The sequence below is a fragment of the Ursus maritimus genome, unplaced genomic scaffold (genome assembly GCF_017311325.1).
Source record: "Ursus maritimus isolate PB19 unplaced genomic scaffold, ASM1731132v1 scaffold_22, whole genome shotgun sequence".
NCBI classification, from domain to species: Eukaryota; Metazoa; Chordata; class Mammalia; order Carnivora; family Ursidae; genus Ursus; species Ursus maritimus.
The window spans coordinates 16,669,035-16,741,123 of NW_024424675.1; positions in this window are offsets into that span (position 1 = coordinate 16,669,035).

The following is a 72,089-nucleotide window of genomic DNA, read 5'->3' on the forward strand; positions in this document are numbered from 1 at the left end:
GTGTTTGTTATGGAGAATATCTTGGGAAAGACTGGGATTTGGGGGGAGGTCCTAGATTCCCATCTCCGTACAGGGACTTTCCTCTGCTCCATCTCCTTGGTCTTTAAGAACTCTTTCAGAAGGGGATCAGGAACACATTAACACCAAAGAGTTAGGGACTGACAACAGATTGGAAGTCAACAGCTCTTAGCGTAGCTTTGAGTCATGGATGAATATTACATGACCATTTAATTCCTGATTTCCCTTTCTTTTTTTCCACTTTGGGACCCTGTCACCATTTACTAGCATCTTAGTCAGCAGTTAAAACCTAATCTAGCCTATTTTGTTTTGTTTTGTTTTGTTTCTGATTTGGGGATCTAAGGAGTTCTGCAGACCCCAACTATTCATACAGAGTTCAAGGATCAGAACACATGACTACAAGGATCAGAACACGCAACTAAAACTAAACCAGTCAATGCATTCCCTTCCCCGGCCACAGTGATTGGTTCAAAGGAAGTCCTGCAACTACGATAGGCCAATCAGAGTCAATCACAGGCCTTTTTCGGAGAGGTGAGGGAAATGAGAAATTCTGGAGCCAAATGCTTTCCGTTCTGTCCTGGTTATGAATAATGAGGCATGTAAAGCTTCCAGAGCTGCTGGGCTCTGCACTGGGGCCTCAGGAGAAGCAGAACTCATTTGCATATGGGTTGGTAGGAATTTTAACTTTTAAAAGCTCTTCATTTTAGCTTATTTGCACATTTATTCTTTTTGTCTTTCTCTTTTCCTCTCTTTTTTTTTTTGACATCTATCTATTTATCTATCTATCTAAGCTATCTGAGAGTAAGCTGTAGACATGATGCCCCTTTATCCTAAAACCTTCATCATGTATCTAAGAAAAAGGACATTCTCTTATTTCCGTACATAACTGTCCAAATAATATCTTTTAGAGATACTTCATTTTTCCCGTTAATGGAACTCACTGCGTTTGTCCATATTGCATGGAAGTTATAGGTACAGTCTTGGTGCGTATTTTGATTATCAGCAGAATACACAGTTCGTAAAAGTAGGCATATACTTGTAAAATATTATGCTATTATGTGAAGAAGAGAGAGAATAACAAATGGTTTTGGAAACAATGCAGTTTGACAGCCTATTCCCTACATTCCCCCCTAAATACTGACAAATTGAGAAGACCAGGAATTATAACTCCTATATTGAGATGAGTGTGATACATATTTACATGCATATAATCAAGAAGCAGCTATGTTTCACTGTACTCCCCAGTGAAAGGGACAGGATCAAAACATTAGAAACGGGTTTCAGAACCAAGAGGAGAGATCAGTAAGAAATATGAAACAGAGGCAACAACATAATATCTGAGCGGCAAAGTTCTAAGAGGTGTAGACTAGGAGTCAGGAAGCCAGGACCCTTGTCCTACCTTGTCTACTCTCTCTGAATGATCTTTGGTGAGATGCCGTCACTCTCTGGAGTACAGTTTCTTTATCTATAAAACAAGGGGGTTGGACCAGAGGCTCTGTAATGCCCCTTCCAGCCCAGTGGGTCTCTGGAAAGTTCACATCCACATCAATCAAACTCTCATCAAATGCCAGACTGAGCAGCAGTTCAGAGAAAGGGACTATCAACACATACAGCAATATTTGAAGGTCCCTATGACAGTCAGGGGTGGGAGGCAGACTCATGAGGAACAGGAAGGAATCTGGCAAGTGGAGGGGAAAAAAGTGCATGCGAAAATGGAAAGCCGTCCAAGTAAATGCACAGTCTCAGAAATGAGCACAGAATGTTACTAAAACAGACCTGCCTGAATAGTCTAAGAGTTGGGACTTGAGTGGACAGACAGTTCATGGGCAACAGTTAGCTTCTCTATTGTGGCCACTTTTTCGACAATGGAAACTTTCACTGATGCACTCTGTGATGATGAATATGTATATAGAAGAGTCAATGGATACTATATACCTGGTAGCTTCCAATGGTTTCATGAGAAATATTTTTACTCCATTTTGTGCTTATTATCTATATGGAAAGTTGCTTTATCTGTAAATACCAGCATCCACCCACCCCCCCAACACACACCTGAATTATCTGTCTTCTCACAGATAAAGAATACAGCACTGTTCAGACAATTCTGGCTTGTGTATTGAGTGTCACTGCTACTGGTGGGTGGTTTTCTTGGCAGTGGAGATTATGCCTTTTGTTGAAAACTGATCACAAGTACATTAGCTCCCTTAATTTTCATTAGTTCTTTAGGAAGAGCTATTATTTTCCCAATTTTACACATGGTAAAACTGGGCTCAAAAAGAGTTTATAAGCTTGCCTAGAGCTGGGATATAGATTTAAAATTATGTTCTTAACTTCTGTGTTGATTTATATACAATATTTTCCTTGATCCTTGTAAATAATGCTTTTCTTTGCTGAGATAGATGGGGCTTGGGAAGTAAGAAAAGAATCAGCTGTCTTCCAGAATCCCTCCCCCAAGCAGGCCTGTCTAGCACTAATCAGACTGTTGATATCAACTTCGGTCAAATACTATGAGCGTGATTTATACAGGCAAAAAAGGTGATAATTAGAAAATGTCAATGAGCTGGTTACAAATGTTGCCAGCTAAACAATATTATGAAAATCATTACTGAAAACTATTTGGAAGTAGTTTGAGATGTCTTGACATGTATTTGGGACTTTGCATATATTTGGGACCAGAAAGGTTATTTTTATGTATCTTGGCAATAAAAATAGAGAGAGAGAAAGAGAGATTCAAATCCATTTTACCATAGATCATGAACCAAGGTTATGTACAGGCAGCAGAAAGTAAGAAGAAAAGGAAATTACTTAAAGGGGGTGGGTGATAAATTCCTCATGCCCCCTGGGGGTAGTGTTCGAATGAGTATTATTTAATGGTAGCAGTGGTTATGGGCATGTGTGTACTTGGAGAATGTGCATGTGTGTGCATACACTTTGGGGGCTTTTTTTTTTAATGTTTCATATCCTTTGTAGTGTTTTAAACTTCTATAGACTTAATGGAAGAAGATTATAAGTCTGCGTGTATTTTGGGGAGGAGCTGTAAATTGTTGGTGATGGTTGTAAAGTTTGTTCTTACTTGTAAATAGGGTTCCCTTTCTTTTTTCCCCCTCTTTCTCTCTCCCACACCTCCTTTCTTCCCTCCTTCCTTCCTTTCTTTTGATTCACTTTACAAGGTGGTGAATTCTAATCAGTGGAAAATAAAAATGACCAGAACATGGTCTGCAGTAATGCCCCAAACTAATGGGCCATTCAGTCTTTCAGAAGCATCAGACCAAATCCTGTAATGATAAAAGAATTCAAAGATCACATTTTATTTTTAACTCAACTAGGAGATTTCATTATCTTCCTAATGGAATATTCTATCGTAATCAGAAGATGTGGGAACCTTATACTTATATCTTTGATATAAAGAAAGTAAATTTCAAAATACACATTACTGAATTTTTTAAAATTTAATTTCTATTCACCAGAAACTGATAGGATTTTTTTAAAGATTTATTTTATTTTATAAGTCAAGCAGAGAAAGGCAATTATCATATGGTTTCTCTCATCTATGGAACATAAGAACTAGGAAGATTGGTAGGAGAAGAAAGGGATAAAGAAAGGGGGGTAATCAGAAGGGGGAATGAAGCATGAGAGACTATGGACTCTGAGAAACAAACTGAGGGTTTCAGAGGGGAGGGGGGTGGGGGAATGGGATAGGCTGGTGGTGGGTAGTAAGGAGGGCACGTATTGCATGGTATACTGGGTCTTATGCGCAACTAATGAGTCATTGAACTTTACATCAAAAACCAGGGATGTACTGTATGGTGACTAACATAATATAATAATAAAAAAAAAGATTTATTTTATTTTAGAGAGAGAGAGGTAGAGAGAGAGGGAGGGAGGGACAGATAGACAGGGAGAGGAAGAGAATCTCAAGCAGACTCCCCGCAGAGCATGAAGCCTGACATGGGGCTCAATCTCAGGACTGTGAGATCATGACCTGAGTGGAAACCAAGAGTCGGACACTTACTGACTGAACCACCCAGGTGCCCCCCAATAGGATTTTTTTTAAAAAATAGACTTCAATTGTATTTTTGAAATTGAATTTTTCTACTGGCTTTTATGATAATACTGGAGATCTATTCTTACAGAATAATTTTTCTCATAATTTGCTGAACTTTACCAAAATCTGTATTAGTTTCCTCTTGCTGCTGTAACAAATTACCACAAATGCAGTGGCTTAAAAAATATAAGTTTATTCTATTAGTTCTCTGGTCCAGAATCCCAAAATCAGTTTCACTGGGCTAAAGTGAAGGTGTCGGCAGGGTTGATTCCTTTGTGAGACTCCAGTGGCCTCACTTCTTTGCCTTTTCTAGCTATAACCTTTATCTACCTCAACTGATTTAATGTTCCTAATAACTCCAGGTGGTTGGTACAGTTATTTCCACTGTTTTACAGATGAGGAAAATGAAGCACAAAATGGCAAAGTGATTTGTTTAGAGTCACACAGAGACAGAGCAGAGAGGGAATTGGAATCCAGTCAAGGTCCTGAACTCTGTGCTCTAAAGCTTACACTTCACTTTTTTTGTTCATAAAATATCATCAAACTTAAGACCATAAAACTTTAAAAATTGCTTATCTAAAGAAATGCTACTTAGGATTAAACTGATACAATATTTTCAAATAATGCAGGGCATATTTTCAAATATGACACAGTTATTTTAAACATATAAATTTTGAAAAAGATCTAAATTCTAAAGGATATAAAATATAGCAGTTGTAATAACATTAGCCAGGAGGTCATTTCCTCAATATCAACCTTCATCATAAGACAAATTTAACTGGAGCTATTGGAAAAATAATAAAAAGCTCCAATATAAAATATTATATTACCTTTGAATAGACAAATGAGAGATTAAGATGTAGATATGTGAATAAATCTTGTTTATTATTATTTGTATACAAACTGGTGCTATTAGTGTGCAATAAGGTAGTTAATTTTCTTTAAGCAGGTCAGAGTTTCTACTATAATCCTGTCTGCACAGTTAATTTGAACATGATTAGTTTTTCCCCAAAAAGGATGGTAACATCAAATGGTCCTGGCTGATTTATCACATATGCTGAACTCATGGATTCTAGTATTCTTGGCTATACGGAAGCCCTATTTGCCCATCGGATTGTAAAGGAACTCTGACAAGGTCATTTACAAACAACAACAAACGAAAATCTCTTTGTTACTAAGCCAGCAGTCAACATTTTGGTTAACTGTGTATGTATATACTTCTTTGTGAGGCAACGGTGGCGATCTTTGACTAAATTCTCTGTAATAAACTTCTAAATCATCTCTCAGCTTCTTCATTTATGGCATTCTTCTTACAGTATAACTCAATCCCAAACATCTCCTGTTATTCACGGATTCATCATAGTAAGACCTGCTATTGGATCAGGTGTTGTGCTTGATGCTGAAGATGGGTAAGACATGATCTCTGTTCTTAAGTCACAGACAAGGGAGGGAGTTAGTGAGAAGACAAACACTGTGATATGGGCTATAACAGAATTATGTACAGAATGCTATGAATGCTTGCCAGGAGTATTGCTTAAGGAAGTTTGGGAGCCATATTTTCCAGACTGAGTAGGAGTACTGAGGGGCATGACATCTTCAAGGATATGCCAGGAACACAGTATGCCTTCCAGGGTTGGAGGGGTCAAAGGGGGACAGATGATGAAGATCTTTTCTCTATGCCAACAAGTCTGAACTTGACCCTAAAGGCAATTAAGAACCATGAAAGGTTTTTAGATTGGGAGTATGACACCACCCACTCCAATATAACCCACACCCAGACAGCTTCTACCCCAGATAAAATTTCTCCATACCTCCATTATATTCTGCTCCCTGGAAAATCTTCCCAAGGTAGTTGAAGAAAAGAGATCCCAAAATTCTTCAATTAACATGGGTCAGGGCACAACACTTAAGGTTTGAAGGCCCATTAGCGGGGTTGTTACTTTCTCTATTTTGGGGGTTTTTACTCTGCCCCTTGCAGTTCTGGGGCCCAAGAGGGCTGAAGACTCTGCTTACCTTCAACCAGAGCAAATAGCTTTGATTTGTTATATGTATTGGTTTTCCTCTTCGACATTTCTTCTGGGAAGAAAAGAAACCTGACTACTAAAATACTCATTCTCACACCATCCTCAGTCAGTGGCAAGATGAAGCACCCACTGAAGACCTGGCTTCTAGTTCTCAACCCACCCACTAATGGTGTGTCCCTTATGAAGTGCTTTGAAAGCTACATGTAGATCAATTTTTTTTTCATGGTTCGATAGAATCCTAGAGCAGGGAAGGACTTCAGAGGGCCCAAAGAAATTAAGTCTTGCCTGAGGTTAGTGCATAGCAGTGTCGGAGGAGACACTGTTTCTGCAGGTAACAAGCCAAGAATGCATTTTACCATTCTCCATCTCCACACTACCTCTCCCCACTGCTACTCTTACTGGCCTGTAGCTACCACCATCACCTGTCTAGACCACTGCAGTAGCCTCCTTACTGATCTGTTTCCAGCCCTGACCATTCTCAACAATGCCATCCAGAGTCATCCTATTACAACTTCTAGGCACAAGACCTGAATTAAATGAGATCTGTATTATTTCTCTCACAGGGTCAAGAGATCAGATGAGTTGGAATAACTCTTTGAAATACAGAAGACAGTTGCTATCATTTTATCTCTAACCCAGCAGTTAAATAAGATAAAATAAACCTTCAGAAGCAAGGTGAGGCTCCGTGGCCTCCCCAAATATTTTTGGGGGGCCCTCTGATCACTCGTCAATTCCTCCCTAGATTCCCTCTTTTGTGATCACCTCTAGGGAAAAAAGAACACAAGCTTTGCAGAAGGGCAGCTGGCCAAGTCCCTCCAAGCAGGGGAAAGAAGTACCACTGGGAAACAAAACTGAATACTGCCATCTACTGGGAGAAAAAGGCACACAGTGGAGAAAGCTCATGAAGCCAGTAAGGATGAGAAGAAATAGGAAGTGACAAAAGATATTGCTTAAGCTAAAGCTGCTAGGGGGAAAAGGGCTAAGGAAATGAAAGGAAATAACAAAGGCATAGGTGGCAGTGGAAGCCAAGTGCGATGGATAAACTTAAATGGTCCTTAGGGGGCAACCTTCCCAGTTGTTCCATTTTGCAGGGTAGAAAGTAGAAGTCCCAGAGATTTGAGTAACTTGCTTGTGGTTAGTCAACTACTAAGTAACAACACCAGAACTATACTCTTTGCTCAATCCTGGTGCACTATTTTACATCACACTTCCAACTGAGCAAACACATAATGCAGAGACCATTATACCTACATTTTTGGTTACCTGGGAATTATGCATCTATCTATCAATCTAGAAGTACACATAATTACTCACATTCCAATGTGCTGCAGAAAGTATTCACAAAGGCTAAATAAGAAGGAGCTGAGGAGTGGCACTAAAATCATTTATGGATGAAACATATGGAGAGGAAGTGGGCACATAGAGAGCGTTAAGTCTTGAGACGGAAAGGCACTGCAGAACTGGGAGGTGGAGGGAGATGAAGAACTGTGCCTCACACTAACCTCTTATCAATAGCATTCACTGGAGGAAGCAGTTTCCACAAGTTATTTTTTGTTCTTAGATGAGTACTAGTAACTTGGACTAACCCCAGAGTCCCTGCATTATCTCCAAAATAAAGTCAGAAAATCTCATTGAATCTATATTCAAAATATATACAGATTATGGCCACTTCTTCCCACTGTTACCACTCTGGCCTGTGCCACCACCATCCTCTGCCTGGATCACTGCAGTAGCCTCCTACCTAGTTTTCCTGCTTCTAATCTTGGCTAGTCTCAGCAATGGTGACCAGAGTCATCCTGTTATGACTACTGGGCTTAAGCCCTTCTAAAGCCCCTTGCCTCCAATCTCACTCACCAATGACTAAAAGTTAAAGCTCTTTCAATGTCCTGCAAAGCCTCACACAATACGGGTACCATGTCATCCCTATCCTCTCCCCATTACTCACTAGGTTCCAGGTACACTGACCTCCCTGCTCTTCTTCTAGTCAGATGAGACCCCACTTTAGGGAGTTTCCACTGGCTGTTCCCTCTGTTTGAAAGGTTCTTCCCCCAGATATCCACAGACAACTACTTCACTTCCTTCAATCATTCGTTCAAATGTCATTTTCTCAATAAAGCCTACCCACATTTAAAATTGCAAACTCTCAATCTGTTACCATGCTTATAGAGTTTTATGGCACATTCAACTATAGAAGTACTTATTGTCATCTGCTTATTGTTCATTATCCATCTCTCCTGGTTATAATGTCCAATTCTTGAGGGGAGGACACTTTACCTCTTTTTTGACTATTGTGTCTTCTGTTCCCAAAAGAGTGTCTGGCACATATTAGGCACTCAGTAAGTTTTTGTTAGATGAATAAATGAAATAGAACCATGATACTTTATCAAAGATAAAGTTGCAAATGATTATCTACACCATTCTCCTAAGAACGAAACTACCTAAGAAATCATTTAATCAAGTCCTTTCATTTTGTAGGGAAGAAAAAAGAGGCTCAGGAAGACAAAAGGACTAGGATTTGGTTACATGTCTTCTGACCCAACACCACATGTTCTTCCATCTATTTTTCTTGTCTCTTCAATGATTTTGTCCACTTATGACAGTAAAAATCACATTTTGCTTTTGGTCCTCCATGATATAGACCAAAAACAGTAAGTAGCGAACTTTGGTTGGTGGATATTCAGAGAAGTTTAACTGTCTGCTTTATGTATTATTCCAACAGTCAAAAAAAATATACCAACAGAGTGCTGAGTGTTGTTCTACCATATACTCATCTGCCCCTTCAAAGAAAGTGCTTCCTTCTTCAAACCAAAGGAATTTAAACCTCAACTCACAGGGCTGTTCTAGCTCGAGTTCACTGTCTTCTCACATCAGGCCATACTACAATCTTCAAAAGGACATTCCCCCAAAACGGAATTATTCAAGTCAGGGACAAGGTGGAGGAGGGGGTGAGGATGGAGATTGAGAGTCCAGGATGGACAATGGGATTCTATGCCCAAGATCTCTCCACCAATCAGAGAAGTGAAATAAGAATTCCTCCTGGTCATTCAGGAGTTAAGATCAAATATCTCCCAAACCACATATCTCAGAATCCTACAGTTAAGTCTACATTAAGGAACAAATACATTTCCCTATTGTAAAGTAATTGGTCCAGATGCTGCGCACAGTGGAAAGAAAGCCTCCATGTGAAGACAAGTAGACTCCATTTGTCTAGCCTCTAGCTTCCAAGCTCTGATTTGCAGCCTGGAACAGTATTAAAAGTGATGTCTCTCATGTCAGACTGTCTGGGTGTGAGTTCTGCCCTTGAATCATACTGCTGTGTGACCTTGAGCAAGCTGCTTCATCCCTCTGTGAGTCTACATTCTTAAGCGGAGATAATAATGGTACCACCCTCATAGAGTTGTTGGTTCATATATTAAACAAATTAATGTCAAGCTCTTATGAGAGCACCTAATCATCGCTAAGTTTTCAATAAATATAGCCATTATTATTTTTTAAAATGGCAACCCATTTCAGCATTGGTTCCCACATTTTTTGGCTAATTCAGTAGATCCTTCTAAATTCCTAGTTTTTTGCACTGCAGGCACGGTTATATTCTAAGTGAAGATTTCCCCTTATCATTACTTGTAAGGTAAAATAAGCCCATATGAGGATTCATGATTCTCTCTCAGAAAAGGCAGTTTTTTCTTCCAGCGATAATAATGTAAGTACTTGAAAAAGATAACAATGCATCAGGCACATACTGAGCACTTATTATGTATCAGGCACTTGGCTATGACTCTTAACATCATCTCATTACACCATGTCCTATGATATCTAACTTTTATTATTCCCATTCCACAGATGAGAAGACCAAGACACACAGAAGTTTTTCACCTAGCTACTGAGTGGTTGCTGGGGCTGGCGTGAGTGCAGGCTGTTACTACTGGAGCCTGCTGGCTTCAGTTCCACAGTTAGTGGTAAGGCTTCAGAAACACTTTTCTGGATCTTACCCCTTCGCTTAGGTCAGATAAAAAAAAAAGACTTTATTTTCTAATCATAATGAAAGTTAACATTTCGATGCATGGCTATAACTGATGACCAAGAGGCCTTTACTAAGGGAGTACTTGGAATTCAACTACTGCCCCATCGATCAGAGAAGCCAGGAGCTGGTGTTCCCAGGAAAGGAGAAGGGTAAGGGAAGACCTCTAGGCAGAGATCTTTAGCGAAAAAGGAAATGGAGGACAGTGATGCTGGAATCTGAGTGAGAGCCAGGCTCTCAAAGTTCCCCGAGGGGCTCTCCCTGCCTGTGGGAAACCAGAGGACAAGAGAACATTTTGGTCCCTGCTGACAGCCATGCTGAGAGATGACTGTGGCTCCCCCAAAGCAGCCTAGACATGACAATGGTTGAGGTGTGTGAAGACCACCCAGAGGGAAAACGCAGATGTTTCACCAAGATCAAGGGGGATTCAAGTTGGGGAAAAGAGATGGAAGAGGCTAAGTCCCAAATTCCAGCCTCTTCTCACTGAGCATGTAACCCAGGCTCTCCACTGAGAAACGGATGGGTGAGGGAAAGAAAAAAGCGTCTGAGTTTCACCATCTTGAGTTGTGTTTTTGGACACATACAGTTCTGGGAAGGGCGGAACATGTGTAAGGAGAGCTCTGCTGTCTGGGTGGGCTGGACGTGGTTAAGAAACAATGAGTGATCTGGGGGAAAAAAAAAACACTTTGGGCAGAAACAATGCCTCCTCAGAGAAAATGGAGGGGAAGGGGAACTTCTGAAATGACCTAGGAGAATGAGGCAAGGCAGCTGCTTTGATTGTGTAAATGAAATGGGTATTGGCCCACTGTCCTGTGGGAACTACCCAGGCCAAGGCTCGTACAGGGGAAGTGTCAGTAAGGAGAGAGCAGGTCCTCCTAGGTGTGGTCTGTACTTCCACATGGCTAAATTGCCCATGGGAGGAAGGCAGAAATGGGATAAACACCACGACTGTCAGGAAAGACAAAATATTATCTCCAGCAAGACAGATAAGGCACATGACTTTGATTTGCCACATAAACTCCTTCTGTCCAAATTCCACTCCCTAAGTGAAGCAAAACCAGGAAAGGGGAAGGCCATAAAGGATGGCAGGTGACTTCCTCATTCTCAGAAGAAAAACCAGCCACTTAATTCATGTCCCCTTGCATTCTGGTTCTTCTAAGATCCTGTTTGCTGGTCACAGAATGTTCGGGCATAGGAAGGAAATGATTTCCGAAGTCAGGTTGGGTTCAGATTGTAGATGACCTGGCAGAGAAGCTGTGTTTATTTCAGAGGACAATGGGAGCCATAAACAGCTTCGACTGAATCTAGCACAAACAACTCCAGTAGGAAGAAGGAAGACACAAGCAGCCAGGAAACCCCTTCATAAGTTGGTGGCAGTATCAAGCCTAGACGAGGAAGTGGGGACCTCTGCCCTGGGTCCCTTCTTTTAGCAATCTCGACTCTGGTCTTTCTCTGGCTGAACCCCTCCCCACACAGCAAAGAATCTGCAGGGCCAAGCAGATGTACCCTCTAGGAGCCCACACCTCTCCTTTTGGACCACACCCTAGGCATTGACGGACCTGAGAATTCCCTGACCAAACAGATCTGCACCTGCACTCAGGACCTGCAGGGATCTCTTTCCAGGTTCTGTCTCCTTAAGGGTGACTTGTGTGTACAGGTACGGGCCCAAAGGGGACAAGAGACTGCTATTTGAGGAGGGGCTGGAAGAGGGGGATGGAAAAACAGGGTAGGGTGTGTATACACGGTGTGGGCCCTCGAATGAGGACAGAGCCAGAAAGTAGAAAGACAAGGAGCTAGGCCACAGACTGGGGGGCTCCATTTTACTCTTGCTCTGGGCTCAAAGTGTGAGGGGCAGGCCTAGCTGGCAAGGCCACTGGTGGGAGGTAAGAAGTAGATGACACAGGACAGCCACGGTAAAGAGATGTTGTAGAAAGAAAATCTCACAGCATGGCTGCTTGCTGGGGGCTGCCCTGCCCCTGTGTGGTATCTCTGAGGCTGCTTTTCAGGTCCGGTAATTACAGGTCTGGCCAAGGATGGGATGGGGTGGGGCTGAGGTAAAGTGGGCGAGGTCCTTTCGGAAAAGGTGGTTAAGTGTCTGAGGCTGCAAAACCCGGGCACTGGCCAGGTACAAGGAACAATGTTTGGCAGAGAACAAGGGGTGGGGCCACTCCTGGCTGCCAGGCCTGGCCAGGTGCTGGTTCTGCTGCAGACATGTGGGCATGCGTTCCCGCACTTTCCCCAAGATGAGCCATTCTCTGGCTCTCTGCGGGTGAGGGCTGAGGTGAGAACACATCTGGGGATACAGCTGACCTTTAGGGGAGATGACCTCATCTCCGCCTATTACAGGTATTCAAAGTGGCTTTGGAAATCGCAGCCTTTTGCTCAGAAGCTATTTTAATAATGTGATTCTTAGAAGCATCCTTGGAAAACTGCAACCCACACCAATACAAAGTTTCCCCCGCCTTTTGGGAGACAAAATGCTTTACCCCAAGGGAATGCAGGTTGGACCACATGCCCTCGAGGCTTCTTCCAAGGCTGAGATGCCAGGTTAGTGCTGTCATGGCCTTCTTTACCCAACTGCCCAACATCTTTATCAGTGTTTCTCTACTGGTTTAGCATGCCTAGAGAGAGGAAGTGAAACTAATGAGTCACTGCGTTGCTACTGAAAAGGCACCCTGATAAATTCTGTGATCGGAGGTGGAGGCTGATAAAGATTTGGAGCATTTTCATAGGTTCCAATTAGACTAATTAGTACGTTCAGATCATTCTTTCTATTTAAGACTGTAGATGATTATAAGCCATCTTCAGTCTAGTTTGTGTTAAGATGCTGCACAAGGAGAAAAGAAGTTAAACCCTGAAAACTTCATAACACAGAAGATTCTTTCTTTTGGAAAGATTTGGCATAAAACCATCTATTGAAACATCCCAATGTCTTCATGGGAGGATTCCTCTGGAACTCTGACTCCAGACATGGCCTAGGATCTAAAAGCAGAAAGGCTAATCCTGTAGACCAAAATAGAGACTCTGGTGAAGAAGGAGCAATAAGAATATTCGGATCCAGTGTGAGGAAGTCCAACTTCAGGGGAGAGAAGGGAGAAAGGAAAACTTCTCAGAGGAGGTAAGCAGTGACAGAAGACTTCAGCTACTACCAAGTGTATGGGAGGGTTTTTTTGTCAAGCAAAGAAATGCAGGGAGAAACAGCTAGAGACCTTAGTCCCTGGAAGATAACAAGATTGTTCTTTCTGGATTTACTGGATCTTCACGATACAAAGAAAAGAAGTAAAGTCATGTGACCACTGCCTCAGCAATGTAGGGACAACCATCCTCCTCCTGATGCCTGGTACAGAGAAGGGGAAGGGGCTACACAGAGGGCTTGGGCAGTGGCCAACAGAAGTCTTTTTCAGAGCAGTGGGGCACAGTGCAGGATCCTTAGCAGCATGCTGGTAATTACAGTGTTCAAAGGAGGCAGCCACGGTGTGCTGGCTGACAGAAGTTGCCAGAAAAAATAACTAAGAGTGTACTATTAGTTGTATAAGGGCAAAGATTGTGTTCAGATTCCCACAGAAACTGGTAATGAGACAAGGTTTTGAATACAAGTAATTTCTTTGGAAGGTGATGGCAGAAAACATTGCTATAGGAAGAGGAAAGTGATACAGGGAAAGGAAGGCAGTCAGTTCAGGTGCCCTGCCAAGCAAATTACCATTGTGGGCAACTAGAGCTCAGTTCCATGGGGCATCTCTGGGAGACGATGTAGAACATTCGTCTCAGTGTTATCTTGCTCAAGGGGCAAGGGAGTATCCACCAACTGCCATCAGTCACTGGTTGAAAGATTCTCCTAGAGAACTATAATTTCTCAGCACTTTTGCCTTGTCCTGAACAGTTGATATTTTTATCAAATTCCCATGGCCATCCATCAGACAGTTCCTAGTCATGATGACATGTCTTCTTCAACCAACTCTCTCTCTGGCCACCCTTGCTAAAACATCTCATTTGATTTCTTACAGGTATCTACTCTGCCAAGTGAGTAAGCATGATATTTGTTACTCAAAAGAAGTATGGTCGCAAAGACAGGGGTGTTAGGCTATTTTCAGTTGATCTTAGATACACAACCTTTATTCTTGGCCATCAAGCCACTCACTTCTACCTGGACCCTCAGTTAATAGCTAAGCACTTCAGATGAGTTCCACATTTAATCCTCACTCAATTCTACAAGTTAGCTGCTACTGGATGATCACCCTCACTTCAGAAATGAGAAAAACATGACTTGGTTTAAATAACTTCCCAAAGTTACAGCAGTTCAACCCAAGGCCTGTTTCCTGATCTAGGATTCTTAATGACCACATTCTCCTGCCTCCAGTTACTCGCATAGAACGCGTGTTTCCAAAACAGGATGGCATATACACATTTGATGGACTTCAAACAAAGATGATGGATAAACAGTAAAAGAAGTTCTTAGAAAACTATAAAAGTTTTTATAAACATGCATAAGGAAAACTGCCCAAATCATGGGTGTCCAGCTATCCGAATGTCCACAAAGCAAACACAGAGTGCAGGATTCCACAACAAGGACATGACCAGAACCCAGAACATCACCCCATCCATTTTCCACCATCCTCAAAGGTAACCACTATCTTGACTTCTAACAGCATAGATTATCTCTGCAAGATTTTGAACTTTATGTAAGCAGGATATATTGCACTGTGTGAGAATCACCCAGATTGTTGCATACAGCTGTAATTAGTTTATGCTCATCGTCTCATATGTAAATATATTAAAATTCATTCAGCTGCTCTGTGGTTCATAGACTTCTGGGTAGTTTTTAGGTTGGGGCTACTGCACACAGTAAATTTATGAAACTTCTTGCCCATGTTGTTTGGTGTACTTATTTCTGTATTGTCTGTATTTCTGTTGGGTATGGATGTAAGAATGAAATTGCTAGGCTGTGGGTATGTACGCCTCCAGGGGAAACTTGGATGCAAAAGTTAGCCTTCCCTCAATGAGCTCCCTTCTTTTCAGGCTCTGAATGTTCATATAGCTCTTGAAGGCCTTCACACACATGATTTTTGTATTTTATTCAGCTTTTATAGTTTTTCTCAGCAGGACATTTGTCTGCCACAAGTTCCTCCCTCATATACGAAGCAAAAGTATACTTCTTTATACATTTTAATAATTTACATATATGCATTTAATTTTGTATCTTGTTTATTAATGTGAAAATAACTATACAAAGTCTTATCAGAAGAAAATCTAAGTACAAGGGATGTTTCTGTTATTGTTACTCTGTGACCGCATCTTTCCTAACTCTAGCTTGTTGTTTGGATTGCATTTTCCACTATCTTCAGAAAAACTGTTCATAGTCTGTTCTGTAATTTCAGACTTAGAAACAGACACATGTTGGAGCATAGATGTTAAACACCTGATTAGCACCTTTCACGGTTGCTATTGATCATTAACTGTCCCCAAGTCACTCCTCTCTAGCCTCTAGCCATTCATGATTCCTCTCACTTGCTACTCTTTCCCATGGTCTAGGTCTCATGTGTAGCCCCTTTTGGTATATCAGAATCTGGTGACTGGGGGCACACGGATGTGAAAAACACAAATTGTTGGGCCCTGCCCCCAGAATCTAATTCTGTAGCTCAAGTGAAGCCCAAGAATCTGCATTTTAAACAAGTTCCCAGGTGATGCTGATGCGGCTGGTCCAGAAACTACATTTTGAGATATGCTGTTCTAGTGCCATCTCTACTTTTCTTGAGTAATTGTGAACTGTTTTTAAAAAAGAACTTATTGTGTCTACCCCAGCTGTTTCTAATTTCCTCATGCTGGATTGCGCCCATCAACTGGAGAGTGATAAAACATAGTATTTTAAAGGGGCTGGACCCATGTTCCTTCTGCATCGATTTTAAGAAAACAAAGCAATGGTATAAATAGTTAAACAGGTCTTTCCCCAATAACTAGGAATCAAAAGCTCCTTTTCAACTGAGAGTTATATTTAGAGGAGCTTTCTTTAAATTTTGGACATATTTGGGAGGAGGGGAGTTAAACGGAAGGTTCCTGTATGACTGAAATCTCCCTCCTTCCATCATTTAAAAAAATGTCATTTATGACTGCAGGCCTGTGAAGCCAAATTTATTTATAATTCTCAGTAGCCCTCAGGTTCTGGGGCAATCTAAAGACACAAACCTTTCTTTGTTTTTAAGTGAAATATCTGTTGAATACACATTTTATGCGTATTTGTCCAGATTTAGTCAAAACAACACAAACTCTGAGCTATCAGGAAGTGTACTGTGATGTACAGTAAGTTAAACAAACATGAGGTTGACTTCACACAATGGCATTCATAGCATTTTGTCAACTTTTAAAACTTTATAGTACAGACTGTACAATAGCAGCCTCAAGATTTAATACACTGACCTTAACCAAAGCCCCATCTACCCACAGTGGAAGGGAAGGGTGAAAGAGACTTTCCTTTGCATCCAAGATGAGACAGGCAGGACTGTTGCTTGGTTTCACTATGCATACTCAGGGCATGGCGGTTTCCATGTAAGGGAAAACTGCTGCTTTTAACAGAAGATAAATTAAGCCCCCAGGTTAGAGTGAAGCCTTTTAGGTCAGAATTCAGATGATAAAAGAAAACCGAGGCTTCCCTAGTTGTGTGAGAGGACTGAGAGAGAGGTGAAGTTTATCGGCTTTCCTGCCTCGGTGCTAATGAGTGATAAGGAGCTCTAATTTGAAGACACCCTGGAGCTGTTAAAGTGTGTGTGAGATGCAGACAATTCATCAGCAGAGCAATAATCTTCTCCCCACACAAATGGAAAAACCATTTTGGTGTCTTCAGAGTTTTTCTTAAAGTCTGAGGGAAAAAGCAGGGAAATGTTAACTAAATTTTATAATGCCTAGTGTGTGCCTGGCAATATTCTAGTTCTTTATCAAGGGTCAGTCATCTGATATAATCCCCATAATAACTTCTATGATTTGGTGCAATGGTTTCGGGTGAGGAAACTGAGGCACAGAGTAGTTAGATGATGCAAAGTCTGTGCCTCAGTTTCTTCATCTGTAAACAAGGGTGCTCAAAGAAGAAATAGATGTTCAAACCCACAGCCACCTGACTTCAAACCCATTCTTACTCCACCAGCAAAGATATGTATGTATATATACATATTTTTTTAAAGATTTCACTTATTTATTTATTTATTTATTTAGACAGAGAGCAAGAGGAGGAGAGGCAGAGGTAGAGGGAGAGAGAATCTCAAGCAGACTCCACACTGAGTGCAGAGCCTGATGCAGGGCTTGATCTCTTGACTCTGAGGCCATGGCCTGAGCCTAAATCAAGAGTCAGTTGCTTAACCGAGCCTAAATCAAGAGTCAGTTGCTTAACCGAGCCACCCAGGCACATATGGTGTGTGTGTGTGTGTGTGTGTGTGTGTGTGTGTGTGTGTGTATGAGCTACCCAGGCAGATAGGTATATACCTATCCCTCTATATTTATATCTATATTTGGACATAAATCACCCAATTGGTGATCTTTCTCAGGGAGTGCATTTCAGAATTTCTAAGCAAAGCACATATAGGTTCAAAAAGACCTGAGGTGATTCTGAACCACCTCCCTGATCCAGGGCATGCCCTATTGCTTTGCTATCCCCTGAACCAATTGAAAAATCACTGGATAAATAACAAAGGTGCTTTAGTCAGTGAAAAAAAACCACTGGAGTGAGAATTTGGAAAACCGGGTCAGTTCTGCCACTGATAACTATCACCTTAGGAAGTGACTGAACCTGTGTTCTTCAGTTAATCAATATCCATTTACTGAGCAAAGATTCAGTAAAATCCCTAATGTTGCAGGCTCTGTACAGATATACGTTTGTATAAGCCATGCCTTCTACTTGTAAGTTGCCCATGGTCTAGTGAGGAATCCAGACATGTGAACATTTTTGACATTCATAATTAAGTCTGAAGGTACAAATTCTTATAAGGGGTTATAAGAGTATGGTTCCAAAGCTCTTGCCTCTGCCTGGATGGCACAGGAATCAGGAAAGTTCCAACACAAGAGCAAAGGATTCGAGGAATTTGCCAGGCTGATACAGTGAAGCAAAGAGGAGAGATTCCAGAGTAAAGGAACCACATATGCAAAGACATAGGGTCATATGCATAGATCTAAATGCCATTTAATAGAACTGAATCATAAAGGACATGGCATATCATGCTAAAGAGTTTGAACTTTCTCCTGCAAGTGATGGTGAGACATGGAACTTTTTGTAGGGCCATGAGGTAGTTAAATTTGTGTTTAAGGAAAAACAGTAGTATGACAAATTAATTCAAGAGAGATAAGACTGGAGGCAAAGAAACTAATTACAAAGCTATTACAAAGGATCAGATAAGATACGATGTTGGCTGATCTAGAAAAGGTGTGTGTGTGTGTATGAGAGGGGTGGTGGGCAGGGAGAGAGAGGTGCTGGTTCAAAACATATTCTTAAAGTAGACTAAGCAGACAAGTCTTGGCAATCAGCATAATTAGGGTCATGAGAATGATGGTAGACTACACTCCATGAGAACATGAATTATGTTTGTTGTCCATTATGTATGTTACGTATGGTGTGCTTCGTGCAGTATGGGCCACGTAAGAGTTGCTCTATAAACAAATGAATGAATGCATGAATGATGACTTCCAGGTCTTAGGCTTGGATGACTTGGTGACTGCTTGGACCATTAACCAAAATAGGTGGCTAATAATAAGATATCTTGGAGAGTAAAAGAAATTGAGTTTAGCTTTGGATATTTGAGGTACACATGAGAAAGATACTTGGAAATCAGAAACTTAAGTTCTAGGGATGAAAATTCAAGATGAAAATTATGGTTTGGGAGTCAGAAATACAGAGACAGTATTTCAGTCCACTAGAAAATAGTGCAATTACCCAGGCAAAACAGCCAATCACTCAAGCATTCATTTACTGATCCACTCATTCATTTTTCTTATTCATTTATTTATACTTATTAAAACTCTACATGACATCAGGCTTTGGGCAAAGTTTAGGGAATGAATAGGTCTGATCTGGTCTCTGCCTTCAGAGGCATATCGTAATTGGGAAGATAAAAAGTAAGAAAACAGACAGATGAGACCATTTCTATTGTCATATGTACTATGAAGGAAACAGGTGATTGAGAAAGAGAATAAAGAAAGAAAGCCTTTTCAGAGGAAGTAACATTTAAATTAAGGCTTGTATTAATCTGGGTTCCCCAGAAAAACAGAAACAATAGAAGAAAAATGTAACTGGAGAGATTTATTATAAGGAATTGGTTCACATAATATGGAAGCTAAGAAATCCCAAAATCTTCAGTTGGCAAGCTAGAGACCCAGGACAGCTGATGGTATAGTTCCAGTCCAAGTACAAGTCCAAAGACAAGAAAAGACCAACGTTCCAGTTTGAAGACAGTGAAGCGGAGAGAGCAAACTCCTCATTCCTCAGTCTTATTGTTTGATTCATGCCTTCAACAGATTGGATGAGGCCCACCCACACTGAGAAGGACAATCTGCTTTCCTCAGTGTACTGACACAAATGTAAGTCTTATCCAGAAACACCTTCACAATGATATTTGGCAATAATGTTTAATATCTGGACACTCCTGGCCCAGCCAAGTTGACACATAAAATTAACCATTATCAGCCTGAAAGAAAGAAAGAAAGAAAGAAAGAAAGAAAGAAAGAATAAAAAAAGGACCCAACCATGCAAACTCTGCACTAAAGAGTGACCACGAAGATGAAACAATGTGCACAAAAACCTTAGGTTAAAAAGCATTTGCTGTGCCCAGAAACTGAAAAGCAATGCATATAGCTGGAGATAAGAGAGTGAGGCAGAAAACAAGGTGCAAAGAAGTCAATCAGTTAAACAGGACACAGAGTAATCACAAACTTCAAGGCCACAGTGAGGATTTGGGGCATTACTCTAAAATCAATGGAAAACACTGAAGAGCTTTAAGTAGGAGATAATTAGATTTTCTTATGAAGTTATGTTTTTACTGTTAACAGACTATATGACTCAGGAATAAGAAGAGATAAGACTGAAGATGGTTTCTTCCCTCCTACTTTCTAAGAAGATTCGGGGAGTAAGATAACATGAAAGATGTGAATATATTCTGAAAAACAAAACAAAAAATGATAAATGTGTGTAAAATGTGAAAATTCAAATACATAGAGAATATTATTTTAAGTTGTAGTCACTCTATAGAATTCAGTTCAAGTGAGATCAGGGAGTAAAGAAATAATTATATTAGTATTTAATTACTAATATTTGATAATTTTAAAAATTACTATCTGTCTTGTTAATATCTAAGCTCTTTTTTCAAATTTTCTGGGCTGTATTTTGATGTGTCTCTTAAATAACCTTGGATTTTACAAATACTACTTGTAAAACCCAGAATCTTTTAAGAACTGAATTTAATCCATTTATATTTATTTTAATTACTGATAGACTTATTTAAACTATCTTACACTGCTTATATACTTACTAAGATTTGTCTGCCTATTTTCTTCTCCTGTCTTCAGTTTGACCTTTAGTTTTTCCTGTGTTCATCTGGAAGCTGCATATTATATAGCTAGCCTGTTTATTAACATACATGGTTAGCTTTATATATTATTTAACAAATTCTATAATCAGTATCTCTCTCCTTCTCCCAACAAGATCAGAATGTACATGTATATTTATAAGAAATGCATCTGTATTGGGGAGCTTGGGTGGCTCAGCAGGTTGTGTCTGATTCTTGGTTTCAGCTCAGGTCATGATCTCGGCATTGTGAGACTGAGCCCCGTGTCAGGCTCAGCACTCAGTGGGGAGTCTGCTTGAGATTCTCTCCCTCTGCCCTTCCCCCACCCACGCATGTTCTAATAAATCTTTTAAAAAAATGCATATGTATCGACATATGTATACATCATTTCCATGTTGATATCAACTATGCTTCCCATGTTGATATCAACTATAAAATATTACCCTGAATAACAGAACATTTGGACTGAACTCTAAAGACCTCCAACATCCTTCCTTTGTCTTCCGTGTTTATAAGGCATAGTATTTTAGTTCCACGTAGTTTTAGGTGCAAACTAAACCTGTTATTGCCATTTTCATTAATATTACTAATTGAAATAGATTTACCAAAATATTTCACAATTCCTGTGCTTATAACCATATCTTGCATTCTATTTCCTTCCTACAGAATCTTTTCTTTTCTACCAAAATGCATCCTTGCAGTTTGTTCAACAAAGGCTGTGGATTTTATGAATGTCAACCTCTGTTTCACCCTCAATTTCAGTGAGAGTGATGGTCCAAGTAGAATCTAAGGTTAACAGTTAATTTTAACACTTTGAATATATTAGCCCATTATCATTTGTTGCTAACAAGAAATGTCCCTTGTCTGGAATTGGATTCTACTGCCCTGAAATTCTCATCTCTACCTACTTTACATTTGAGACTTGTGACCTTGTCACAAGCCATTAAAACAGCCAGGTAGAAGGGTGCCTGGGTGGCTCAGTTGGTTTAGCATCCAATTCTTGATTTTGGCTTGGGTCATGATCTCAGAGTCATGAGATTGAGCTCTGTGTCAGGCTCTGTGCTCAGTGTGGGAATCTGCTTAAGATTCTCTTCCTTCCACTCCCTATGCCCCTCCCCCCCTTAAGATTCTCTTCCTCCCACTCCCTATGCCCCTCCTCCCACTTACACTCTCTAAATAGAAATAAACAAAAAGATAGATGATAGATAGATAGATGATAGATAGATAGATAGATAGATAGATAGATAGATAGATAAAATCTTAAAAAAAAATGGCCAGGAAAAAAAAAGAAAAGCCAGGTAGAAAATCAAAATGCTTAAGGCTATGCATATGAGGGGGCAGTGGTGCTCTGAATCTTCCTCTTATTTTGCTGTGAACCTAAAACTACTCTGAAAAAATTCAAGTCTTCAAATTAAAAAGTGAGAAAGCTTAAGGATTTATCTCAGCTTTTGAGAAACATTAGAAAAGATAAAAATATCTTGCCAAAGCATTTAAGGCATCCCATATGCAGACTATTCAAATCCACGGCATTTCCTGTGGTGTTTTTGGTAGGGAAGAAGCAGTTTAGACATTACTATCACCAAAAGCACTGCTATAATACCAAAAACTAATATCATATCAAGTAGATACTATTATTTATCAAAAATTATGACTTACATATTTTGTATTTTTTTCAAACTGTAATTGATTACCTATTATTACCCAGAATCTAATCACTGTCACTAACATCAGTGGCACCATCCCACTTTCACCTAGCATCCTCTTCTGTATTATTGCAGAAGCTTGAAAACTGGACTCTTGCCTCCTTTCATTTTATTCTCAACCAGCAGCCAGAGTGATGCTTTAAAACGTAAGTCAGTCAACTGTTCAAAATGTTCCAATGGTATCTCATCAGAGGAAAAGCTATTTTAATGATGCACAGGATTCTATTTGATCAAGCTCCCCATTGCCTTGCTCATTTATTTTCTCTTCTCCTCCTTCCTGACCCCTCTCCAACCATGCTGACCTTCAGGGTATTCTTCAAACTCATTAAACACACTCCAATCCCAAGGCCTTTGTAGTTGGTGTTTCTTCTACTCTCCTCCTTCATCTTTGCTCATGGCTGACTCCCTTGCCCCCTTCAGATCTTCTATCAGACTTACATTATCAGTGAGGCCTGCACAAAAATTCCCATTCCATGATTTCCCATTCCCTTCCCCACTTTATTTAAACCCTTTCACTAGAATGTAAGCTGATCCATAGCGGGTACATGATAAATATCTGTTAAGTGAATGGATAAATAACTAAATTGATTTTTTTTTCCTGAGCACTGTGCAAGGTGGCTTATACTCATGTCATTTAATGCTCAAAATCATTCAGACATGTAGATACTCTTATTTGCATTGTACAGAAGGGAAAACAATAGCAGAAAAATCAAATAACAATCCAAAAATTCACTCAGCTAGTGAAAGCAAGAGACTGACACCATGGCCCGTGTTCTTTAAGCCTCTTCACTTTCCCTTGCACTGAGAAGCTGAAGGTCAAGGTTGTCCTCCCAAACAGGGTGACACACAAAGCATGGCCAAATGAAGCACATTTCTAGAGCAGTATGTGAGTCTATGCAACACAATTCACAGCACTCTACAGCTCAGCATAAAGGAAAGCAGACATCTCTCTCCTAGTTCTCATTGCTATGCTGCCTGAACTCCAAATATCTGTCAAACGTCTACATGACATAGATTAACTACCTTAGAAATATACCACTTTATAATGTGTTATGTATATACATTATAATTGCCTCCTTAGAAAATAACAAGATAAATGTATCACATACACATTTTTCCATATGTAACAACACACAGACCTGTTCGTGTGTATTCTTTCATACTCATATGTTATCTGTGCTTCAATTGACACTTAATGGGGTCTTGCTCCTTGTTGAGGGAAAGATATCACAGACCTTTTCTAATGTAGAAATGACCTTTTCGTCTGACCTGATTATAGACATTCTCTTGCCAACAATGGCTACAGCTGTCTCTAGGCAGGATGTGTTGGGAGAAGAGGGCAAGGGAGTGAATTCCTTTCCACACTTGGCTTGCACCCTTGGGTCACACTGGGTCAAGAAAGTGAGCTAAGGAAGCATGTGACATTCCTGACCCCTTTCATCTCAGAGACCCAGTAATGATGGCATCAAGAAATATGAGATGTGCATTCAATCACACATTCAAGCATATACTGAGCACCTACTGTATGCTCAGCTGTGTGCTCAGGACAATGAGGATTACACTGCAGTATATGAAACATGATTTAATCATGTAGCAAGCTATCAGAGAAAGGGTATGATCTAGACAAGCTTGTCAACTAAGAAATTAACTGATAACTTGAATATAATCCAATAACAAACTGCATAACCAAGTTGCACTTTAGGTAGTCAGAAAATAATAACATAATTGTAGCCTAGAATTTTCAGAAAAGTTTTCATAGTGAAGGTTTGGCTCAAAAGACTGAAAAGTATGTGGATTTACAAAACCAAGTTATTTCAAGAGAAAAAAACAGTTTAAATAAAATTAGGCAAAAATTAGTATAATTTGATTAGGAGAGAGAAATCCATTTGCCTGCTAATGAGAAGATTACAGGGATGCTTGAATGTCTGCATAAGAAGCTGAGCTCCCACATTTATGCATTAATCTAGAAAATTATGACAATTTGCTCTGCAGTAGAGGCAAGACTCATTATCCTTCAACCACTGGGGAAGTTCTAAAATGTGTTTCTAAATATTTCCCCTCAAGAAATATTTCCATGTAGATGATATCCACAGGAATTAGAACACACCAATGATGTCATGCCTGATTCTTATTAAATATATTAATGAAGCATTAATTCATTCCAGAACCTAATGTTATTATTGTCATAAGACAAGCATGAACTTTATAAAAACCAAATAGAGGTTCCCTTGATGACTGCACCGTAGTGGTTCCTGTAGCAAATTTTGGGGACATTCAAACCAAATCAATAACATCTCAAATTGCTGCTGTGGAGAATCATGGTTTGAAGCTGACTCCAATGTTTTCAATCTTACTTTTGAGAAATGAGGCCAATTCTGGCTCTCCCTATCTCAGGAAATCCTTTAGAATGAAAGTAAGGAGAACAAGAGCAAACAGTCATGACTACTTTACCATGTCCCAGACACTATGCTAAGCTACTACACCAATTAATATTTTATTTGATCTACAGTTTACCTACGCTAACTGCTCCTGGATGAAATGCTATGGTTCATTTATGATTTTTGGTTAAAGAAGACTTCCTGATGGTTAAAAAAAATAAAATATCCATCCCCATCTTCCTGCTTATTATATGGAAGAGAAAATCTTCCCTTACAAAAGGCCCCTAGGTCATTCTCAGTGCAAAGTCCTGAAATGTGGAAGATTTGGGAAATTAACAAGAACATTCACTGATGTGGGGAAAACTCTGGAAATGGATTCTTTTATTTTTTATCTAATTGCAGTTACAGCCCTATTTTCTAAATGTTTCCCTTAACCCTGAAAAAATGAAGAAGAAAGGAATACATGAAGATTATGTAGTCTCTCAATTTTAGAAAGTAAGGTACCCCATGGTCTTAGGCCTGGTTCTCTAGGGATTCCAGTGCACATGGCTTATTTCAGGTGTGGGGAAGATGCTCTTAAGAGAAGGGGAATGAGGGGTGCCTGGGTGGCTCAGTCGGTTACGCAGCTACCTTTGGCTCAGGTCATGATCCCAGGGTCCTGGGATCAAGCCCCAAGTCAGGCTCCCTGCTGAGCGGGGAGCCTGTTTTTCCCTCTTCCTCTGCCCCTCCCCCTGCTCATGAGCCTGCTCTCGCTCTCAAATAAATAAATAAAATCTTAAAAAAGAGAGAGAGAAGGGGAATGAGAGAAGCAGGATGGGGCAAGGAAGGAGTTGAGTGAGAGTTTAGCCTCATCCCATGGGTGAGCTCAGGAGTGAGAAATGAACCAAAGAGTTGATCCCACCTTGGGAAAGACCTCTTCTACTCATATGTCAGTCAATTATTGGCTGTCATCTGTCCCCATGGCAGGAGAAAGGTCATTTAACTCCAGCGCAAGGTGTCTTCAATTTGGCCAAAGGCAGTTTTCCAGAGAAGAGAGCAGCAATGAGCCTTCAGCAGCCAACATTCACAGCAAGTTGTAGATCAGTACACCAGCCTGGTAAAGGTGATCTAAGTAGGGAATCAACTGACAGCATCCATGCATGCATTATTCTAGAACAGACAGAATGGGATGTGTTTTATAGGGGCTATGGAGGCTCCATGGAAAAAGTAGCACTTAATAATGAATCTTGAAGAAAAAATAAAACTACCATAAACAGAGATCTATTTGGAAAATTTCTTCCTTGTTCTTTTGATATTAGACAGTAAACACCACAGACATTACACATGAAATTCTGGCATTTCCAATTCCTCCTGTGGCAGCGGCTAGGTGCCCATTTCCATCTTTTCTCCTTTTCCATAAAACACAGTTGTAACCAGGAGGTTGCTGCCCAACCACAGGCCACATTCCTTATCCTTCTTGCAGCTGGGTCTTGCTCTGGGATGAATTCTCACCAATGAGAAAGAAGTGACAGTGATGAGCGACATTTCCAGGCAGAGGCAGCGAGAACAAATGTGTCCCTTCCATGCTCTCTTTGCCATTTCCATCAACTGCCTATGGGATGGCAGAGCTGTAAAGCAGAGGGAGCCTGGTTCCCCATTCTCTGTGTTGAAAAGCACCATCTGCTAATTAGAATCATAGACATGAGCCATTATACATTGCATTGAATTAATGCTTCTATTTGTCACACCAATATCTTAACTAATATTCTTCATTATTAACAAATTAACAAATATACTTTTGCCAGATGAAACTAGAAAACAGTCTCTCTTCTGATGCAATAAGTATTTCTTTTCTAGTAGAATCTTGATTTTGCTCCCTTTCTTCTGTATATTTCATAGGGTTTTGCCATGGGCTGGTCACTTCCTTATATGAGGACACATCTTAAGTTATAGAAAATTCTGTTTCCCACCTACATTTGTTCAAATTTTGCAATAAAGAGAGTGACTTTGTCTATGGCATGTGAAGAAGGCTTTACTTTTTCTGATACCCTACAAATTCCTGTTATCAATGTTGGGCTTAGCCAGGCATGCATCCATTTGTGAAGCCTTATAGTGCTTTGTAATATCAAGATGGAGGCTTCTACATTTCAACTCCAAGTTCTTTTGAACAAGGAGAGGATATTAAGGGATTGGCCTGAGGGAGGAGGGTGTTATCCTCCAGCATTTTGGCAAGAAATGCTACTTCCCATTTGTGGATCCTGCTAAACATGCATGTCCAGTTAGAGAGATGCATTAGGTCCATGATACTTCCAGAGAAAGGAGCAGCTCAGGGATTTGACTGTTTATCAATTTCACACTCAATGTTACACTGTGTTGGCACGCAATGAATACTACCATTCAGTCAGACTTGAGTTTTAAAGAATTTCTTTCAAATTAACAGCGATTTCATCCTATTGTCAGAGAAAGGAATGTGACAAACAAGATTGCTTTCAAACTTGGGTAGAAGCTAAGTAAACTGCATGCATGAAAAATAATTAGAAATAGTTTGGAATGACAAATCTTTCACATTTACAAAGCTTGTGAGTAATTAAATTATAATGCCAATGTATCCGTAAGTATTAACTTTAAATATTAGACTATACCTGTAACATACGCTCACTCTAAAAAAAAACAATGGTTAACACAGCTCCAACTACTTGTAAAGTTTTGCTCAGACAGAAATGGAGTAGAACATATTGTGTAGCACTTCCATCACAATCCTTGGCGATATCAGTTCATATTTTACATTTATTCCTCATGTAAATTTTGCATTTCATCCAGAAAGAAACAGGCACAAAGGAAATAAAGGCCAATCCATGTAGTAGGAGTCAGCAATGTGCACATAGAACCTCAGCCCAATGGATCTCTAATACCTACATCATTTTGAATATTTCTATTGGGTTCTAAAATTTGCCAGTAAAGTAAGTTACTATTACCACATATGATCTAGGAAAAAAATCCAATCTTTTAGTCTTCCAAGTTAGAAATTCTCAGTAAAACTCATTAGAATGACTTCTTTTGAAGTTCTGGAAAAATAATTCTTTAACTAGAAGCAGACACTGTATTTTCTCTGTCCCATGAAGGTCACTGTAATAATGATTTGCATTTCATAAGACACTGGAGTTTTGTAACAGTTTAACTTAACCATGAATCACTAAAAGCAGGTAATGTTCTCCCCCCAGCTTCTACTCCTGCTTGTCACATAACTATTCCTTCAGACCTGTTTAGCTTTGAAAAACATGCTTCCTAACACACAGCTTGTCTTCATAAAAGTCTAGCTGAGTAATCCACGGTGTCTGAGAAATGTCCTATGACCGCTTTTTGACCCACTGACAGAGCTGTAGGTTTTACCATTTTCCTTACTACAATGCCCTGGATAGCATTTCAAATACATAGAGTCATGACCTTTATTGTTTACCAGATGGGCTGTGAAATGTATGCTAATGTTCATAATAGGATTATACAAGGTTGTTTATTGTCTGAAAAATAATGTGAGCATTATCTTCTTTTCTCCCCCCACCCCCAACGGGTTTTCCCTTTAATAGGTATTAGGAAGTCTAATTTTGATTAAGTAAATATCAGCTTTCAGCTTTACAAATGATGGTTCATTTAGGCACATACTTTAATGGTATTAAGGGCGGAAAACAAGAAGAATTAGCCAGGTAAACTAAAGTACAAAGAACACATTATAATATGGATCCATGCATGGCAACTTGCAGCACGTACATATTTCATGCTAGAACTGAATACAGTGATTCAAATTAATTCAAATATGGGACAAAGGACAGCATGTATGCTATGAATGTGACACCTAAAAATACAGGATACAGGGTGTAACAACAGTGTCACCGTCCTTCAAATGTTTTGCTTTTTGCTTTGTATATACCCATTCAGATATGATCCTATCTCTTTTCTTATTCTGGAACCCCACCAAAAACAGATGCTCAGTTTAGGAATTTGGGTTCGAGCAGTTTATTCAGGAGGGGATCATAGGTCATACAGCAAAGGAACGGGAAGTGAGATGGGTAAGAAAGAATGCCAATAAAGGGTGTGTTATAGAGAGGGACACAGCTGTAGGCAGCTGGAGCTCAATCCCAATGGGGATCATATGAGAGGCTCTGTGGAACATGCCTCCACTGAGAGGCCGGAAAGGCAGGTATTCATTCATCAACAACTTTCCCTCATTGGTCGAGGGCCACTCCGGGAGCCTTACCAGGCCACGTGCAAGCTAAACATGCCCCAGCTGCCAGAAGGAGCTATCAGGCAGAGGCAGAGAAATGCAGGAAGACATGGGTCTGCCTGGGAACTCTTTGAAGTGAACTCCAGTACAGGTTGAGGGGATGTGGGCAGGGAACCCACAGACTTGTTCCACATGCCAAGGCCAGTGTGTCCCAGTGAATGTGGCTACGTCTGTGCTGTGGTACGCTGGAACCAGGGCTTGGAAGCCAGGAGAACCCAGTTTGAATCTCGTTCTATCATTCATTTATTGCAAATGATTTTTGTATGCCTGGTGCTTGGGGCCATACTTCACTAGTTTGACTTCTTGGGGACTGGAGCCTGGATATCTATATCTTCTTCTGTAAGACAGGTATAAGAGAGGTACTGAAAGGATTAAGTCAGGTAATAGTTGCATGAAATATCTGGAATCATGCTTGGCTTATAAAAAACACACCACAGATTCTAGGGCCCTGTCCTCATTCTCACAATCCTGTTTCTATGTCCACCTTCCTCATCAGTGATGCTGCTGATGTGTAACAGATAGTGCACCTCAGGGGTCCCCAAGACCAATTTCAAGTTTGATGATTCACTAGAAAGATTCACAGAACTCAGAAAAGCTGTCATATCCATGATTATAGTTTATTATGGTGAAAGAATACGGATTAAAATCAGCACAGGAAAAAGGTACATGGGGCAGAGTCCAGAAGAAATCAGACACAAGCTTCCAGCTGTCCTTTCCCAATAGGGTCATATGATGCACTTAATTTTCCTAGAAGTGATGTGCGGCAACATGTGAAAAGTGTTGACAACCACAGAAGCTCACCCAAGCCTTGGTGTCCACAGTTTTTATTAGGGGTTAATCACATAGGCATGGAGTTGATCTTAGCGACTCCTATCTACAGCTCCCAACAGGTCAAACTGATGCAGTATGGCCCACAGCTCTAGGCATATGAAAACCATTCCACATAAATCACCTCGTTAGCATAAACTATCTGGCATGGCTTAAAGCCTTAGACATAAATGGATGTTCTTATCAGGCAAGATATTCCAGGGACTCAAAGGTTATCTCTCACCAGCATGTCAAGGGTCAGTAATGAACACCTTTGGAATATGCAGGGTTTGGGCAATCCAAGCCTGTGGAGTTAATGCTGTACTGCACAGGATGCCACATGCTCTCCCTGGCTCCATGGAAAACTCCTTCTGGAGTCCATTCTCCACAACTGTTTAGAGACAGTTCTCCAGAAGCCTAGAGGTCTCCACCAAAGCCACTAGACATTTATTTCTGGGGTCATCCTAAGCCCTGCTTTAAGAATGACCACCCTACCCAATAAGCCTGTTATCAGGGCTCAGCCCCCTCTCCCTGCCCACCCCCTACCCCAGCTGCACATCAATAGCAGGTAGCCTGAGTCCTCCCAGAACGTGAAGGTGGACAGATCAGCTATGAACACATGAATGCTTTTTTTTTTTTTTTAAGATTTATTTATTTCAGAGTGTGTGTATGCACATGCACACACACATGCATGCACAAGCTGGGGAAGGGGCAAACAGAGTGAGGGGAGAGGGAAAGAAGCAGACTCCATGCTGAGTGGGGAGCCTGACACAGGGCTCAATCTCACAACCCTGAGATCATGACTGAAGCCGAAATCAAGAGTTGGACGCTTAACTGAATGAGCCACCCAGGTGCCCCCATATGAATGCCTCTAGGTCTATACAGTCCAATACAGTAGCCATTAGCTACATGTCACTATTGCACACTTGAAATGTAACTAAGCTGAGATGTGCCACAGGTAGGAAATGCACACCAGATTTTAAGATTTAGTACAAAAGAAAAAGTATGTAAAATATCTTAATATTTTAATAGTGATTACACTAAAATAGTGATTTAATAGTAGAAATAAATTTTAGATAAATTAAAACATATAACATAACATAAAATTAATTTCACTTTCTTCTTTTCCCTTTTCTCAATTTGGCTATGAGAAAATTTAAAATTACATATGGCTTGTGTATTTCTAATGGGCAATGCTGTTCTACATGGAAATGTGACATGTGGGATATGAGGCTGTAAGTACCCTCACAGGTCTTTTGATTTCCTCTCTGGACAACGTGACCGTGTACCGTGACTATTGTATAAGTATATCATGGGAAATTGCAGATGGAGACAAACAGTTTACAGCTAATGACTCTCAAAGTTATCACCACAAAATAGCACTTTTATAGATTTGAGCACAGCTGACACACAAAATTTTTTTAGGTACACTTACCAGTGAGCATGATTCAAATCTTTACCTCCCCTACTGTACTCTACCAATTTCACAGTCATTTCCACCAAGTATTTGTAAGTAGGCTGTGCATCGTGACCCCCTCTGATACACGCCCTTATTATTCTGTAGCCTTGAGAAGCTCCTGACTGTGGAGCTATCACCAGAAAAACAAGTCAGTGAGACACAGATGAACTTCAGACTTCCATTTCAAAAAGCTATTTGTACTCTCTGCTCAATGCCATCTTTTCCCTTAGTAAAATCAGACTGTTGCCAACCTGGCTGTAGTCATCGGAATCCCACACAGATATGGAATTGCTCCCCCTTCCTCAAATATCCAGTAAATAGCAAGAGAAGACAGGAATTACAGGTAATATCTCAAATGATCCAGAGAGCAATCAAGAGTCTTTAAAAAGTGTCTTCAGCAAAAGGAAAAAAATTGAAGAAAAGAAGCCACCTTGTAAAACACTAGCAATGATATTGTTCACAATAAAGAGGAGTTTTATTTTATGAAAGGCCCATGATGGTCTTTATTCAAGGATGTTTAATTTCTAAAAGCCCTAAACCAACATGGTTTTAAGACAGGAGTCAAGAGCAGGATTTCACATCATGGGCAAATGTATAAAAAAAAGACAGTGACTTCCAGAAAAAAATGTAATCATTATAAGGCTTAATTTTTTTCCTATTAAATTGTATTGGTCCATGATGAGGTTCTAGAACATCACTGTCAAAAATATAACACAAGGCAAATGTGAGATATGTATATAATTTTAAGTTTTTTATTAGCCACACTTTGTTTCAAAAAAGTAAACAGAGAGGTAAAATTAATTTTAAAAGTATATTTCATTTAACCCTATATATCCAAAATAAATCAAGTTATCAATATAAAATTATTAGTAAGGTATTTTACATTCTTACTTTCACACTCTTTGAAATCCAGTCTGTGTCCATCCACAGCACATCATGACTCAGCCTACATTTCAAGAGGAAAGTGGCTTCCATATTGCACAAAACATTCAAGGAGTCGTAGAATGACTTCCAAATTGCACAGAGCTGGAAAATAACCATCTTTTTCTGCTCTAGTCAGCGGGTCTGGTAAGGGCCTCCTGTCTGTGCATATTTTTCTAAACATTAACAAATTTTTAGTTGAACACAGACTTAGAAAAACTGTATTATCCTATTTAGTACCATCATTCTCTTTCCCTTAATTGTGCTTACAGAACATTTTATCAAATTCTTTCATATATAATTTCTTAAATATATAGCATCTTATTAAACATTTTAGCAATACATTATTAATCCAAATTAAACATTAGGAAATGGGTTCAGAGAAATCAGCCTGCTTAGGGTCTCAGAGCTAGAAACGAGCTTGTGTGTCAAAACTTTGGTCTGTCTCTCAACTGAGCTTTCTGATGCATCACCCCAAATAGCACAGGAATGGAAAGAGTGATGGCTTGTAGCCAAGGTGAACTGTCGGACCTAAAGTGACTCAGAAAGGCTTGGGATTAAAGGCACAGAGCTGTAAGGCTTTCAGAGCTCTCTCTAAAGGGAAAAGAATGAAAGCCCTTGGAAAGATCTGCAATTCCATTTGGGTCTTAGATCTTATCATAAGACACAAAGCCACCACCTTACACTGGTGAAGAATGAAGCTATTATTTGAAAGTCATTTACAAACACATTTCAATTCATGAAGTCACATTTCATGTTAATTCCTGGGAACTTCAACTCCAACTCAGTCACTTTGAGGAACTGCACTGTTGGAACCCAGAACATCTCCTGAATCAGCCTAGTGTTTCCAGATATTTAAGGCCATCAACCCCATGGAACTTTTTTCACCCTTCGCCAACCTGGAGTTCTGAGGCAAACTACTGAGGAAAGTAACTTGGTCACAGGCTTTGACCCCTGAAAAGTACGAGCAATTAATTGGTTGACTTCTTTGTAAACCTAGAGATAATAACTAGATGTCCTACTAATCTACCACACAGCCTATTGGTTTTAGTCACCCCTGGGCCCACTTTGCTGACTTCAGTTATTTAATCAATGTCCAATAATTCTAGCACTTTAGATATTTACTGGTATATTATTTGATTGCAACTCAGCACTTATCAAAAGTGCCACTTAGAAAAAAAGGTATTTAAAAAGGGCAGATTAATGAACACAGTAACTACTTGGCCCTTTTTATCCGTGGTTTTCAACCTTGACTTCACATTGGAATCACCCAGGGAGTTTTTTAAAAAATGCCTCATTTCCCAGCAGAGATCCTGATTTAATTGGTCCAGGATGTGGCATGGGCATCAGGAATTTTAAAGCTCCCCTGATGATTCTAACATACAGCCAGGGTTGAGAATCACTGCTCTATATTCTCTAAACATTATCCCTTAGTTATGTTAGCAGTGCAAGCTTTAGCAAAGTAAATGGACCATATTTCCTAAGATTCACAAAAAAATGCCTTGAGAGAATAAATATGCAATGTTATGCCCTTGGTTTTAATGGTGAGTAAATAAAAATATCCAACCAAACAATATTTCTGCTGTGCATGTTTTGTAACACTGAAGATATGAGCTAACAAAAATGATAAATTCTTCCTCAGATTAAATCCCAGGAAAAATAAGGAGGTTTTTTGTTTTTTGTTTTTGGGGAGAGAGAGTGAGTGAGCAGGGGGAGGGGCAGAGGGAGAGAGAGAGAGAGAGAGAGAGAGCATCTCCAGCAGGCTCCACACTTAGCACAGAGCCCGACTCGGGGCATGATCTCTGAGATCATGACCGGAGCCAAAATCAAGAGTCAGGTGCTTAACCAACTGAGCCACCCACCAGGTGCCCCCCACCCATTTTTTTTCCCCCAGAAAGTGGTATAGTACATTAATCAGATGAAATAAAGTGAGGTTTTCATTTCAGGTACCTGAAATATCTATAATTTTGCTCCTGAAATTTTTTTTTTCAGAAAAAATTGCCTTTGTCATGTTTTATTCTCAAATTCATAAGCCACGTCCACTCATTTTTGAAAGTAGATGGAATATAATAAAGAATAACCCATGCTTTTCTCCACTGAATAGAATCATCTGTTAACTTTCCTCACATGCTTTTTTGTTTTGTTTTTTGCCCTTGACCCTTCTTGTGACCCTATCTTTGTTACATTTTCTCCACTGTGCTCAAAGGTCACAAGGTGCAGTCCTTCTTAGCATGTCATGCTCTGGATCTTTTTCTCTTTATCTCCCTCACCATCTATTAAAGTTTAACTGTCCTGGATGTCAATTTCCTCCAAATAATGTCCTACACGCTAACTTCATGTCGGTCTGCTTCTTGTGGAACTCCATCTAGGGCACACCCATGAGGCTGGCACAAATATTATATACCCATTCTACAAATGAGTAAACTGACACCGAGGGGAGATTAAATTACCTGCCCAAGGTCCTATGGTGAACAGATGAGAGAACTAAAATTTGAAACCCAGATTTGACTTCAGAGCGTACAGCCACAAGATTATCACTACCAAACCACGGCTACCAAATGGGGTGTTTTCAAATACTTTAAAAATAAGCATCAGTGTTTTGTGTCCACCTCTAGGAAACCTCTGGATAGCTCTTGGGATCCATATCTCTAGAAGGGAGGGGAAGGAAACAGGATTGGAGAGGAGAAATTGAGCTGAAATGAAGCTCTAACAAAGCTTTGGAGATCTCAGGAACTGAGGTGGCCCTTTAATTGGGGTGAGAGGTCTAGGCCCTTTTATCCCCAGTAGTGATCAGTTACTGGATACAGGCTTCCCTTGGAAGGGGATCTGTTCTTGGGAGAAATACCTAAGGGCCCTTTTCTGCAACATCCCAGCAGCTGGGGAGTAAGTTCTCCATTTCTGAAGAGAGATCTTTAAGAAATATCACAGTCTTCACCCCACGGTTGTTCTAAGGTGACCACATCCCAGTGGTTAACCCAGAGACCCTCATCCTCAAAGACTACTGACCAGGTCCAACATGATCAAGCCAAGTAAACAGAACTTAGAGCAAAATAGGGCAATCCTTTTTTAGTAGTGGTCTTGGTAGCAGTGATTAGGAGTACCTGGGCATGCTGATGAGAGCAGGGAAAAAATGTACTACCCTACAACCTGACCATGCCCCCGGGCTGCTGGGCCCTCATGAAACACCTGCTACCAAAGCACAAACTCCTTGTGATGAAGCCTCTTCCTAAAATATAGCAATATTCAAATAAACAAAATATTCAAATGAACAGTAAAAAATATATATACACCCTATTATTTTCACCACCAGCTCTCAAATTTCTTTCTCATCAGTGAGCTATAAACTGATCAGGTTCAGTTTGGAGGTTCAGCCTCAGAACACATGTCCCATGCTCCCCCACTCCCTTTCATAGATTAAAAAAGTTGTCACATCTAAGGAAATTCTCCTGATACTTGAAATAGAGATTTAAATATAAAATAAAATTCTAGTGAAGTATTTAGCTTTCTAATTTTCTAGGAATCTTTTCAACATCTGGCTCTTGTTGCTATTGGGAATCAGAGTACCAGCTAACAGCAGAATTTTGCAGACAGCGATTTTGGTTTTGGTGAAAGCAGTCTTGGGGGTCCTAGAAGATCATATCCTAATGGGTATGGAACTTGCTTATCATTTGTGAAATAGAATTAAATTATAGGTTGCACATTGCTTCTGAACACAAAAGCACACAGAATCCCAATTCCTTACACATGAGACCCAGCACAGGTGGGCTTCTACAGTGATGAGTGATGGCCAGGACCAAATGGGGGTGGCTTCTGGAGTCACTGCCACTATTGTTGTAATGGCAGTCAGATTGCTATTTGGGGAGGATAATGTTAAACCAAATACATATGACAAAGTAAATAAAAATTATAAATTAAAAGATTAAAAAGAAAATCCATGCAAAGATTTATTATGTATTGCATTAGACAACATGATTCCCCTTCAAGGAAGAATTTGTTGTCGGGCTCCTGGAAGTGTGGTCAACAGAGGGCTTTTAGCTCTCAGCACTTTCAAGGACTGCTTCAGTTCCAAAGAACTGCTCTGTACCAGGTCACTATCCTTCTCAGGGCAGCCCACATCCAATGAATGACTAATAGAAGGAATAAAGGCCTAGCCATCTCAGCCCAGTTTGGTACAACTCTGAAGGGCCTCTCTAGCTCCAGAGTTCCCTGAAGGGTTGGTCAAGGCTGGGTCTGCATTATTCTTAACTTCCCCTCCTAATCACAGTGTCTACTTCCTGGGAAACCTGACCTGTGACAGGAGCTAAGATGATACAAACTCATAAAAGGATAATTTCCTTCAGACCATTTTCAAGTCAATGTCAGAATCCCTTTTAACACTACTCTTACATGGAATCATCTCCATTTACCAGCCTATCTTTGGACCGCTGTGACAGAGACTTGGATGCTCCCTGACAATTTGAAATTGATATCCCTGTCACTCTCAGCCCTTACAACCTGTTCCTCCTCTTGCGGCGATTAAGAACAAGTTGAATTTTGCTTTCAAAGCAATACTTCCTCGCACCTGTTGTGTAGGGTTTTCAGTCTAAATGTCTCCATCTCCTTTAACTCTCCCTCAGAGGTTAAACTTTGGAAATCTTTCAACCTCCTAGATGTTCTTTCCTGAACATACTTTAGTTGTTCCAAACCTTTCATATGATGTACTGCTCAAAAAGAAATTAATTTCTCTCTGTAAGATATGACTATCATAGGAGTGGACTGTCACATTGTAATAACAATAGCGTTAGCTATTTTAGCAACCACATCAAAATATTTACTTATATTGAGCTCAAGAAATTTTACAAGTAAAAAAATTTAATAAATGAGATTCTGTTAACATTTAAAACATCTGTTTGTCAAGAGACTCTATTAAGAAAATGAAAAAGCAAACAACAGAATGAGCCAAGACAGGGTCAAAACAAATACTACATTATGTAAATTGTGTGTGTGTATATATACATATGCACAAACACACACACTCTCAGAGGAATAGATAGATAGATAGATAGATAGATAGATAGATAGATAGATAGATAGATAGATTATGTACTCCTCCTACAAATCAATAAGAAAAAGACAGATTCCTCCGTAGAGATGTGGGCAAAGGACTTGAGCAGACACTTCACAAAAGATACCAAAATGGTCAAAAACATATGAAAAGTAGCTCAACTTCATTAATCACCAGGGAAACTAAAATTAAACCCCCACAATACACAATACACCCACTAGAACAGCTAAAAAGAAAAAGACAGAACATACCACATATGGTGATGTTGAGCAACTACAATGTTCATATACTGCTAGTATGGTTCACGGTACAATTATTTGGGAAAGCTGAACTATGTATCTATTATCTAGCAACTCCACTGCAAGGTATACATTCAACACAAATGTATACACATGTTCTTCTGAAGACACACAAAAGACTATTTACAACAGTGCCATTCATAACAGCCAAAACTTACAACCCAATACCCATCAGAGTAGAATAGGTAAAATGCATAATCATACCACGGAATACTATACAGCAATGAAAATAAACAATGCTACACAGGACAGCATGGATGAATCTTCTAAACATAAGATTGAGTGAGAGAAGCCAGATTTTTTAAAGTAAATACTATATGATTCCAATTGTATAAAATTTAAAAACAGGCAAAACTAATTTATAGTGTTAGAAGTTAGGGTGCCCCTTAAGAGGAGATAGTTCTTGGAAGGAAGTGCAAGATAAGTTTCTGGAAGGTTGATAATATTCTATTTCTTGATCTGGGTGCTACACTGGGGATTACACAGGTGTACTCTCTTTATGAATTCAGTAAGCTGAATTTTTTAAATTTTTATTTGGATTACTTCAAACTGAGCTTGTAAGGTAACTATCTGATATTTCATTGCAGTGAATCTAGGTTCATTTTAGAAGGTGATCACCATTTCCTAGCATTCACTGTACCAGGCTGTCCCTCATTTGTGTTTCTTTCATATAAATATTGATTTCATCACCAGCCAGATGTTATGGTAACAATAGTAAAGCATATACAGGGCTAATAGTAATAAGGAAAACCCATATGTTTACCAATGTAGTTATCATCTGCAGTACTCTTCATTTTTTTTTTTTTTCAGTAGATTCGGATTTCTGTCTGGTATAATTTTCCTTCTCATTGAAGGATTTTACCATTTCTTATAATGATAAGTCTGCTGTGATTAATTATTTCAGCTTTTATAAGTCTGAAAAGTCTATTTCACCTTCATCTTGGAAAGTATCTTCAACAGGTTTAGTATTTTGGGTTAACGATTTCTTTTTTCTCTAAGCACTTTAAAAGTGCTTCACCACTGCCATCTTATTTGCATTGCTTCTGATGAGAAAAATGTCACTTCATCTTTGTTCCTCTGTACGTAATGTGAACTTTTACCCTTGGTTGCTTTTAAGATTTTCTCTTTACCACTAGATTTTTTATTATGATGCGCTTTGGCGTAGTTTTCTTCAAATTCCTTGTGCTTGCAGTTTGTTAATCTTGGATTTGTGGGGTTATAGTTTTCATACAATTTAGAAAATGCAGGCCATTACTCATTCAAATATTTTTCTGTTCCAATCCTCTCTACTTTCCTTTATGGCTCCAATTACACATATATTAAGCCATTTGAAGTTGTCTTACAGTACCCTGACACTTTTTTCCTTTTTTAAAAAAAAAAATGTGTTTCCTTTCCAAAAATATCATTACTACGTTTTCAAGTTTTCTACTCTTTTCTTCTGAGATGTCTAATCTGTCATAAACCCAATCCAGTGTATTTTTCACCTCACACATTTGTAGTTTCATCTCTAATAGTTTGGCTTGGGAATTTTTCTTTATGTCTGTCATGTCTCTAACTTTTTCAACTTATATATTAATAGTAACAATAACGCTTTCAAGGTCTTTATCCACAACTTCTATCACCTGCGTTAATTTCCACTGATTGCTTTTTCTCATTATGTGTCATATTTTCCTGCTTTTTGCATGCCTATAATCATTGACATGGATGCCAAAGACAATGAATGTTACTTTTTCAGATGCTGGGTATTGTTCTGTTTCTGTAAATATTTTTTAGCTTTGGTTTGGAATACAGTTAAATTTCTTAGAAACAGTTTGATCTTGTTAGGTCTTGTTTAAGATTCATTAGCTGGAACCAGAGCCATGTTTAGTCTATGGCTAATTATTCTCCCACTATTAACTCAGATCTTTCTGAGTAATTTATTCCAATACCCTGTGTGGCTGGTGGGAACAGTCACCATTTCTGATGCTATATGAGTGCCAGGCACTATTCCCCCTAATCCTTTCAGATGCATTCATCAGTACTGAGCTCAGCAAAACTGATGAGCATTGCTGCATACTCAAGGCGGACCCTATGAGGAACTCTGGGGTGCTTCCTTCATGCAGCTCTGTCCTGCACACACTAACTGCTTTTGGTCTCCCTGGTCTCTCAACTCTGTTTCCTCACCTCAGAAAGCCTGCCAGGCTTTGCTGGGTTCCTCTTGCTGTGTTATGGCCTGGAAACCCAACGTAATAATCTGGGTCAAGAGCAGGGTTTACCTCTTTTGTTTCTCATCACTCAAAGATCGCTGTCCTTTGATGCCTGATGCCCAAAGTCTTTGAAAAGTGTTGTTTCAAATATTTTATTTTTGTGTGTGTGGAGGGGGGAAGGGTCGTGGGGTGGAAGAAGAGGAGGGTTGCTTCAGTTGGGAGGATAAATGCAATTCTTGTTACTCCATCTTGGCCAAAATCAAGGCCAAAAGCCAAAGCATGGGTAAAATCTAAGAGGCATAATTACACATTTAGCAAGGAATAATCTCTAAAATATTTTGTTAAATAAAAAAAAAAAGGATCAGCACAGTATGTATTATATGTAACCATCTATGCCAAATAAATAAATAAATATTTTAAAAGACCATATATATACACACTGATACATGTATAAGCAGGCAAAAATTTCAAAAGAATATGTGAGAAAGTATAATAAGGGACTTGAAGGGAGTGGGGGGATGGGGTAACCGGGTGATGGGTATTTAGGAGGGCACATGCTGTGATGAGCACTGGATGTTATACACAACTAATGAATCACTGAACACATACATCAAAAACTTATGATGTACTATGTGCTGGCTAACTGACCATAATAAAAAAAGGGGGGGGGGGACTTTCTGGGATACCTGGGTAGCACAGTTGGTTAAGTGTCTGACTCTTGGTTTCGGCTCAGGTCATGATCTCAGGGTTGAGGGATCAAGCCCCACACAGGGCTCCGTGCTCTGCATGGTCTGCTTAAGACTCTCTCCCTCTGCCCCACCCCCTAAAATAAATAAATAAATCTTTAAAAAAGGGAGGGGGCTTTCTTTGGGATTGGCAGTGGTAGGAGGTTCATTTTTCATTGTACTTTGAATTGAATTCTTAGCCATGTGCTCATTATCTAATAATAAAAATTATCAGGAAAAAGTACTGCCTATTTTTCCATTGTCTCATAACAATAGGACATGTAATACATATTTTGCTATAAGTAGAACATATGCTAGTTTATTAGGTTATATCTAAAAGTCACCATCCCAACTGGCATTAGCTCTGTTTAATTCCATTCTTATTATGTCTGTTCTTCAGTGCCCAGACATATGCAAGGGAACCTTTCTTAGAGGTCAAAGCTCCAAGTCTGTCAGCAAGAATACATGTAGTTCCTAAATCATTATTAACACTAACCTATGGCAATGTTTCTGTTTTGCTTAGATGTGAAATAAGTCAGTTTAAATGAAGAAATGAAGAATTTCCTCAGTGTCCGTTTGTATGTCATTTTCCTTTCCACTATGATTGGTGGCCCATGGGACATGCATCCTTTGACTTTAAAAACCTTATGGTGAAAATGAAGATCTCTAAGGTCTCTTAGCTCAGTTATCTGGTGCCTGTTTGATTCCTGTAAATATTTAGGCCTGATAGGCCTGCAATGAAATATAAAGGATTAAAACAGTGCTAGTGGTCAAAGGGTAGGCCCAAGGATCAGGTCAAGATAAATACTTCACATATGGTGAACCACAGCTCTTAGCAACCTTTATCACACAATTTGGCACTGAATTATCTCTCCCTTCCGTTGCTCTCTAGTTGGGTCATGGATGTATGTCTCCTTTTAATCTAGAGCAAAGAAATCTTATTTCATTTTTCTCTAGTGTCTCTCCTTACAACTCTGTGCCAAATAGTAGACACTGAATATATGAATATATGAATATATATGTGAAAAAATATATATATCTTGGCTTAATTAAAAAGTCACTGGCCATTTTTACCAAAAAAAGTGTCCCCTGAAAGGCAAAAACTATTAATATCTAATATCTCTAGGTATGACTGGCTTGGTCCACTGGGAGAAAATTAAAAGAAGACCTCAATCAACCAATCAATCAAATCAACCAGAACAGAAAGAAGAAAAAAGGCAAAAAGAAAAAAAGAGAGAGAGAGAAATGAGGGAATGCTTTTTGTGGAGAGGGGTAGTATAGCTCCTAACAGTTGCATCATTGACTAAGACCAGGATTCCAGCCTTGCTAGGAACTCAACAGTGCAGGCACCCTCGACCAGGATGGAGACCTTCCATGACGTTCAATTATAGGCAGAATTTCTTGGAGGCAGAAAATTACTATAAAAGTGCTGGGGACTATGAAAGCTACCAAGAACCCATCTTACTGTCATTTGCATTTTTCAACCCTATATGTTAAAAAAAAAATTTAGCCCAAAGAAAGTAAAATGTAAGAAATCAGCACACAGATGTGAAAGCCCAGTACAGAGTTAGGGAAAACCAGCTTATGACAAACACCACCACAAAAAGCCACCCAAATCACAAGGATAAAATTTACACTTTTATCTTTGGAATAATTGGTCCTTTCCATTTTGTTTTCTGAGAGGGCACCCTTCTGCCCTGTGATTATCTGATTAGCTAATATCTAAAGTATCTAATAAGGAATATTTGCTATGGATTAACTGCCTTGTTGTCAATGTATTTTCTAGCAGAAAACTGGGACATTTCCATATACTGAAGTATAAATGAAGAGGCATCTGTAGGTTAGAAGTGTTTAACATCTGATTCTGCCGTTTTCAGGTTCCGTATTCCCTGGAAGAGTATGTAGTCCATTCCCTCCTCTTATTTTTATTTAAATTTAAAAAAAAATAAAAATAATAACCTCTCTCTTCCATAGCATTCTACCCCATATTTCTGAATAAAACAGAAAGTAAGTATTAACAAAAAAGACTGGGAAATATTTAAAATGCCTTCTTTAAATAAACATGGATTATGCAATGAGTGGCCTAGCATTTCTCAAGGGTTTTTTCATACTTGCTTACTGATAGAAAGTAATTATAGAACAGGTTCATAACTCAAGAATATGTAGTGGCTATGACTCTAGACCCAGGTGTAGCTCATTTTGACTTCCAGGTGCTAAATGATGGGAACAGTATGTGTGCAGCTCCGAGGAAAAGAGCTCCATGTAGGAGTCCACACAGCTGGATACCCTAGTCTGTGGGCAGGAATGACTCAAAATTATTTCAGGCAGAAAAGGAGGATGGAAAAGATAATGAAGTGGATGCTGGGGTCTGTCTGCAGACTGGGAAAGACTGTGGTCATCTAGAAGATGAGGTCTAAAACTTCATGTCCAAAATGCTGATGGCCACCAGCAGAAGTTACCACTCAGGGGAACAGGGCATAAGGGAAAATTACATAGTGTAGAATTCACAGGATATTTTTGTACAAATGAAATCCAGTTAAGATCAACAGCAATGATGGTCTTTATAGGAAAAAAAGAGTAATAGAAAATTAACCTGAGAGATGTCTTTTATCTGATTACAGTGAAACTCCTAACCAAGAATAAATCTTCTGTCTTTTGGATCTCATCCCATCCCTCTACAGTCTATATTTTTCTTTTTAACAGCTTTGAGATATAACACATACCATAAAAATCATCCACTGAAAGTGTACAATTAAATGTTTTTTAGTACGTTCACAGAGTTGTGCAAATATCAGCACAATCTAATTTTAGAATACTTCATCACTCCAAACAAGAAACCCCATATCCACTGGCAATCACTCCATCAAAGAGCAAGAAAGAATGCTTAGGAATAAAATTGTGATTTTATAAAATAGAAATAATAGAAGAACTTGAGGAAATTTCAAAGAATATAAAGCAAAATAAAAGTGGAAGTTATCAGTGAAAAGAAATGAGATATAGAGAGCCAATGGCCAACAAATAAGTCCCATAAATATAAGACAGAGAAAGTGGTAAAAGGAAATTTTCAGATTATGGGAAATTCCCTTGGGTTGAAGAAAAATTGAAGATTGAGAGATGCCAATGAGCTCCCAGAAAAATAAATGAGCAATTCCCACCTCCCCCAAAAGCCCTCATTTAGATATATCATCAAGAAATTTCAGCACATCAATGAAAAAAAAAAAAGATTCTAAGATAGCTTCCACGTAGATAAGAAGACCAGGATCACACAAGGTGCAAATAAACATCCTGAATAATAAAAAACACTGGGGCAATGCCTCCAAGCCCCAAGGTTAAATGACTTTTGATCTGGAATTCAACAACCAATCTTGTTATCAGTTGAGTGTGAAAGCAGAACAAACACATTTTAATGTATGCAAAACATATAAGAAAGCAAATTGCCTCCATGGTCCTTTTCTGAGAAATTATTTAAAGGCCAGAAAACCCAGAAAGAGAATATGGGATCCAAGAAACTATGGGGAAATCCTTGAGAGGAGAGAGAGGCGGTAATCTGAGCAGACCTAGAAAGAACTTTAAAAATTAAAAAATTAAAAAGGAGAAAGAAAGATGGAATGAAAAAGGGGAGAAGGGAGGGAAGAGAGACTAAATGAGAGAGAGAGAGAAAGTCAGAGAAACCCTGTAATATACGGATCTCCTGTATAATTAAAAGTTTGCATTAACTTAGACATATAACGACATGTTCTGAAAAAACAATAAAGGAATTTAGAAATGTTAAGAAAAACAAAACAATGAACAATAAAATAATTATTACAATATTAAAAAAACTTTAAGTGGGGGATTTTCATTAATTAAAGGAAATATATATTTGATCTTGATGTTAAGAATATTCACCTTGGGGCACCTGGCTGGCTCAGTCTGTGGAGCACGCAACTCTTGATCTCAGGGTTGTGAGCTTGAGTTGCAAATTGGGGGCAGAGATTATTTTTAAAATAGTAATAATATAACCTTTTAAAAGAAGAATATTCTCCTTAAAGTGACCCAATCGTAATATGAGTTCTGAGATCTTGAATACGCGGAAATGTATTTGCTGTCACACCTGAATTACATTCCACACATAAAATGGAATGATAGTTTAGTTATATGCAGCCTATATGCAAAGCAACAGCTTTTCTTAGATCTTTGAGGTCATCTTTCTATTTTCTCTTCAAGTTCTCATCTATTTCATGCATTATTTGTTTCACCCAGCAACAGCTGTGTCATTCATTCAACTGTTTTTCATAAGTCCCATCACCAGGAACCATTTGTGTTGTATTTGTCACCGGTACCTGAAGTGAGGCTTGTAAAACATAGGATTTTAGTGGAGTGCATTACCACCCTCAATAATACAAGGCTTCTATTAGCTATCGTTTAGGCAGCTAGCAGTCCACCCATCTATATGTCACAAAGTTAAGTACACAGTTATAGTTTTTGAAATTACATATGCCCATATATATGTCTAGATCTTTTCTAACAGGTTCAGGATCAATTACCATTCAGTGACAGTCTCTAACTTGGTGGCTTTCACATAATCCTTAAAATAATTCTGTGAACTAGAGATTCTCATCAGTTTGCAGATTAAAACACAGAAGTTTATGGGGCGCCTGGGTGCTCAGTGGTTAAGCATCTGCCTTCAGCTCAGGGCATGATCCTGGCGTTCTGGGATCGAGCCCCACATCAGGCTCCTCCGCTGGAAGCCTGCTTCTTCCTCTCCCACTCCCCCTGCTTGTGCTCCCTCTCTCGCTGGCTGTCTCTGTCTCTGTCAAATAAATAAATAAAATCTTTAAAAAAATAAATTAAAAAAAACACAAAAGTTTAACATGATAAAATAACTTGCTCAAGGTTATAAAAAGAGGAAATAATGGAATTAGGTCCCAAATGCAAATCACCTGATTCTGATTTCAGGGTTATTTCTATGCTATCACCTCCTCTAGTAACCCTTCCTGCCACAGGTTAAATTTCCTTCTCAGCGTCTGTCTTCAATGGAAAATTATATACACTTATATCCAACTGCCATCTCATCTACCTGCTTTAGTTAGCTCAAGCCCATTAGCTAAAATAGAAAATGTTCACCGATTTTACCCAAGAAAAACAGGTCCATATATCAAAATGTAGAATAACATCCAGTCATAAGTACGACAGACCTAAACTATATCCTACAGTACAGAGAAATGTAGGAAGTGAGCACTTAATTTCTACCGACATAAATGTCCTGTGCAATTCACTCATTTTTTATTCATTTATTCAACATGTACTACCAATAAGGTGAATCTGTGAAAAAGCAGCCAGATACAATGCAGCATGTCTCAAAAGTTTCTATAAAAATACTCTGAAAGTGTAGAGATTGAATTCCTTGCTCTTTTTTTTTTTAAAAAAAGACTTTATGTGTTTATTTGACAGAGAGAGACAATGAGAGAGGGAACACAAGCAGGGGGAGTGGGAGAAGCAGGCTTCCCGCTGAGCAGGGAGCCCAATGCAGGGCTCAATCTCAGGACCCTGGGATCATGACCTGAGCTGAAGGCAGACGCTTAACGACTGAGCCACCCAGATACCCCAAATTCCTTGCTCTTTAGCACCCAGAAGCATCTGAGTACTCACATTTCATGAACACAACTTTCTTCTAAGCATCCTATGCAGAAATCAAATAAAACAGTCATGAGTATTTAGCCTACAGTTGGAGGGGGATCTTAATTAAACAAACATATTTGTTGCAGCAGAATCCAATCTCAGAACAGCTGTCTGTAAAGTCTGCTCCAACACAGATCTAGATTCTAAATACAAGATGAGTGCAACAAAATATGGAAGGCAGGGTAAGATCTTAAGGGCGGAACTAATAATGGAAGACTACCAGAAGCCTGATCTCTTCAGAGGAGTAATTAATACTGATTAACAATCAGATCATTAGGAAAAGCGTTAAGCAATTTAAGAGTAATGTCTAAGACAAAAGGAACAGATATATAAATCCCAAACATTAAACAAAATACTTCACCAGTCTTGTTAGAGATTGCATACAAAAAATGAAAGCAGAAACATCGAGAAAAGAGAAATTTTAAAACTGAAAACAAGATGTTAGAAAAATCATGAGGGTCCCTGACTTCAGCTCAGGTCATGATCCTGGGGTCCTGAGATCATGCACTGTGTTGGGTTCCATAGGGAGTCTGCTTGTCTCTTCTCCCTCTCCCTGCCCCTCTGCACCTCCCCCAGCTCATGCTCTCTCTCTCTCAAATAAATAAAATCTTTAAATTTTTTTAAATGAATAAAAAATAAATAAAAAGCCAACTTCATCTTCAGTGTCATAAGAAAAAGGATACTACTAGAAATGAAAACTAGAAAGAAAATATACACCAGAACAGTGATATCTGGATCCTAAGGAGAACACTGGTAAGGGGGACACAGAACCCTCAGACACTGATCAAGAAACAGGATTCTTGCTTAATAAGGCACAGTACTCGAAGGCCTTCTTGTGATTCTTTGTTAGTAATGAAATCAAATTTAATTTGTTAGTAATGAAATGCTGTGGACCAAGCATGGGAAAAGGCAGATAATGTCCCCCAAGAGACCCAACCTGAAACCAAAGAACAGCAGGAGAGGTGAAGTTGAAGGTGAAATAGACATGCCATTTCTAATTGTGTATGACCTGTCCTGGGAACCTAGAGGGACCTTCTGGAGGTGAGGCACTGCCAAGGAGAACAGAGTCATCCCCAGGTCACAGCACAAGGAGTGTAACTAGATGGGCATTGCTATGAGCCACACAGAGATGGAGAGAAATGTGTTCCCCAGCAAAGAGTATTCTTAAAAAGATTCAGTGAGGAGATACTAAAGAAAACAAATCCAAACAGAAACTTAATGCTATTTCACCTTCCTAACCGTCCTCAAAACACATTTGAAAGTAGTCTGTCTCAAAGGGAAGTAATAATGAGAAAAGAACCAGCTACGGATTTATGAATAGAAACTGCAAAGCAAAAAGGAAAGGAATAGAAGTACAGATGAAGCACACACAGCCTAACACCGAAACTATTTAAGGAATCGGACAAACAGATCCCCATACTCAAGCAGATTATTAACATGATTTCAAAAAATTAAGAAGGGCACAAAATATAGATACAGGTATTCAAATAATAGCAGGAAATAAGATTTTTTAAAAAGAAGAAAGGGAAAAGAAAATGGAGCTGATACTTTTTAAAAACATAAGAGTTTTTGGAAATTATCCTAAGGGCATACAGCAAATGGAGAACAAGACATTTATTTAAGAAAATCTACTAAGTCTTGGTAAAAACAGTGAGAATTTGTGGCACTTGAGCCATCGCCTGCTATTTCCCTGCCCACACCCTGTTCAATGTGACCAGAAGCTCCACTCCAGCTCACAGGCAAGCTCTATAGTATCTCACACCACCAGGGCTAGCCCATCAGTACTTCTTATTCCCTCCCAATTTCACATTGCAGAGCCTAAATTGCAGGTGAGTTCAGCCAAAGAGTCAGGGGCTCCCCACCTCCCTACAGTCACCAAATCATAAGACAGAGGCTCAACACCAGGCACAGCAAGTGCCTGAGAATACTGGGGTCCCCATCACCTTCATCCCAGTTCACTCACAGCATGAAAGTTCCAGACCAGGAGAAGCTGAGAAGACCAGAGGCTCCTGCTTCTACCTAGTGCCCNGCAGATCAATCAGGAATGCCATCCTAAGAAAAAAAGACTTGTCCCCACCACCTGCTCTGTAGCAGTGGCTCAGAGATTTTGCCCAGGGGAGATGAGATGCTGGCCATAAGAATAGAGAGGTTCTAAGCTCTGCTCAAAAAAAAAACTAACATTATTTGAAACAAAGTATAGGGAAGTTCAAGCCTCTCCAAACACTCTTCAAAATAGTGGAGATTTTGGTAGTAAACAATTAGGAGGAGGCTGAGAGCTCCACAAGAGCAACAAGCTGAACTAGAGGTCAGCTAGATTACCAGAGAGAACCAGGGAACGAGATTGCCAAGGAGAGCCCTCTTATGGTCACAACAAATCTCAAAGACTGGCAAGACTGGCATAAAACTACCCCTGAAAATGGGTCCAAAACTAATTGGATATCGTTGTAGTGCAATCTATGCCCCAGGGCATTGTTGAAAGCAGAACAGCTATCCCTCCAACTAAAGGAGGTATTAGGTGGGTGAGCCCTCTGTGGAGTAACACCAGAGGCTTCACACTAGGATGAAGGGAACGGACTTCACTACCTTCACTACCTTCACTACCGTAGTCCAGACACAGGAGTGTTTCTTTCTATGTGCCCCATACAAAGGGGGAAAAAAGCAGACAACAAAAACTGCATGCAAAAGGGCCCAGATGTCTGAGTTAACAGACAAGGACTGTAAAACAGTTACTATAAATATGTTTTTTTTAAAAAAAATAAATATACATACATTACAATGTTGAAAGCCACAGTTCAAGCAAGAAAAAATACCAAAAAATCATAATTAAAAAAAAAAAAACTATGGCCATACAGGATAGCTTGATGAAATCACACAGAACTAAAAGAAAGATCAAAAAATAATAAAAGACAGACAAGAGGTTTACCACACATACATAACTGAATTCTCTGAAGAAGAGAATAAGAAAAAAGCAAACAAAAAAATGAACAGAAATAGGAGAAAAGTTGCTTGAAACAAAGTAGATGTGAATCTTCTGTTTAAAAAAGACTTGTTATATTCCAAGAAAAACTGATAGAAGCAACACCAGTCATACGTGGTACAGTTACTGTACTTAAAGGAAAATAAAACAATCATATGGACAGTCACATTCTCTGAGTCAGTGAAAGAAAAACATAGTTTAACAATAAAGGTATTACTCATAAAACCCTTCAATTTGAAAATTTCAAAATAATTTCTAAGTAACTTATGATAAAGAGGAACTTATAACTGAATTTCTAGGTACTGGCATAAGGACAGACAATGATCAATGAAATGGAATGAAGTTTGCAGAAACAAACCCATACATCTATGGACAATTGATTTTCTATAAGGGTGCGCAGCTATTCAATGGGGAAAAGAATATTCTCTTCCACAAATAGTGCTGGGACAACTCAATAACCAAATGCAAAAGAATGAAATCTTTACCCTATGCTCTATGTAAAAATTAACTCAAAATGGATTATACCTAAATAAAAGAGTTAAAAGGACAAAACTGTTAGAAGAAAGCAGGGTCAATCTTCCAGACTTTGGATTTGGCAACAGTTTCTTAACTAGGACAGTAAAAGCATAGCCAAAACAAACAAACAAACAAAAAAACAGAAAGAAATAAAAGAAACTGGAATTCATCAGAATTAAAACTTTTGTCCATCAGAAAGAAAACTCACATAACAAAGAGAAAATACTTTAAAACAATATATCTGGTAAAGGTCTGGTTTCCAGAGAACAAAAAGGACTCTTACGACTCAACAATATATTTAAAAAAAAAAAAAAAAAGCCAAAGAATCTAATTTTAAAATGGGCAAAGGACTTGAGTAGACATTTCTCCAAAGAAGATACAAATGACCAATAAGCTCATGAAAAGATGTTCAACATTACTGGTCACGAGGGAAATGCAAATAACACCCACAATGAGATACCACTTCACACACATTAGGATGGCTAGAATAAAGCAGACAGTAACAAGTGTTGATGAGGATGTGGGGAAACTGAAACCCTCATACATTTGCTAGTAGGAAAGTAAAGTGGCATACCCACTGTGAAAACAGTTTGGTGGTTCTCCAATAAGTTAAACATAGACTTGCCATATGACTCAGCAATTCTACTTCAAAAGAATTGAAAACAGATGTTCAAACAAAAACTTTTATATGAATATTAATGGCAGTACTATTCACAATAGCCAAAAGGTAGAAAAACCCAAGTGTCCATCACTGGACTGATGAATGGTAAACAAAATGTAATATTCATAAACAGAATATTATTCAGCCATAAAAGGGAATGAAGTTCAGATACATGCTACAACATGAATGAACCTTGAAAACATTAGGCTAAGTAAAAAAAATGCAGACACAGAAAACCACATATTGTATGATTCCATTTATATGAAATATCTAGAATTAAGGGACATCCATTGAGGTCAAAAGGAAAGTAAGAGAAGACTAGACAAATTTCCATGTTCTGTTTTTTTTTTGTCTACAAAATCAGACATTTGGAGTAGTTTGAACAAAAGATCCCTTCCAGGATGAGCATTTGTCATCATTCTGCACATTAGTACCATCACCGTTAATAAGTCTTTTTTTCTTTCTTTCTTTTAAGAAATTAAGATCACCTCACATAGGAGTTCCATTTTATATTCTCAGCTCAAAGAAACATTGGAGGTATGGGCAGACTGCAAATATGAATCTCATCCATTGTTAGGTGATCACAAAATAGAGTAGTTGGTAATTTTTCTCATATGGTTTCTTCTTCCCCTACGCAAATGTTTCAATCTCTCTCTAAGAAACTTGCCTTCTTTCAATACTTTTTTTTACTCCCTAACTGCCTGAATATAAAGGAAATATGAGCTTTGACTTGAATGGTGAAAAAAGTCACTGTTACAAAAAAAAAAATTTCACTGTTGCTTGGTTTATGCACTTGACAGCACAGATATGCAAAAGGGAAAACGAAAACTGATAAGCTAACATGTGTTAGTTAAATCAGAAAGTCCATTTTCACCAATTCTACTCTTAGAGTTTTTCTCCAAGAGTTGCAGATTTTATAATCCAACAAACACCTAGCCTGGTACAAAGATAGCTCTGGATTTAGGCGAAGGAGACCATGTGCCTCTACTTCATCCCCAAATTATCAAAGTCTTAACCAAGAGGTTGGCTTTGGTCAAACACAGAATGTTCACTTTTGCTGCCTCCCAGGAAAATGACCTAGTTTGTATTTGTGATGAGGCTGTGGAAAGAGCCTGTGGCTTCCCCCCTTTTACTTTTCAAAGGCTCTCTGACACTCACCAGGCTCTACAATAGCGCTCAGTTCCAACCCGTTAGATCTGAGACAACTTTACAAAGCCACACGAGGAAGACAGAGAACAACAGTCCCAGTTTCCCCTTTGCTCTGTGGACAAAATAAAATAGAATCATCTCAGAGGGTAGAAAAACCACATGAACTCAGACTGCTCAAATGATCCAGCGCATCCCAGACGACCTGAAACCAACAAGCATCATGCAACACTGGTTATTTATAAGACACGGTCAGAAAAAAAGCAACCTAAGCTCATGAAGGAAGCCTGCGCCACCACTGGTACCAGCCCCATGCACTGCTCTGCAACGTTCTCGTGCCATTGTTTTGTGATGAATGCACACAGCTCGCGCAGCTTTTCATCGGCTCTTAAACCCACTGCTGCTCAAGCATGAAATATCTTTGGGTTCCATTAAAAAAAAAAATAAATGTGCTAACAAGCTGTTAAACCACATTTTACAACAAACGCATCAAACTGATGACTTAGCTTCAAAAATATGAACTAACCGGAATAATAAAGGCTTTGTAGAACTTGGATAAATGAAGTGATTACCTCACAGTGAGGGAAATCTGTGGGGCACATCCATGTAATCAAAAAAATAAGTTCCTGGTCCTCAGAGGAGAATTCAAAACGCTCTGCCTCGCCTCCTGACAGTCCTGAGCCCAAAGGGTTTGGACAGGAGGAAAAACAACACAGGTACAAAAAAAGCAGCAGGCGGGGGTGGGAGAAAGAAAGAAATTCAGTCAGTTCTTTGATTAACAAGACTTCTTGCTGGACTTAAGTACAAACAGCTGCCTGGACTCCAACAGCCAAGCCTAAATCTAAACACTCCACTGTTTACATAACCCAAACTTAATCAAGCAACCATATAATCCACCAATTTAAAGTATCCCTAAGAGTTTCAATGTAATGTTGGTTTTCTCACAAGCCAGTCCGTCAACAAGCTGTTTAAAAATGCCAGCTCTTCCAGCTCCGTCTGCAGCCTTGCAGCTTCTCCTGCACGGTCCTCCTGCAGGGCTGTTCAGGGGAGAATACTTAGATGACTTGGGATTATAAACCATTTCCTGTTATTCTTCTGTTGGCATAGTGCACAGAAATGGTATAATAAATCCAGAATCCAGACTGTATGTTTTTCCAAGTTTGGTTTGATAGGGTTTAATATGATAGCGATGTTGCTGATAAGAAAATACCTTTCTTTATTCTCCTATAGTACTAAATTCCATAGATGTGCTCTGAGATAGTTAGCTAAAGGTAATTTTCATGAGGAAAAGGATGAGAAAAGGGAAATTATGAGAAAGATACTAAAAAAGGAAAATGCTCATGAATGTTGAACTAAATGAGGCTGGAAAGTCAAATGCCAACAGAAGCCAGTGACAGAGCATAAGTAAGAGAAGCCAGCTGGGCCTGGGTGTGGGGGAATAAATACAGATGGGGACTGGGGTAAATTAGAGTTCATGTACCTCACCTAAAGAAGGTATATGCTATCTAGCTCCAATTCATTTATTAATACCTGTACTGCGCTATAATTCACATACTGTGCATTCAAATTACACAAGCCAGTGATTTTTTAGTATAATCCCTGATTTATACAACCATTACCACAATAGCTTTTAGAACATTTCATCTGCCAAGGAAACCCTGTACCCTTTAAAACCACTCCTCATTTCCCTCTAACGCCCCCCCCCACCACCCCTTAACCCTGGACAACCACGAATCCACTTTCTCTGTCTATAGATTTACCTATTCTGGACATTTTATAGAAATGGAACCATATAATACGTGGTCTTTTGTGACTGGTTGCTTTCCCTTAGCATAGTTTTCAAGGACTCCAACTCATTTTTGCCACATGTATGGACCTAATCTGGCCAGATCTTCCAAATTTTAAGAGAAGTTGGGAATCTGGATTCTTACATGAAATCTTCCAATGTTTAAATACTGGCCACTAATTTAAATTAAACACACACTGTACAGTCTTCCCCCTAGGGCAGGCCAAACAAATATGTCTACACACTGGATTCACACATGGACCACCATTTTGTTTCTTCTGGGGTTCCTAAGACAAAGGGAGGGAAAAATCTAGAATGAGTCAAGATTAAAGAAAGCAAGAGAGGGTCAAACTCACCCAGGCAAGGAGTGAAGACAGGAAGGTCTGGAGAGAAGAAATCAGGGACTTCTCAATAGAGAAGAATTCAGATTCTGAATCTGGTCAGCAGCCCAAGAAAAGCTCAACAGATTCCTCAAAGTTCCACAGCCTCAGCCGGGCTTCTCTTGTTCTGCGCTGGGAGCAAGCCATCTGGGATGTCAGAGAGTGAGCTCACTTTGTCACCCTCATAGACCCTGAAAAACCTAATTCAGATTGTCCCTAGAGAGAATTGACAGAATCTAACACCTTTAATGGGATAATTCACTAAAATACTCATTTGTGTTTCCCATTATCCCTCCCCACCCCATGCATAATGCACATACACACAGACACATACATACCCCTCACACTGGCCAGGCCCTTTCTGCGTTCTTGCCTTCAGGGATGCTTAGGTTTATGTGGCAGCTGAAAAGGGAAGTCGTTCCAGATGATCTTACTAATTATCCTTGTAAAATCTAAACTCTTGAAGTAATAATGCTAGATGTTCAGTGCACAGGGGAGAGGCAAGAATAACGTTTCTAAATAAGGGAGAAGCCAAAGGAGTGGAGGAAGAAAGGCTTCCCCAGACTGGGAAAAGTGGGGCTAGCTGGTGGTTCCAGGAGAAGCCAATATCACCCACATGCTGACAGCAAAATGGAAAACTTCAGAGAAGAATGGCTGCTTATCTAGAAGGATAAGGCTGAAGCTGGATATTGGGTTTATTAATGTGGGTAAAGAATTCTACACTTAGGGGTGCCTGGTGGCTCAGTCGTTAAGCGTCTGCCTTTGGCTCAGGGCGTGATCCCGGAGTCCTGGGATGGAGCCCCACATCGGGCTCCTCTGCTGGGGAGCCTGCTTCTTCCTCTCCCACTCCCCCTGCTTGTGTTCCCTCTCTCACTAGCTGTCTCTCTCTCTGTCAAATAAATAAATAAAATCTTTTTTTAAAAAAAGAATTCTACACTTAAATTTATCACAGAAGGAGCAAAAGTGTGCCTTTCAAGTCCCATGAGGGCTTAGCCAGATGAGGACATCAGCAGTGATCTTTACAGCCTGGAATTGAGAGGGCTCTTGGCTTTACTTCTGGATTAATGTACCAAATCCTGGGAAGATTATTTCAGTACTACTGCAGTTGATTTGATGGACATCTATTTCTCATGGAATAGAAATCCCCTATCCCAGGCCCACCAAATTCAAGCTGCTGTCAAGACTGAGTTCTTCATAGGACAATCTTATAGGGCTGGGCAAACTGTGTGAGTTTGAGGAGAGAAACAGTGACCTGAACCATACCTGAAGGCCTGTCACTTTCTACTCAATGATCCTAAGACTGACACTAAGGACACAGTGATTTTCTTTACTATTTCTGGGATTTACTGTTTTTAGGAATATCCTCCTGCAGGTTTGCACTGAGTTTAACTTGGGTAAAATTCAAAGGCATTTTAAAGGTGTTTATTGTCTACAAATCATGTGCCAAGATAAGGTCAAGGAAGGCATGAACTCTGCCCTCAGAGAAGTCACAGTGAGACAAGAACTATATACATTTCACTACAATTTGATTAGTGGATATCATTAACACTAGCCAAGTGTTAATAAGGTACATTCCACTAGAAACAACCTAGGATGTTATCTCCAAATAAAAATCTTACCAAGTAATACTTTAAAGTTTATTAAACTTAACCATTTTTTAATAAGGAAGAATTAGAATTATTGCCATACATAAGCAAAAAGCATATATTATTATGTAATTTATAATAGCAAAAACTGAAACAATCTAAATAACTAAGAAGAGGGGACTGATTAAATAAAATAGATGCACATGATGCACTGACATATGGTTATTAATACCACTTTCTAAAAGAATATAGGACATACAAAAATACTTATGATTAAGTTGGGATATAAAACTTTACATGTACAGGACCCACGCCGGTGCCCCCAGTTTGATTGTGGGTATTTTTTTCAATTAATTTAATTGTATTTTCCCCAACTTTTATTCGAAAACTATCAAACCCACAGAAAAGTTGAAAGAACAGTACATGAAAGCATGAACCAAAGACATACCGATAATATCTTCTAATCCCTGGTGGTCTCTAGTTCTCTGGTTCTGCGGGCTTTGGGGGGAAGGTAAAGTCATGGCCTCCACAATGTGGTAAGTCAAATGAAGAACCCTGAAGGGAACTCGTACCCCAAAAGGGATCAAGAATTCCCAGAGATAGGGGCGCCTGGGTGGCACAGCGGTTAAGCGCCTGCCTTCGGCTCAGGGCGTGATCCCGGTGATCTGGGATCGAGCCCCGCATCAGGCTCTTCTGCTATGAGCCTGCTTCTTCCTCTCCCACTCCCCCTGCTTGTGTTCCCTCTCTCGCTGGCTGTCTCTATCTCTGTCAAATAAATAAATAAAATCTTTAAAAAAAAAAAAAAGAATTCCCACAGATAGAGACTCAAGTATCTCAAATATCAGGAGATCACAATCAAAAATAACAAAACATACAAAGAAATAAATCACCCCAAGCAGAGAGTTAGCAAGGAAAACACACATACACTTATACATACACAATCTGGCCCCAAAAGATGAAGAATGTTAGAATTATCAAGAAAAAGAAAGAGAGAGAGAGAGGGAATAGAGAAATATATGGGTGTATCAAAATTATTATCTGGAGCAATTGACCAGTCAATGTTGACAAAGGAAAGTTGTAAAAATAAAAAATAATACCATTCAACTATGAAAATCAATGAACACATAGACTGAATAGAAAATAAATTAAAAGACATTTCTAAAACACCCACCAAGAATGCAGCAGAGAGAGAGAAGCAGTCAGAAAATGGAAACAACTGCCAGCACATTGGGAAAATATAAGGAAGTCTAACACATAATTGATCCAAGCTCCAGAAACACAAGATAGAAAGAGTAAGGAATAAGTAATATTCAAGAATAAAATCTGATACATTTTGAAAATAATCAGGGACATACTTCCTCAGATTCATGTAGTTGAGGGTATCTCAAAAAAGAATAATTAAATGAAATACACAGCCAGATCTATCACAGTTAAATTGCAGGTCACTAAAATTAAAGACCCTAAAATAACTGGGGGTAGGTGGGGTGTATTGTGCATAGGAAAGAGATCATCTACAAAGAAATGAGAATTACATTCCTACCTGGTTTCTCAACAGCAACAACAGAAATGAATAGAAAACGTTTATCTTCAAACCACTGGGAAAAAATAGCTACCAACCTAACACTACTTTCAAATAAGTTGTTTTTCAATAATGCGTCCACATGAAGCAGCAGCCATGAAGAGTCACCTGATTCACAGCAGACTTTGCAAGACAAAGAATAAACTTTCCTTGTGTTAAGCAATTGAAATATGCAGGGTTTTTCTTATGTAGCATTGCCTAAACTATCTTAACTGATACAAAGAATATTTACTACCAATAGATCTTCTATCCTATGGAAGACAGGGAATGAACCCAGGAGAAAAGACTACAAAAAATACTAGGAAAACCAATATAACAATTTTTTCATAAACATGAGGCAGCATTTGAAGGAGGAGGAGGAAACACGAGGAAAACTAGTGGTGGTGGAATCTGCCTATACGATCTTAAAATGTATTATAAAGCTATAACTAATGGTAACAGTTTGGAGCAGAGGCAATAATCAACATAATATTGAATACTGACATGTGTTGGATAGCCTCTCTTTGCCTTTCCAGATCTATTCCCACTCTTCTCCATCTTGCTGGGGGGCCTCAAAAGGCTGATCTTTAACCACTGCATCAATGGCTCCTTTCCCCTCTGGTTTCTGATTAACTTCAAACAATGGGAGGAACCACTTGGAGATTCATTTATTCTCCCAGCTATCTCCCTACCAGACTGAAGTGGCCAGTTGGTCTGTCCCTTTACAGAAGCACAGTTCCTGTCAGGGAATTCTCTCTTATGCTCTGTGTTCTGTACCTACTCCCATCCTTGCCCTTCAGGCCCAGTAATCTTCCTCACTCTTATCAGCCCAGAGGAGCTCCATCATGCCTTACTGAATTCCCTTATGCTTGCCTATACCTTTGTAGACTGCTCCCTCATCTACCCCACTGAGGTACACCATTTTCTTTCTATGAAGACCCTGATACAATGACTTAGTGTCCCTTTAGGGGATATTTGGTAATGTCTGGAGACATTTTTGATTACACAACTCGGGGGATGCTATTAGCATCCAGTGAGTAGAGCCCATGGTAGCTGCTAACCTCCGACATTATACAACAAAAAATTATCTAGTCCAAAATGTCAATAATGCCAATGTTGAGAAAATGTGCAGTCACTGAATATATGCCCAAGAAATAGCACAAATCCATGAAATACTAATGGTCTCTTCAACAAAGATATTAGGGACAATTAGAGCTTAGTGATTTTTATACAAACATTACTTATATGTTTATATATCAATAAACTTTATGACACCAGATGTCATTTTCATATACCAAAATAAATTTCAGAGAAATTCAAAAGTGCATAGGCTCCACAGAAATGAGAACTCTAGGTATATTAACGTTTTATCTCAAAACTCAAAACTTCAGTTTTAGTTTCTGTAACTTATTTACTTTTATCTTATAATTGTGGGCACCTCCTGCTTAACATCAACGATCTGTTTCCAAAACTCAGATATTCTGTGCAAATATTTAAATGGTAAAAATGATATAATGACAACCTGAAACCCCCAAGCATAGTAAAATGCTTATATACACATAGCAAACTATCATGTTAGGATGTAAATACTTTAAAAATGGCTTCCCAATCTCAAAACAATTTATGTGGTTGTTAACAAACAGTTGCTGTGAATGGAGTAGCATGGCCTATCCTAGCTCTGACACCTCCACCGTCTTTGTTAACATTTGCTGCACTTTCAAAAATGCCCACACACGGGAAAGAGGAACCCTCCTGCACTGTTGGTGGGACTGCAAACTGGTGCAGCCACTCTGAAAAATAGCACAGAATTTCCTCAAAAAGTTAGAGAACTACCCTACAATGCAGCAATTGCACTACATGGTATTTACCCAATGAATAAAGAAATACTAATTCAAAGGGATATATGCACTCCAATGTTTATAGTAGCATTGTCTACAAAAGCCAAATTATGGAAACAGCCCAAATGCCCATCGACTGAAGAATGGATAAAGAAGTGGTGTGTGTGTGTGTGTGTGTGTGTGTGTGTGTGTGTACTGGAATATTACTCAGCCATAAAAAAGAATGAACTCTTGCCATTTGAAATGATGTGGATGGAATTAGAGAGTACTACGCTAAATGAAACAAGTCAGTCAGAGAAAGATAAATGCCACATGATTTCACTCATGTGGAATTTAAAAAACAAAACAAAAGAGACAGAGGCAAACCAAGAAACAGACTCTTAACTATAGACAGCAAACTAATGGTTACCAGAGGAGAGATGGGTAGAGGGGGGGAGGGCTTAAATACGTGAGGGGGGTTAAGGGGTGCACTTGCTGTGATGACAGCAGGTGTTGATAAGTGTTGAATCACTATATTGTACACCTGAAACTAATATTACATTGTATGTTAACTAACTGGAATTTAAATAAAAACTTAAAAAATGCCCATGTGTGCTTCTGGCATTCCACCAACTGCATCTGGAATGGAACTCAAAATTTTCCCTGTCTACTGTATTATTAATGTTGCATTGAGCTTTGGGAATGTAAATACAATTTTTCCTATAAACAGTCACCTAAAAAATGTATTGAGAGATTTGTACATCCTATGATATTTGGCTGTTAAAAACCAAGAAAATGTTAATCAGGCAGACATTCTGTGGACTACAATTTTTCACCTCAGTAACCCACGGTTAGCCAAGGCAGTCAGTTTTAACAGACCAGAACCAAGCCACACAAACAGCCCCTCTAGATGGGGGGATATGGCACTCATACTACTATAACTGCAATACACTGTGATAATTTGCTTGGCTTTTCATGTGCAAGAAATGAGAGCTCAAGTACAATATCCCTTCTCTTCAGGACCAGTTCATCAAAGAAACAATGGAGGGGACTGCCATGAGGTTGCACAGGAAAACATGAGCACTTGCATAAGAGAAGGCTAAAGAGAACAATATTACTAGGGAAGCAGATTCCATCTGTCAACGTTTGATAATCTAGCTAACCATGAAATTTCTGGATTGTTAGCATACTGCAACTAAAGCACCAAACTTCAAATGTTAGCATTACAAACCAAAAAATAATGGGTTATTTCTCTTTACTGTAAGACTTGTGTCCCAACATTTTCTCAGTGATCACATAATTCCTTCTACTTTTCACTATTTCTGATTCCTTCTACTTTTCACTATTTCACTTTTCACTATGTTCAATTCTGATGATTTCTTATGTGTCTTCAATGCCAACATTTGCCTAATTAGTGGTGAGTGACCAGGAGTTACATTAGAAACCTTGGTTCCAGGGCACCTGAGTGGCTCAGTGGTTAAGCATCTGCGTTCCGCTCAGGGCGTGATCCCAGAGTCCTGGGATCCAGTCCCGCATCGGGCTCCCTGCTCCGCTGGGAGTTTGCCTCCTCCTCTCCCACTCCCCCTGCTTGTGTTTCCTCTCTCGCTGGCTGTGTCTCTCTGTCAAATAAATAAATAAAATCTAAGAAAGAAAGAAAGAAAGAAAGAAAGAAAGAAAGAAAGAAAGAAAGAAAGAAAGAAAGAAAGAAAGAAAGAAAGAGAATGAAACCTTGGTTCCTGTGGTTTACTAACTAATCCAGCTATGTTAATTTACCCCTGCTTGCACTTGACATACAATTTGTCAAACCTGGATCCAAATATTCCCCTTAGTCCACGTAAGGTGATCTACATCTATTAGATCAATTTCTCATCCAAGGAAGATCCTTACTATCTGACTATGAAAAAAGTTAATCAAGAAAGAACAGTTTTCTGGGGCACCTGGGTGGCTCAGTCAGTTAAGCATCTGACTCTTGATCTCATCAGCTCAAATCTTCATCTCAGCATCATGAGTTCAAGCCCCACACTGGGCTCCATGGAGCCTACTTAAAATTTTTTTAAAAATTTAATTAAAAAATAGGGCGCCAGAAGAAAAGAACATGTGTTCTACTGCATGTTGCTCAGATCCCTGACAGATGCTGGCAAACAAGTTGGAATTTGAATGACCTGTGAAATCTTTCATGGAGATGACTGTCTGTGGGAAAAGAAAACTCTAGGACAGATTTTGAGCTAGAGCTGATGTAACGCATCCCAGGGATGCAGAACTTGGAACTCAGGTAGCTTTAAGCAGGAGGGGGAAGAGATGGCGGAGGAGTAGGGGACCCTTTTCTCATCTGGTCCTCTGAATTGAGCTGGACATCTACCAGACCATCCTGAACACCCACAAAAATAGCCTGAGACATAGGAAGATACAGCTGGATCTCTACAAACAAACATCTCCAGCGCTGAGTACTGAGGTACCAAGCAGGGAGACGTGAATCCACGCACAGATATCGGAAGATAAACAGAAGGGGGAGGGAGCCGCCATGCTCCGGTGCCAGGAAGCAGTAGCCACCTGCACTGGGGAGCGGGCCAGACTCGCAGACAGGCACCCGCGAGAGAGCAGACTGAGACCGTGAGCCCGGGAACGCGTGCACGACCAGACTGAAAACCAGAGCTCCAGAGCACACACGCGAATTAGACTGAAATCGGAGCTCAGGAGCACGCGTGCGACCAGACTAAACACTGGAGCTCCGGAGTGCTCACTGGAACTGGACTGAAACCGGGAGCTCGGGAGCGCGTGCGTGACCAGACTAAAAACCGGAGCTCCGGAGCGCACACTAGAACTACACTGAATCAGGGAGCTGGCGAGCGCGCGCAGAAACCAGGGGCAGCTGACAGTGTTAGAAGCACAAAGGACAAAGACATACCAGCCCTGGGAGCGAGAGCTGGGAGAGGAGCTGTGGGGCGCACAATCCAGGATGCTGCAGGATTTTTAGCAGCATCAACAGAAACAGAGTTACAGTGGCCAAAAGAGCTCAGTGGAGAGCAGACTAGGATCTGTCTGTTCTGAGACAGAGGCTAGGATACGGCCAATCCTGCTCTGACTCTCAGAAGAGTCACAGAAAACTGCCAAGGAAAGCTGCCAGAGAACAAAAGCCCGGAAATACCAGCTCACATTGTGCCCATCCCCATCCCCCCTCACAGGGGATGGGGTGACTCTACCCAAACAGGGTTGCCTGAGTATCAGCACAGCAGACCCCTCCCCCAAAAGGCAGGCTGAAAAATCAAGAAGCCCACATTCCTAAGGTCCCTATAGAACAAGTGCATGCTGCCTGGGTCCTGGTCAATAATTTGGGATCTCTGCATCCCCGCAACCTCTCCTCATCAGAATGATGAGGAGGAGGAACCCTCAGCAAAGAAACGACACAGAGACTGTGGCCTCTGCCACATGGATATGGATATAACCAAATTGTCAGAAATGGAGTTCAGAGTAACAATGGTCAAGATGATGTATTAGGCTTGAAAAAAAAGTTAACTAAAATAGTAATGAGAATATAGAATCTCTAAGGGCGGAGATGAGAGTGAATTTGGCAGAAATTAAAAATGCTATGAATCAAATGCAGTCTAAACTAGACACTCTGACAGCAGGGTAAATGAGGCAGAAGGGCGAATCAGCAAATTGGAAGATGGGATGGTAGAAGAGAAAGTAAAAACGGAAACTTGGCTCAAAAAAAAATCCAATCTCAAGAATGCAGATTACAGGAGATTACTGATTCAATGAAACGTTACAATATCAGAATCATCAGAATCCCCGAGGGGGTGGAGAAAGAGAGAGGTCTAGAAGAGATATTTGAACAAACTGTAGCTGAGAATTTCCCTAATCTGGCAAAGGAAACAAGCATTCGTGTCCAAGAGGCAGAGAGGACCCCTCCCAAGATCAATGAGAACAGACCTACACCATGTCACATCATAGTGCAATTCGCAAATATTAGATCCAAGGATACAGTACTGAAAGTGGCTAGGGGGAAGAAAATCCTTACGTACAGAGGGAAGAATATCAGAATAACGTCAAACTTGTCTACAGAGACCTGGCAGGCCAGGAAGGGTTGGCAAGGTATTTTCAAAGCTCTAACTGAGAACAACATGCAGCCAAGGATCCTTTATCCAGCAAGGCTGTCATTGAGAATTGATGGAGAGATAACGACCTTCCAAGACCGGTAGAAACTGAAAGAATATGTGACCACCAAGCCAGCCCTACAAGAGATATTAAGGGGGGTTCTATAAAAGTAAAAAGGCTCCAAGAGTGATACAGAACAGAAATTTACAATCTATAGAAACAAAGACTTCACAGGCAACATGCCATCATTAAAATCATATCTCTCAATAACCACTCTCAATGTGAATGGCCTAAATGCTCCCATAAATGCCACAGAGTTGCAGATTGGATAAAAAGACATGACCCGTCCATTTGCTGTCTACAAGAGACTCATTTTGAACCTAAAGATACATCCAGACTAAAAGTAAAGGGATGGAATACCATCTTTCATGCCAATGGACCTCAAAAGAAAGCTGGGGTAGCAATTCTCATATCAGACAGATTAGATTTTAAACTAAAGACTGCAGTTAGAGATACAGAAGGACACTATATTATTCTTAAAGGATGTATCCAACAACTGGATATGACAATTATAAATATCTATGTCCCCAACAGGGGAGCAGCTAGATACGCAAGCCAACTCTTAACCAGAATAAAGAGACATATAGGGGCGCCTGGGTAGCGCAGTCGTTAAAGCGTCTGCCTTCGGCTCAGGGCGTGATCCTGGCGATCCGGGATCGAGTCCCACATCAGGCTCTTCCGCTATGAGCCTGCTTCTTCCTCTCCCACTCCCCCTGCTGTGTTCCCTCTCTCGCTGGCTGTCTCTCTGTCACATAAATAAATAAAATCTTTAAAAAAAATAAAATAAAAAAATAAAATAAAGAGACATATAGATAATAATACGTTGATAGTAGGAAACCTCAACACTCTACTCTCAGCAACAGACAGATCACCTAAGCAGAAAATCAACAAAGAAACAAGAGCTTTGAATGACATACTGGACCAGATGGACCTCATAGATATATACAGAACACTACACCCCAGAACAACAGAATACTCTCTCTTTTCGAATGCACATGGAACTTTCTCCAGAATAGACCATATACTGGGTCACAAAACAGGTCTCAACAGATACCAAAAGACTGAGATCATTCCCTGCATATTCTCAGACCACAATGCTTTGAAACTGGAACTCAATCACAAGGAAAAACTTAGAAGAAACTCAAACACTTGGAAACTAAGAACCATCCTGCTCAAGAATGATTGGGTAAACCAGGTAATTAGGAGATTAAACAATTTTTGGAGACCAACGAAAATGAAAACACAATGGTCCAAAACCTATGGGACACTGCAAAGGCAGTCCTAAGGGGAAAATACATAGCCATCCAAGCCTCACTAAAAAGAACAGAACAATCTAAAATGCAGTTTTTATAGTCTCACCTCAAGAAGCTGGAGCTGGAACAGAAGAACAGGCCTAACCCACGCATGAGAAGGCAGGTGATCAAGATTGGAGCAGAGATCAATGAATTAGAAACCAGGAGCACAGTAGAGCAGATCAACAGAACTAGAAGCTGGCTCTTTGAAAGAATAAATAAGATCAATAAGCCACTGGCCAGACTTATTCAAAATAATAGAGAAAGGACACAAATTAATAAAATTATTGAATGAAAGGGGAGAGATCACAACCAACACCAATGAAATAGGAAGGATCATTAGAAACTTTTATCAACAACTTTATGCCAATAAATTAAACAACCTGGAAGAAATGGATGCCTTCCTGGAAACCTATAAACTACCAAGACTGAAACAGGACGAAATTGATTATTTAAACAGACCGATTAATGATGAAGAGATTGAAGCAGTGATCAAAAACCTCCCCAAAAACAAGAGTCCAGGGCCTGACGGATTCCCCGGGGAATTCTACCAAACATTCAAAGAAGAAATAATACCTATTCTCCTGAAGCTGTTTCAAAAAACAGAAAAACAGGAGGAAAACTACCAAACTCATTCTATGAGGCCAGTATTACCTTGATCCCCAACCCAGGCAAAGATCCCATCAAAAAGAATTACAGACTGTTATACCTGATGAATATGCACGCCAAAATTCTCAACAAGATCCTAGCTAATAGGATCCAAAGTACATTAAAAGGATTATCCATCATGACCAAGTGGGATTCATCCCCAGAATGCAAGGGTAGTTCAACATTCGCAAATCAGTCACTGTGATACATCATATCAACAAGAAAAGAGTCAAGAACCATATGATCCTCTCAAGTGATGCAAAAAAGCATTTGACAAAATACAGCATCCTTTCCTGATTAAAACCCTTCAGAGTGTAGGGATAGAGGGTACATTCCCCAATTTCATAAAAACCATCTATGAAAAGCCTACAGCGAATATCATTCTCAATGGGGAAAAGCTGAAGGCCTTTCCTTTAAAATCAGGAACACGACAAGGATGCCCACTCTCGCCACTATTATTCAACATAGTACTAGAAGTCCTTGCAACAGCAATCAGATAACAAAAAGGGATAAAAGGTATTTAAATCAGCAAAGATGAAGTCAAACTGTTTCTCTTCACAGATGACATGATACTCCATATGGAAAACCCAAAAGAATCCACCCCCAAATTACTAGAAGTTATAGAGCAATTCAATAATGTGGCAGGATACAAAATCAATGCTCAGAAATCAGTTGCATTTCTATACACGAACAAAGAGACTAAAGAAAGAGAAATTAGGGAACCCATTCCATTTACAATAGCACCAAAAATCATACATTATCTCGGAATTAACTTAACCAGAGATGTAAAGGATCTATATTCTAGAAACTACAAATCACTCTTGAAAGACATTGAAGAAGACACAAAAAGATGGAAAAATGTTCCATGCTCATGGATCAGAAGAATAAACATAGTTAAAATGTCTATGCTACCCAGAGTAATTTACACTTTCAATGCCATCCCGATCAAAATACCAATGACATTTTTCAAGGAACTGGAACAAACAGCCCTTAAATTTGTGTGGAACCAGAAAAGGCCCCAAATCGCCAAGGAGCTGTTGAAAAGGAAAAACAAAGCTGGGGGCATCACGTTGCCGGATTTCAAGCTATACTACAAAGCTGTGATCACAAAGACAGCATGGTACTGGCACAAAAACAGACACATAGACCAATGGAACAGAAGAGAGAACCCAGAAACGGACCCTTGGCTCTCTGGGCAACTAATCTTTGACAAAGCAGGAAAAAACACCTGGTGGAAAAAAGACAGTCTCTTCAATAAATGGTGCTGGGAAAATTGGACAGCTACATGCAAAAGAATGAAACTTGACCACTCTCTCACACCATACACAATGATAAACTCCAAATGGATGAAAGACCTCGATGTGAGACAGGAATCCATCAAAATCATAGAGGAGAACATAGGCTGCAACCTCTTTGACGTCAGCTGCAGCAACTTTTTTCATGACACATCTCCAAAGGCAAGAGAAACAAAAGAAAAAATGAACTTGTGGGACTTCATCAAGATAAAAAGCTTCTGCACAGCCAAGGAAACAGTCAAAAAAACTAAGAGGCAGCCCACAGAATGGGAGAAGATATTTGCAAATGACAATACAGATAAAAGACTGGTATCCAAGATCTACCAATAACTTCTCAAACTCAATACACGAGAAACAAATAATCAAATCAAAAAATGGGCAGAAGATATGAACAGACACTTTTCCAATGAAGACATACAAATGGCTAACAGACACATGAAAAAATGTTCAAAATCATTAGCCATCAGGGAAATTCAAATCAAAACCACACTGAGGTACCACCTTACGCCAGTTAGAATGGCAAAAATTGACAAGGCAAGAAACAACAAATGTTGGAGAGGATGTGGAGAAAAGGGATCCCTCTTACACTGTTGGTGGGAATGCAAGTTAGTACAGCCACTTTAGAAAACAGTGTGGAGGTCCCTTAAAAAGTTAAAAATTGAGCTACCCTATGATCCAGCCATTGCACTACTGGGTATTTACCCCAAAGATACAGACATAGTGAAGAGAAGGGCCATATGCAGCCCAATGTTCATAGCAGCATTGTCCACAATAGCTAAATTGTGGAAGGAGCCGAGATGCCCTTCAACAGATGACTGGATTAAGAAGATGTGGTCCATATATATAATGGAATATTACTCAGCCATCAGAAAGAATGATTACCCAACATTTGCAGCAACATGGACGGGACTGGAGGAGATTAGTGAAATAAGTCAAGCAGAGAAAGACAATTATTGACTATGGTTTCATTCATTTATGGAACATAAATAGCAGGAAGATCAGTAGGAGAAGGAGGGGAAGAATGAAGGGGGGGTAAACAGAAGGGGGAATGAACCATGAGAGACTATGGACTCTGGGAAACAAACAGAGGGCTTCAGAGAGGAGGGTGGTGGGGGACTGGAATAGGCCGGTGATGGGTATTAAGGAGGGCACGTATTGCATGGTGCACTGGGTGTTGTACACAAATAATGAATCATGGAACATTACATCAAAAACTAAGGATGTACTGTATGGGGACTAACATAATAAAAAATTATTATAAAAAATTAATTAAAAAATAAAAAAGCAAGAAAAAAGTTTTCTATACACATTATATGAGTGATGATTTTTAGTTTGTCTATATCATATTGCCACTTATTAGTGGGTTTCGAAATAAATTTAAAGAGTTGCTAACCAGTATTTGTAGCATTTTTTGGTGAAATAATATTGACTAGAACAGAAAACATCAGATTGTATCCAAGGAGTAAAATAAACATTAACTCAAGAAACTTTTGTTTCAATTTACACACACACACACACACACACACACACACACACACATAAACTGCACTATATAATGCATTATATATATACACATATATTTATATATTCATACATATACAATGCCTTTTTTTTTAAGATATTTATTTATTTATTTATTTATTTGACAAAGAGAGAGAGAGACAGCCAGAGAGAGAGGGAACACAAGCAGGGGAAGTGGGAAAGGAAGAAGCAGCCTCCCAGGGGAGCAGGGAGCCCGATGCGGGGCTCAATCCCAGGACCCTCGGACCATGCCCCGAGCGGATGGCAGATGCTTATCGAATGAGCCACCCAGGTGCACCACGATGCCTTTTTTTTTTAAAGAGGGAAAGAGAGAAACAGAGAGGAGGGGCAGAAGGAGAGGGAGAATCCCAAGTAGGCTCCACACCTAGTACGGAGGCCATTGCAGGGCTTGATCCCATGACCCTAAGATCATGACCTGAGCCGAAACCAAGAGTTGGATGCCCAACCAACTGAGCCATCCACGTGCCCCTATAACACATTTTTTATTCTAGATCACAATCACAAAAATTGTGAAAATCACTGATTTAAGTAGCTTTTTATTTTCTACTACACAATGTTACAATACTATGACAGCGGATACACTTCCCCACCTTTATAATTGATGACATCTTTATCCAATAAAAATACATTCTATTTCTGATAGACATTGTCAGTGTCCAGAACATGATCTGTCACATAATATGTGCTCAATAAGCATTTATTAGAGGAATTCATAATTGGGTAGGGGGTTGCAATCTAGCCAGGCAAAGACTGGAGGAAAATTCTGGACTTTCACAGGTTAGTATTCTATTGACATGAAACATTTTCTGTATGTTCTTAGTTTTGAATGGAAAAGAGAATTAAATTGATAATAGTAAAACCTGGATTAACCGGTACACAACTGGTCCTGGGCCCTCTACCAGATTTCTTTTTTTTTTATAATAATTTTTTATTATATTATGTTAGTCACCATACAGTACATCCCTAGTTTTGGATGTAAAGTTCCATGATTCATTACTTGCGTATAACACCCAGTGCACCATGCAATACGTGCCCTCCTTAATACCCATCACTGGCCTATCCCATTCCCCCCACCCCCCGAAGCCCTCAGTTTGTTTCCCAGAGTCCGCAGTCTCTCATGGTTCATTCCCCCTTCTGTTTACCCCCCCTTTCTTCTTCCCTTTCTTCTCCTAGATTTCTACTTTATTATTTGCTTTTATCAGAAGTAGGCAAGACACAAGAATAAAAACTCCTATTGAAATTTTGGTTTGGAAATATTTCATGGTATTGGAATATAGGAGTCATTAGAGATTTCTGCTCAATAATCCACATCTACAACACTATAAAAATTATCATCCGCTGGTAAAAGGAATCACACAGGGGCATAGGAAGAGATCCTCACTCATCAGAGAAATATCTGTGTTTAGCATATTCAACTATAAGACAAGAAAGTGGACCAACATTCTCTATAAAGGTTTCCAGAGAAAAAAGTCAAAACACAAAGGGTTTTCCATTTAACATTAAGTCAATCAGAAGATGTCATTCCTCCAGTAGCGAGGATTAGAAGTCAGTACAGATTATATGTTTATAGAGCATCTATGTTCCAGGCAGGCAGGAACTGTTTTAAAAGCTTTCCATATTTCATTTTAATTTAGTCTTCAAAAAACTATAAAATGTAGGTATTTTTATTCTCATAGCAAACAATGGGAGAGTTTCAATGAGAGTAGGTAATTGCCTAAGTTCACCCACTTAATAATTGACGTATCCTCGATTTAAACTTTTCTCAAGCTCATTTTCTTTAAACCATACCAAGATGCCCACAGATAGAGGAAAACTGGCTGGCTCAAGCATTACTGTCAGAGAGTTACAAGTTTCGGCCATGCTGATCTTTTCTTCAAACATGCCTTTTCACATATCTGTGCCTTGACCCTGCTATTCCCTCTGCTTTAGAAGACTGCCCATTTCTGAATTTCCTCTATTCCACCTTCTCCAATGACAGTAGAATCAACCCCTACAGAACTTTCCTTAATTGTCCAAGTAAAATTAAGTATTATATATGCCAAGGATTTCTTGATTGCAGGCAATCAAAACCCCACCTTATGCCAGCATCAGTATAAAGAGATGAATAGCTGGAAATTTCAGAGCCATTAGGACCTGGTCTCTCCATCTTCTGTTCTGTGGTCCTCTATGTTGTTTCCATTGGCAAAGAGTATCTTTCTTCGTTATGTCAATATGGAGGCCTGTAATGCCAGGCTTCCATCCTCATAATTCCAAGTCTGCAAAAGAATAAAAAGAATCTCTCCCAGAAGTTCAAACCAAGTTCTATGCCTGATTTTCACAGTAATGTGCCCCTCTCTGAAATAATTATAAAGGTGAACAGGACACAATGCTCTGATTGGCATGACATGGTTAAATACCCAACTTTGGAGTCAAGATCACTAAAGGTAGGTCCCCAGAGAAACATATGGGCACTAGTACCAAAAATAAGTCTCGAAAATCATAGCCATCCACAGTAACTACTGGGAATCCCAGCCATTTTTCATACCTCTAAGATAGCCCTTATCTTACACTGTAGTAATGTTTTTTATGTGTTTGTCTCTCCCCTATCAACTTTAATTATAATTTTACTTTGATACATAAAATAGTAATTGGAAAACACTTTTCCTCAATTTATAAGCATTTGAATGTTAACTCAATTACCTAATATAGTCTACCATAGTTGATAAATTTCAATAATTAGTTTTACTGAAAAACCACTGAGGTCCCACATTTATAACAGTAGTAGCAGTAACTATATTATCATAGCTAGAACATTTAGCACTTATTGTATGCCAGATATTATGCTAAGTGTTTTGAACATATTCTCTCTCTTTTTTTTTAATCCTCATGATAACCTGAGATATAAGCACAGGCAAACCTTGGAGATATCGCAGGTTTGGTTTTGGACCATTGTAACAAAGTGAATATTGCAATAAAGTGAGTGAGATGAATTTGTTATGTTTGGACTATACTGTAGCTATTAAGTATGCAATAGCATGTCTAAAAAAAACAATATACATACCTTAATTTAAAAACTACTTTAGGGCACCTGGGTGGCTCAGTCAGTTAAGCATCTGACTCGATCTCAGCTCAGGTCTTCATCTCAGGATCGTGAGTTCAAGCTCCACGTTGCGCTCCATGTAGGTTTGAAGCCTACTTAAAAAATAAAAATAAAAAATACTTTTTTGCTAAAAAATGCTAACCATCATTTGAACTGTCAGTGAATCATACTCTTCTTGCTAGTGGAGGGGCTTGCCCCCATGTTGATGGCTGGTGACTGATTAGGGTGGTCATTGCTAAAAGTTCGGGTGACTGTAGCAATTTCTTAAAATAAAACAACAATGAAGTTCACTGGATCAATCAACTCTGCCTTTCACAAATGATTTCTCTGTAGCAATACAATGCTATTTACAGTAGCTATCCACAGAACTTCTTTCAAAACTGGAGTCAATCCTCTCAAACTCTGCTGCTGCTTTATCATTTAAGTTAATGTAAGATTCTAATTCTCTTGTTGTCATTTCAACAGTCTTCACAGCATCTTCACTGGACTAGATTCCATCTCAGGAAACCACCTTCTTTGTTCATCCATAAGAAGCAACTCCTCATCCATTCAAAGTATACCATGAGATTACGGCAATCCAATCACATCTTCAGGCTCCACTTCTAATTCTAGTTCTCTTGCTAAAGCTTCCACCACATCTACAGTCACTTCCTCCACTGAAATCTTGAAACCCCCTGCAAATCATGCACGAAGGTTGGAATTAGCTTCTTCCAAACTCCTGTTCATATTGATATTCTGACTTTGTCCCATGAATCACAAATGTTCATAATGGCACCTAGAATGGTAAGTCCTTTCCAGAAGGCTAAATTTACTTTTTGCCAGGTCCATCAGAGGAATGACATGGCAGCTATCACCTTACAAAATGTATTTCTTGAATATTAAGACTTAAAGGTCAAAATTACTCTTGATCTACAGGCTACAGAATGGATGTTGTGGTAGCTGGCACAAGAACCAGACGAATCTTATAATACATCTTCATCAGAGCTCTTGGGTGACCAGGTACATTGTCAATGAGCAGTCATATTTTGAAAGAATTTCTTTTTCTGAGTAGGAGGTCACAACAGTGGGCTTAAACTACTCAGTAAACCATGCTATAAACAGATGTCCTGTCATCCAGGCTTTGTTGTTCCATTTATAGGACACAGGCAGAGTATATTTAGCATAATTCTTTTTTTTAAGATTTTATTTGACAGAGAGAGAGACAGCACAAGCAGGGGGAATGGGAGAGGGAGAAGCAGACTCCCCGCTGAGCAGGGAGCCCGATGCGAGGCATGTTGCCAGGCCTCGAGATCATGACCTGAGCCAAAGGCAGATGCTTAACCGACTGAGCAACTCAGGCGCCTCAGATTGAGCATAATTCTTAGAGACCCTAGGGTTTTGGGAATGGTCAATGAGCACTGGCTTCAACTTTAAGTCACCTGCTGCATTTGCCACTAACAAGAGAGTCAGCCATCCTTTGAAGCTCTGAAGGCAGGCATTCTCCTCTCTAGCTAGGAAAGTCCTAGATGGCATCTTCTTCCAATATAAGGCTGTTTAGTCTACACTGAAAATCTCTTGTTTAGTGTAGACA